General features: G+C 44.9%; 5 protein-coding genes across 10 annotated transcripts; 2 read left to right on the forward strand and 3 right to left on the reverse strand.

Moving 5' to 3' along the window:
• Positions 1-4,954: 4,954 nt before the first annotated feature.
• LOC135369928 (atypical protein kinase C-like) lies at positions 4,955-19,416 on the reverse strand. Its single transcript, XM_064603521.1, has 18 exons — positions 19,083-19,416; positions 18,654-18,775; positions 18,455-18,544; positions 17,153-17,203; positions 16,854-16,939; positions 13,943-14,074; positions 12,930-13,044; positions 12,734-12,843; positions 11,549-11,710; positions 11,366-11,463; positions 10,307-10,443; positions 10,151-10,236; positions 9,280-9,367; positions 9,049-9,174; positions 8,731-8,810; positions 7,500-7,589; positions 6,825-6,940; positions 4,955-6,725 (listed from the first exon to the last, which is right to left on the reverse strand). The coding sequence occupies exons 1-18, from the start codon at positions 19,130-19,132 to the stop codon at positions 6,638-6,640; spliced, it is 1,827 nt and encodes a 608-aa protein (XP_064459591.1). The 5' UTR covers positions 19,133-19,416; the 3' UTR covers positions 4,955-6,637.
• Positions 19,417-19,591: 175 nt separating this feature from the next.
• LOC135369929 (acetyl-coenzyme A transporter 1-like) lies at positions 19,592-26,014 on the forward strand. Of its 3 annotated transcripts, none has more exons than XM_064603523.1 (9): positions 19,592-19,698; positions 20,178-20,729; positions 21,156-21,310; positions 21,375-21,562; positions 22,409-22,593; positions 22,724-22,844; positions 23,461-23,682; positions 24,174-24,349; positions 24,904-26,014. In XM_064603523.1, the coding sequence occupies exons 1-8, from the start codon at positions 19,631-19,633 to the stop codon at positions 24,330-24,332; spliced, it is 1,650 nt and encodes a 549-aa protein (XP_064459593.1). In that variant the 5' UTR covers positions 19,592-19,630; the 3' UTR covers positions 24,333-24,349; positions 24,904-26,014. The 3 variants fall into 3 exon arrangements, with proteins under 3 accessions (XP_064459593.1, XP_064459592.1, XP_064459594.1); XM_064603522.1 differs by lacking the exon at positions 19,592-19,698 and adding an exon at positions 19,906-20,111; XM_064603524.1 differs by lacking the exon at positions 19,592-19,698 and adding an exon at positions 19,907-20,081.
• Positions 26,015-26,535: 521 nt separating this feature from the next.
• LOC135369932 (uncharacterized) lies at positions 26,536-33,662 on the reverse strand. Its single transcript, XM_064603529.1, has 10 exons — positions 33,460-33,662; positions 33,131-33,248; positions 32,572-32,760; positions 31,763-31,933; positions 31,054-31,238; positions 30,694-30,894; positions 30,292-30,503; positions 29,049-29,324; positions 28,020-28,364; positions 26,536-27,151 (listed from the first exon to the last, which is right to left on the reverse strand). The coding sequence occupies exons 1-10, from the start codon at positions 33,528-33,530 to the stop codon at positions 27,000-27,002; spliced, it is 1,920 nt and encodes a 639-aa protein (XP_064459599.1). The 5' UTR covers positions 33,531-33,662; the 3' UTR covers positions 26,536-26,999.
• A 173-nt stretch (positions 33,663-33,835) lies between these two features.
• LOC135369933 (4-hydroxybutyrate coenzyme A transferase-like) lies at positions 33,836-40,688 on the forward strand. The gene is made up of 8 exons (XM_064603530.1): positions 33,836-34,155; positions 35,591-35,743; positions 36,511-36,750; positions 37,673-37,861; positions 37,945-38,160; positions 38,243-38,380; positions 39,045-39,173; positions 39,952-40,688. Exons 1-8 carry the CDS (start codon positions 33,969-33,971, stop codon positions 40,134-40,136), a joined length of 1,437 nt encoding a protein of 478 aa, XP_064459600.1. The 5' UTR covers positions 33,836-33,968; the 3' UTR covers positions 40,137-40,688.
• Positions 40,689-40,705: 17 nt separating this feature from the next.
• LOC135369930 (arginine-glutamic acid dipeptide repeats protein-like) lies at positions 40,706-57,466 on the reverse strand. 4 transcript variants are annotated; one of them, XM_064603526.1, is made up of 15 exons: positions 57,279-57,466; positions 56,366-56,564; positions 55,727-55,807; positions 55,516-55,660; positions 54,604-54,699; positions 54,338-54,531; positions 53,498-53,647; positions 52,326-52,801; positions 49,593-51,128; positions 49,194-49,338; positions 48,814-49,115; positions 47,804-48,079; positions 47,025-47,367; positions 46,262-46,407; positions 40,706-44,349 (listed from the first exon to the last, which is right to left on the reverse strand). In XM_064603526.1, exons 1-15 carry the CDS (start codon positions 57,350-57,352, stop codon positions 44,268-44,270), a joined length of 4,245 nt encoding a protein of 1,414 aa, XP_064459596.1. In that variant the 5' UTR covers positions 57,353-57,466; the 3' UTR covers positions 40,706-44,267. The 4 variants fall into 4 exon arrangements, with proteins under 4 accessions (XP_064459596.1, XP_064459598.1, XP_064459595.1 ...); XM_064603528.1 differs by having other exon boundaries at positions 47,052-47,367; positions 47,804-48,082; XM_064603525.1 differs by having other exon boundaries at positions 47,804-48,082.
• Between the last annotated feature and the right edge of the window lie 3,482 nt (positions 57,467-60,948).

Genomic DNA, 60,948 nt, shown 5'->3' on the forward strand with positions numbered 1-60,948 from the left:
ACGACATATAGCGGAACACCTTTTTCGCAGAAATGGAGGCAGTGTAACAGAAATGTGAATTAGCATTCCTCGTTCACGGCATTAAAAGAAAGAAATTACTGGAATAAAAAGGCAGCAGTCTAGAACGCCCGCGACATATCCACGTTTTTAATATAAGCGAGAAAGAATGTCCGGAGCAATTTGGACCCTCCCTTGCGGCTAAATTTAGTTTTCTTTCAAGAACGGCGATTTGGCAACAGTGTGCTCCCCGTTTTTAGCTGCCGCAGCACCAGTCGCACATGAGTTATCTTTTGAAGCCAAGTTGATGATGCGATCAGGCTACATATAGTGGGAGTTATAGAACGTGCTCAGGTCGTGAAAATCAGGCAGAACGCCTCACAACATTCCTCCCATAACAAATAATAGCCGAGCTAATGATAATCAATAAGCGTATGAGGCACAAATTGCGAGAACTTAGCTGAGAAGAACAAAGTTATGTGTAGAGGTCGCCCTTGTCGCTGCAAAAATAGCGCCCTGTAGCCTCGAAAGATACGAGCGATCACATGTGGCGATTTTCGCAGAAGAAATTGGGAGGACTTTTTTCCAGTTTATGATATACTTTCACTGTGATATGATATTCGTTCTTCAACATGACGCAAGTTATTATGCTAGATAAACTGAAAATGTACGCTGGTACGATTAAATATCTTTACAATTATGCTATAATTCTAATTCAAATGGTTCGTTAACTGTACTGCAAACGTTATAGCAATCAAAGTGAAAACCTGAAGTCACTACAAGGGTGTAATTACGTGACGCGTACGTGGTCACATGGAGCGCAACGACCTCACGGCTATCTCACCAATAGGAAGAATTCGTCCGCTTCAGTTAAAAGAAAGCTGCGCTATGATTGGCGGAAATCCTAAGGACTACGTCACGTCACGTGGCTTAGCGGTCAGGTCTTATAGGTGGCGCTGTTAATGTCTCGGATAAATAATTACGAGAGCGTACACCCTGTGACAGGCGTTCCTCATACTGCAATTTGCGTCCGTCTAAACAATGGACACTTGTAAAGTGGCGTAACAATTTTCGGCTCTGTATGACACAATGGACTAGACGTGTGACAGACGTTCTGGCTGCGTTCCGAGGCAGTGTTTCACCCCCAGGATGAGAACGTAAATTTAGCACGGTGCGATCTTTGTTGTCAGGCACTTGCTCAAATATAGCGTTGTTTCCGCTGGGACACTGTCGCAAACAAATTGGTTCATTTCTGCGCCCCTACGCCATTGGTTACGTAACGCCTCCGCCTATATCAATTAAGGGTCAGCCAATCAGGATCGTGTTTTCAACGGCCGTAGCCAATCACGAACGTGCTTTCAGCGGTCGCGGCCACGGAGAAGAACCACTGTCGTCTGCGAGTTATGATTGAACGTCTCCGCGTACAAAATGGGGAAAACTCAAGACTGATTGCACTTGCACTTTTTGCCTAAATATTTAGGTCTGCAGGTTCCCGATGCAGACGAATTCTGACTTTATATGTCCACGTAGCGAAGGTGGGACAGGAGGCAATGCGCAGGCTTTCCCTATCTAGGTGGCGTTGTTCTTGCCCACCACAGCAAAATATAACCTCGAACCAGTCTTCTCGTGACGTCACACGTTTGTAAACAGAGGGTCGTCTATTCCAGCCTCATAACTTACGCTCCATCAAAACAATACTTCGCAATTGTGTATAGAACGGGAAAAATAAAATTATTATTATTATTATTATTATTATACTCCGTTGTCTTCGCTTCCAACTGTATTGGGTTTTGAGAGATAAAGTACTACCATCTCTCCTCAATAGATTATCTGACCGTAGTCCGGGCTGCAAGCAGCGCCTATTAGTTAGCTATTGAACATCCAATTTGTGCATTTAAAGTTTATATTGTATACAGTACATATCGTAACATACTCTTTTGATGGCATCATATGTATATTACTTACGTATTGAAAATCTGTTTATACATATTTCACGTGCGATGCATCATATTCCCGCCTGTTAAGTGTTCCGATTTGACCTCTGCTACGAGAGGTCTCCTTCTTGGCCAAGTGGCCGACCGTCTGGCGTCTAGCCACGGGGTCGGCTGGCAGACACGTTGTGTTGACACTTATGTGTTTGCAAAGGTATCCACAGCCCACTGTGGTTATTCTCGTCTGCGCAGGTATGCTTCTGCCGTCGAAAGATAAGGCACACTTTGACATACAGCCAGCTTATGAAACACGGCACAACGAGTAAAGGATGCCACCTCTAGCTTCCATATAAGGTAGCTGTCCCACGGGACGGGAATATATGTGGAAATGAAAGATTAAAAAAAATAAAAAAATACATCATACATCAAAATATACATCCTCACTTTGGGACCGTTGTCGTCCAGAGCACACAACCTTGAGTTGAGAGTTGCCACCTTTCCTAGTGAAAAATACCGGCTGGAGGAGAGGTGAAATAGAGAGAAAGGAGGAAATGCTCATGGGAAAGGGAAAGTGGGTGAGGTGTGGACGGCACAAAGAGAGAGAAAGAGAGAGCGATCATGCTCATTCAAGAAATACGAGGAAACAAATGTTCCTGTGTGCGGCTGGATCATTGTTGTTACACATTGAAAGACGGACAGCGCCGGTACTTCAATCGGAAATATATTGAGAATACTCAGAATACTGTAGTATGGTCCACAACCGATGCGTGTGTGGGGGAGGGCGGGGAAAGGAGGAACGATGTTTTCCCGGTGTTTCTGGTTAGTACACTTTAAACAGATCAACGCTAGACTTCAACATTTACGTTCCACCATGCTCATGTTTCCATCAAGTTCGCTCTTTTTTTTTGAGGATCTTCTGCCAGAGTGCAAAGAGTGGATTTTCGGTTCAAAGAGAATGCGAACGCAGTATTGACCCACCTTGAGTAATTTCGGAGACTACTGAAGATGGGGCCCACACACTGCGCTCTTTATATTCTCTTTGAACTGAAAAGCACACTATTTGCGCACAATTTTTGGTTGGGTTGGCTGCGGGTAGTAACCTGTGCATATTATATCACGCTTCCGAACATCTGTGGTAACGGAACATCCTAAAAGCAGCCTGAGAAAGAGACCGTTATAAATTCCTGAAGCGCGTAAGTCCTCGCTTTGTTCGTGCTTCTGTAAGGAGTATTGACAGCCTCAGAGTACGAAGTTTTTCGAAGACAACATAATGCATTTGCGATGAAGCGAAAAAGGTATATGAAAAGCTCGGTTCAGTTCTCCTTCGATACAGCATGTAAATATATAAATCCCGTGAGAGCACCGCGAAGCAAATGCGGCTATGAGCGGCGTACAGATGTTGACATATGGAGAGAGGACTGCAGGAAGGAGAGGAGGCGGGGGCAGAGGGGTTAGTAAATGCGTCCAGGGCCGACATGTAAATATATATATAAAAAACACTGGCCTTTCGACATACCCAGTGACGTTTAGTGTGATGCCGTTTCACAATGGACCTCTCCCTGTTGATAAACAAATGACGTCATACTGTTTGACAGCGCCACCAATTTGGTAGAGCTGAACTATGCTCGAAGCTAGAGACGAACAAGGTGGCGCCCGGAAGCCACGGTCTTGAGGGCATTACGATGGTCCCTCAAAGGGACACTTGGGGGGGGGGGGGGGCGGTTTCTTTGTCGGAGCGCGTAGTGGGGGAGGGGAGAGAGAGAAATCCAATGTATAAACTGATGTTTTGGGGGGGGGGGGCGATCGCCCCCACCCCTAGATCCGCCACTAACCACGACATGCACTTTTGTTGCGCCATATTTTTTTTAATGTATCTCGCGGTGCACATGGAAAGCGCTACTTTATTTGCATACATTTCGATGCTTTTACATATTTTTTTAGAGAAACTTATCCAAGGGCTCTGAGAAATTGCCTTTCGCGTGTAGTCTCTACAGTCGCGTTCTTAATGCATGCTTCATCCAAGTTTTACTCACCACAAAGAGCTGCAAGTTCGAGCACCTTCTCGCAGCTTCATTAAGCTCACTAAAGCATGCATGCATAATTATACTGGCCGCTGCGCACTCATGTGCGGCGAATGCGAACGCATGCGGGCGCGCACAGCAGCATTTCGATGCAGACGACAGAGTGGGCTGCTCTTATCCGAGAACGCCATGCAGAACGTGTTCCAAACATCCCGTATCGCAGAAGGTTAATCATACCGGCCGCTTTTTCCACTCTCTAGTCTATAGAAATTCACTGCTGGATCTTGCTGGCAGCTGATAAGCAACGCGTTGTGGCGGAGACAAAACGCTCGCAGAATCCGCAAGCAGACGATTCCCCAGCGCCATCTTGTCTGTCGTGCTTTAGTTTCGTTCACCTTTTGCTTTACGCCCGAGTGATCTGCATAATAATGGTTAGCGACGCGGTGGTCAGAGAATGCAAAGTGGTTTAGTTTTGTTCTCTTTTAGAATGAGGGATGGCTTAGGCAGCGTCAGTAATTTAATTTCCCGGGGTTTATCGGTATATGTATCGGCAGCCGAGCGGTATGGACAATGGCAGAAATTTCAGGGGGGTAGGGGTGTAGGTGTAGGGTAATCCCTGGGCAGCATCAGATGCGGGACACACAACCAATATAGTATTCAGGAACTTGTTACAAGCCACATAAAGCGACAGAACTATTATCATTAGTTATACCATAAACCATAGTTACCATATAAATAATAGAAATATATATATAAAAAAAAGGTGCTGCTTGGTAGAGCAGTTAAGAACAAACGGTGTCATGTCAGAGCTGTTTGATGAAACTATGCCACAGACCGGTACCCTCCAGTTCTGACCAGCTCCGAATAATTTATAAGTGCACAAAATAAAAATAAATCCGTAAGTTACATGCGGCGTCTGTTCACCGCAGCATCGTATACCTGAACCCATGGTGCGACAGTGCATAGTGCTACACCATAACTCCGAGCGCACAAAATTAGTCTCCGTTCACGGTACTCTTTTATTTGCCGGTTAATAGTATCACACGTATTTTTCACTTGGACACGGACACTGTACACATCGATTAGTTACTTTTTGAGTGAGCTGCTCTTCAAAAACTTGTGTCTTGCACTATATGCATCCTCAATGGCGAAATATACATCTGTTGTGGGACAATTCACTGTGCAGAGAGTTAATTAATAACTATAAACACATTATTACCTTCTCTGCACGGCAAAGACCTCTAAATGGAATGTCGTTAGTGGCAGTGCAAAGAAAAATGAAAAAGCCACATAGCATTCAAAAAGCTCCGTTCTCGAGTCAACGTGAAATGTTAAAACCATTCTCGCTCATAACGTTCCCTTAACACATTATTCTCAACCCACACAGCCCCGTAATACATACGGGGCTGTGCCGTAATACATACGGGCATTGTGTATTCATCACACCAGTCAGTCAGAGACAAAAGTCTCAACAAGATGCAACAAATGGAGAAACGGTAAACTGGAATGCCTGAACCCAGTTAGACTTTGAAAATACAGCACCTAACAAGTTGTCGACAGTGCACTTCGATGCTCAGAACAATACTTATAGAGCATCATCGGACATAAAGTGCAGAAGTGTTCTCAATAGTAGTTTTTAAATAAGCTACCGCGGTTTAATCTAATACACGACACCTTATGGTGCCCGAGGGTACGTTGAAGAACCCTCGTGATGAGGAATGCAGAAGAAAAAGAATGGAATGTGTTCTTCACACGCTAGAGGGTCTGGCTTTGTGGATCAAAATTGCACGACTTTCTATATGTACTGACAAAATATTGTACAGAGCTAACACGCTAAAAAAAAATATACAGGCTCCTCAAACTCGTATCGTATGTTTTGTGCTCGTTCGTAGTCGCGTAAGGAATGGCGGTCCGACGTTAGATGGAATGGGGGATAACCTTTGAACCTCAGAAAAAATGCTCTGGTTATGTACTTTGAATAAAAACAGCGGTAGGAATGCAACGTTCGCGTGTTATCAGAAAAATAAAAACAGACGACAAACATGGCAGACGCGAAAAAGGCATGGCATCGGACATCCATGGTCCGATGCCATCCACAACGCGAAAACCAGAACTGCCCGAACTGGCTGGTGTCCTCTAAATTCCCTCGAACTGTGACCAAAGTTCAATAAGAAACTATTTGTCACAGACATATAGCACCGACGAAATACTATGAAACTGCAGTATCCATAAAGTACAGTCATTCATAAAGCCTACTTCTAAATGCGGACATGCTACGGGCTACAGACGCGGCGGCGTTTTTGCGGTTCCGAAAATGTGTCAAAAATGCAATGTAGGAACAGGCACGGATTCCAACATCGTCTCACCTCGCCAACAGGCATCGATCGTCGTCCTCGGGACCACCCGAGGACGTCCCATGTTTACGAATACCCGAGGGATACCTCACGCACGTTTCTAGCGACGGCGGCCAGTGTTTCGAAAGTTTGGTTTCCGCTCTGAGGCAGTGAACCGTGACAACGAGCTTCCCCCAATGAGGTACGAAGAAATGCGGGCAGCGCTGCCACCTATTGGCGCATGAGTCAACCCCTTTTGTGCAAATCACTTAAAAAAGAAATCAACGGGCGATGCCGAGAAGCCAAAGCCGCCGAGGCAATCGGTACGATACGTCATCAGGAACTGTGCGGATGGCTAGACGCAGTCTTCTAGAGACATCAAGAGGGGGTTGACGTACTCGAACCCTTCGAACTCGGACTGGTCGATCTTCGAGATGAGTCTCCTGGTGAAGGAGCGAACGAGGCGAGGTTAGGACCGTTCACAAATGGGTGGGGGGAGGTGAGTGAAGTCGGTGAATTAAAAAGGGGGAAGGACAGCTTACGTATCATCGGGAGTCAGCTGTACAGGCTCGTTTGTGAACTGCGGGTCAAAGTGCTCGAAGTCGCGCTCCGTGCCCAGCTTTGGTTTGTAGGGAGGGGAAACTTGCTTTCCTTCCAGCTGTTGGGAGGAAGCATGCATCACAGTTTGCCCACACGGGTGTTCAGCATCCAAAAGACAAGACTTGAGCAGTGTCAAAATACAGTATTATTGGCTGGGCAGAGGCGGACAGTCGCATCTGTCCCAGTCGATTTTTTCAGTATTTCTTATTTTTGGTTAGCGTTACTGTTTCTCTTGCATTATATATTCTGCTGAATGACTCGCTTTACATCTCCCCTTTATGTACATGTAATGCCTTCTGGCCTTTAAGGGACAAATAAATAAAATGAAATGGAATTTTGAAACTACGGTGTCATTTTATTGCTCGTGGAGCTCTGACAATGGGATCAAAAACCTCACGCGAAATACCTGCTATTTGATGGATACATGCTTTGATGAATACATAACAAGAGTTGACTCATCATCATCATATTTAGGCAGTTCTAGTGCATATTCATCTGCACTCTAGTGATGATGATGATGATGATGATGAAGGGTTCCTGGATGCGACTGTCCCTTTTGGCCCTCCAAGAAACACGTGGATAGAGAGAGAGAGAGAGAGAGAGAGAGAGAAAGTTACCTGCTCCCAATTAATGCTCTTGAAGAAGGCATGCGACATAATGTCACTGAACCCAGTGGTCGGATGACAGCCGAGACGCTCCAGTGGGTTCTGAAACGAAAGGACACGTTGAACGGCGATTTTGGGTGATGCATCTGGTAATTATGAGCGAGAGCTGCCAGGTCCAGTGCACGAGTCGTGCTGGGACGGTCATTGCCAGAATCTGTCGGACGCTCTACCGGCTCTAACGCTCTTCTACGAGGGCCGCTGCGCTTGCTACGCATTGTACATTCGTGAACTCTCAGCGGCGGCACTGGCATCGTCGCGCACTTTCGCCCAATCACAAGCATAGCTTGCGAGAAGTAGGACACATTTTCCTCTCTGTCATTCGCATTATAGGTGTCAATTCAACTTTCGTCGCTGCCACTTTCGTAAAGATCCATGCCGTCAATGGTGAACGCAACAAAGAAACAGACGACGGGCACACAGCCGCAGGAGCAATACGTAGCAGACGACACTCGCGAGGCGCACACGTGCGCATGCTCGCCGTCGAGGAGCAAAAAGGTTGCTCTTGGGTCGAGCGAATGCTCCGTAGCGCATCACCCGAACACCCAAATTTACCGCTCGGGTTAGGGGCAGAAAAAAATGTGCCTCAAATGCATCACCCGAAATCGCCATAAGACAGCAGATATGAGGACTCCAAGAAGCTCCAAATAGGGACGACACAAAACACGTAAGCTTCCAACACAACCTAGGTACAGAAAGCCTGCTCAGTGTTCGCAAAGGCCGCAGCCAATCGTGAACGTGCTTTCGGCGGTCGTAGCCACGGAGGCAAACCACCATCATCTGCCATTAGCGAGCGAATGTCCCCGCGCACTGAATAGGAAAACTTTAAAACAAAGCGCAAAATTGTCCCGTATCTCACTCAAGACTGATTTTCGGGAATGCCTGTTGCACTTTTTGTCTGCAGATCCGAGTCTACAGGTTCTAATTTAGGTGCAATCATTTGTGTGTCCTTGAATTTGCAGAGCGGCGAATCGCAGTAGCAGACGACGAGAGAGAGAGGAGGCAATAAGCATACCTTCTGTATCTAGGGGGCATTGTTCCAACAAATGACTTCCTGATCGGATATCAGGAGGGTCTGGGTTTCAATCCTGGCGTCGTTATTATTTTTATCTTAATTATTATTATTATTTTAATTAAGTTATTTGAATTTGAAATGAAAATCTGTACTCAAAGCGAGGCAGTTCACCTTGTTCAAGAATCCCTTGAGTACAGACTGTGCCTTCACCGAGATGGAGCGAGGAATACGGATCGTCTTCTCGAGTATCGCTGGAAGGAAAGAAAAAAAAAAGACTTGGCTGATGACAATGCTGAAGCTGAACCGTGTCTCGTCAGGGGACACTTTGGGAAGCAACAAAACTCTGTGAGGTAACAGAGGTATTCCTCTTGGCGGTTACAACACGAAAACATCTATTCTGTACGGTCGGTACTTTCCACAAGGCGGGATCTCTTATCACAAGAACGCATCAACACAATCTCTGATCTGCACCAAAGTGAAAGCGCTCACCCTGGAAGAGGAAATCTTCCGTGTTTTCATCAGGATTCTCACTGGTTCCCAGGATGTCGAATGGAGAATGGCCGGCGAGCATCTCGTACAGAAGCACACCCAAGGCCCACCAATCAACGCTGAAATCTGTTTGATAGGAACAGGAATGAAATGCAATGCGTGCAACATCGTATCCTCAACATTCACGAGACCGTTGGTCCCCTGAACGTTGATTTCGATGTCGCAGCTCACCGTAATCCTCCCCGCGGAGGATTTCTGGAGCGATGTAGTTTGGAGTCCCGCAGAATGTGCTTGTGGTGTCACCAGGACGAATGCCCTCCTGAAAAAAAAAGCATTAGACACGACCAGGCAGAGCAAAGGTTGAGGTAATTAATTTATTTGAGTTGAACAGATTATCACTGATATTCAGTCTGATCACTGGTATTCTGAGACTGATATTCACTCTGATATGATATATATCTTACCGCGAACTTACATAACCATATGTAACATCACATATCATCAATCACAAATGAATCATGAAACTCAATGACTTCATCATCATGAAGTTCATCATGTGATGATGATTCATGAAGTGAAGTGATATGATATGATTCATCATCATGAATGGGATGAATCATCATATGAATCATCATCATGTGATGATGATTCATGAGGTGAAGTGATATGATATGATATGCAAACTTACATATGCTATATTTATAGAGATCTACTGACTGATATTCACTGATAATCAGTCTGATTATCAGTGATAATTGACTGAACAGATTTTCCATGGCCCATTCTCCGAGATCTATACAAGATCCCATGTTTGTACGATTGCCCAGAAGTTACGGACCAAATGTCAGACATGAACCTCGGTATGTGAGCACGTGATGATATAAAGCATTCTATGTCCATGGTGATGTGGTGATCAACCTTACACCAAGCTTTTTACAATTTTTGTCCGAATTTACCATTTCCCCGATTGCAACAGGAGAGCGATTTTGAGAGCATATTTCGAGAGGAAATCAGAAAAAGAAGTGCATGTTAGAATCCTGTGCAATTGCAATGCAACTGACTAGAACTACAAATGCCAACTACGTAAGTACAAGTTCCATACCTTGCACATGCCATAGTCGGTGAGCTTTATGTGACCTTCATGATCCAAGAGCACGTTGTCCAGTTTCAAGTCTCGGTAGATGATGCCTAAAAATGGAAAGGGCAAACGTAGTGTACATTATAAATTCACAAAAAATCAGCAATCGGACAAAGTTACCTCGTTCGTGCAGGAAGTTGAGTGCCAGCGAAATCTCTGCGGAGTAGAAGCGGGCGTGTTCTTCGGGGAGTCGGCGCTGCCGCTGCATGTGGAACATAAGGTCGCCTCCGCGCACAAACTCTATCACAAAAAATAGCCTGAAATGAGGACATAAAATCAATTAGAAAGCTTCAAGACATTCAATCAGATAGGAAATTAATGTTCTAGCAATAGCAGTCGCTTCCTCGGTGGCATTATCCAGCATGCATCCAGTTCTCAGAGTGTCAAATCATCAATTTTTAAAAGCCGCAGGTAGCGCACTGCCTAATTGATCAAATCACTGCTTCGCTTTTAGCAGATTTTACGCCAGTCGCAGCAGAGTTGTTTGGAGCCGAGTGAAGGAACCTGACATATTATTTATTTTAATTATAGCACCAAGCAAACTTTCCCTTTAAAGCGTACGTGCATTACTAGAAGAAAGCTGAACAATTTCCATCACGTGCGGATCAAGTGTACATCAACACGTCACTACGTTGCACGCAAAGAGTACGTTAGGCTCCTTTAAACTCAGACACCTCATACCAGTTTCAGGGCACTTGTCATGTTGCCAAAATTCACAATAACAACACTACATACAGTTTTATTGTCAATAAGCATTTACTGCAGCCTGTATCAAATTCCACATTGATGTGTCTCTTCCAGTGGAAAAACTGACTGCATCCAATGCTCTCCTGCACTGGGCATGGCTCTAACCAGTCTGCAGTGTTCTACTAACGCTACAATAAATAGAGCCTGAAGTTTTCAGGATATATTTTTTTATAGATTCGGGGGAGTAAAAAATCGGGTAAATAAACATGCGCTCTAAATTCACGCAAATTCGGGGAGAAATCAGGCTCCGTTACTCAAACTAACCGAACTGGTTCGGTACAAATGGTGATGTAGGGCATTTTGCGGGGTAAAAAATCGGGTTTCACCCTAGAGAGGCAACCTTCAATTCGAGGTAGCAAATTCGGGGACGAATTGGGTTAAACCCTAAAACATCGGGCTCTAACAATGAACTATTAACATTGTACACCCCACCTGCTCTCAGTCTGGAAGCAGGAATGAAGCCCAACGAGAAAGGGATAATTCGAAGCCGTCTCAAATACGTGCTTCTCCGTCTGAATCCAGTCGATGTCCTGAGAAGGAATTACGACGAGAAATTAAATCGTGTCAAGGCACTTGCTTTTCAGCGGAGCAAATGATAAAACAACCGCCACTAACCTCGTCGTCTGTGACCAGTTCTTTTTTGATGATCTTCATGGCGTATATACGGCTCGTCTTCTTGAGCTCCACCATAAGCACTTTGGCGTAGGAACCCCTGCCAATCACTCGGATCAGCTCGAAGTCGTGCAGTCCGTACTGACGAGGTGCTCCGGATCCCGTCTGCAATGAAAAAGCCGCGTCAGCGGAAAAAGTCTGATTGTCAGCGGACAGTGTGAAACTAATCAAAATACAATTTAAGTAGGCTGGTCATGTATCTAGATACTCATATTACAAAAGGGGAGAGCACAAAACACAGCAGACGACACAAACAAGCTCAAACTATTGTGTCGTCTGCTCTATTTTGTACTCGCTCTCCCCTTTTTGGAATACGTACCCATACCAACATGCCTGTCCTTCAACTCTCAGTACCTATAGACTTTTGTGTTCTCGTGTTTTACGTTTTTTTTTTTTTAAATCTGGTTTTATTTTCACCAGCCGTAAAATAGGGCGATACGAGATGGAAAATAAAGGGAGAGCGTTTCTCACGTTGCAGATGAACAGAAGATGCTCAGTGGAATGCTCAGCAATTGGTGTCATCCAGTGCTCATATTGGGGGCCGAATTTGCATTTTGGCACGTTTGCTTTCGGGAGTATTCAGGTTTTTCCCGAAGTGACGACGACGTCAATCGGGAGACAACAGGTTTTACTCTACTTAAGCCTAAAACACGAGCCTTTATGTGTCTTATTAAATTGGATTATTGGAATTCCTTGTGGATTCACAATAACTAATGCCTGATACGTGTAAAAGAATGATTATTTACATCGATTCGGACCTGCATTACCAGTAGCTTTAAAGCAAAGGGGTTAACAGACAGATCGGGGAGCTCGGCAGGAGATCAGCGGGAGCCCGGACTCGTCAAGCTGCTAGACTGCTTTTTTTCCAGGTACCCCTTCACCTGTACTTGTATGGGTGAAAATAAATCTGATTTATTGGTTGATTGATTGATCGAAAAGGGAGTGTGTTCCAGGACATGTATCTTCCTGAATATGGCACTCAGAAGAATAATTTTCTCTCAATACTTTGTCCTACAGTACAAAGGGTGCACGATGTAATGAACCACAAAATATTGCGACCCTTTCAAATACAAGTTCGTAACGTTTTCTCAGCGCTAGACGAGGGTAGAGAGTTCCACGTGAACCCACCGTCTCTAACGTCTGATCATCAACGTCTTGCCCCACGGGCGTGGGAGAAGTGTCCGATGTGTCCAACGTTGTAGCAGATCGATGATGACCCTTGTGCCGCGGTGTGCCCGCTGAAAGGGAAGCAGGAGGAACGCTCAGGAGAACTTCCACGGGACGTGCCTCCCCAATTTCAACGAGTCTCCGCGCGGTTCCTCACCTCTGTGCAGACTACTGCCGTTGAATGCCTCGCCTCCGTTGGTGGTGTCGCTCGATCGTGTAGGTGCAGGCGTGTTTGGTGCTGAAGACTCGGCATACTGGTCCTGCTCGTTCTTCTGCTCCCCGCGTGAAGAAAAAGTGTTAAAGAAACTGAGCATCTGCTCAAGCGTGAAAAGTATCATATTTTCTCAAAAATAGTGTGCCCCCCTTTATTTTTAGTAACCATACATTCTTTCTTGAGCACTGCTAAATACCAACGTACGATTGCAGCCTGACAGTACAACCAAGGGCCACTATATGGACATCCATCTGACGTCAAACAGATTATGAGCGACAGGAAAGCGTTAAAAGGCTTATACATTAATAAATAGGGTTATTTAAGGATTATTTCCATTGGTGGGCACTAATAAATAAATAAATAATTAATTAAATAGTGTAACCCAATACTCAAGTGTATTCATGCATTTGTACATTATTATCGTTACAGGAAAGCGTTACAGGAAATACTTATCAATGAACATATAATGTAACCCAATAATGAAGTGTCTTCATACATTTTTACATTATCTACCACAGATTGTAAAAAAAAAAAGGTACTTCAGTACCCCCATTATTCTCCTATTTAGAGCACCTTGTCTCGAGGCCCTCTGCAATTTTCCTGTTGACACCCTGCCTCATACACAAGTATCTTAAAAGTTACCTAATCAGTTGTATCTAATTAATTAGGCAAAACAAAAAATACTGTTAGCAACCTTCAGCCGGTTTCCTTTACGTAGAGTGTGCCGTCCTGGAGCACACTTGGCATGTGGTTGTTGGGGCACATTCGATATCATATGTTGACTCACTAAATAAATGTCCAACGTAGAACGTGAAAAAACAATGTGCAAGTTTAATAAATTTAAAATAAGTTTAAATAAATGTCCAACTATGAACTGCTGAACTTCTGCTCTATAACACACAACGTTGCTCGCTGCCCATTACCGACGAAAAAATCTGCGGTGTGGTTAGACTTACAGCAGGGCCAGAGCAGGGGAGCTTGATCAGCTTGTGGCATTTCTTGTGTACCATGAGCTTGCAGTTGATGCATTTGAAGCCCTGACGGCCCAGACCCCAGATGCGGTCCATGCAGAACGTGCAGAAGGCACGCTAGAAATTATGAACATGAACTTATAAACGGGTGATAAAAAATATCGCATTCGACAAATGTGTTTGGACACACGAATCGTAATATACGTACAGTAAATTGAAAATATTAGTATTTGACCTCTGACATGATGCTGATTTGGTGTTTTAAGGTACACAAGCTGGTGCTGTTACAGAACACGCTATCTGTAACATTCCCTTGACATCATTTAACATGACATCCACGTTTTCACTGTCAGTATAGTTGAATCTCGCCTAATATAATCCACTGCCCAATTAGGAAACTGCTTTCACGTATTGGTCACAAGCAAACGGCTTGGGACAATCACATCAGACGCATACGTATCTTTCGCACAGGTCACACACTCGAAGCACTGCATAAATCACTCCAAAAGGTTTAACTTTTAAAGGTATTAAAAGCTTTAAGGATTAACATATGACAATGCTGAAACATGACATATCATCAGGGATCAGATAAACTTCACACTAAACTTCATGCAAAGAAATATGCGGATATCGACGTTGAGCAAGAACACACCAGACACAAACATGCCATTCTGTGAAGTCCACTGTACAAAAACTTCTCTGTAACATTTGTACAATGCATGTCTCCGCAGCGGCGGACCGAGACTCATGAAACAATGTCTGGACTCCGTGACACACGACAAGCAACACGCCCACGCCAGTCCCAGATTAGTCGACCTTGAAGGATAGGGTTACCCAATACGCGGGCACACGATACACAATCTTGGCCCTTTACAGCGACGGTTTACGACGGCAACTGCAGATAATGCCGCGGAACAATCTGGGCCATCGGTGTCGGCCGACTGGATCGAGACTGTATCAATGTCACGCACGTGTTTGTTGCAAACGACGAGGTGTTCGTAAGTAGCAGATTCTAAAGTTTCAAAGTTACAGTGAGGCTTTGGCACGACGAGAATCTCATCGAGGACAGACAGGAAAGAGGACAAACACTGTGTTAGACTTCCAAGAAACAGAAAATTTATTGACAGCCAAACGGGCTCCTTTTATGAATACCTCAGTTGTTATCTTTCCTGTCTGTCCTCGTCTGCCGTGCTAGTTTACCTCGATGCATTCGTACCAACTTGCCCGGTTCACCACCGTTACGGAGAATCTCATTTTCTTCCCCCCCCCCATTCTTATAAGTCAGATGCTCATCGCCGCCAGCTAAGGTTGCCACCAGGCCAGTGTTATACCGGCACGGCCGGTTATTTGCTCGCTCTGCCGGTTGCCGATAGGAAGGTGATACCGGCAGCCTTTTGCCGGTATTTGTGACTCAAGACCTTTTATATGGGCTTTTCCCTTCAACATTCCACTACAGCTTGAATAAATCTGGAGCATAGACCCAACTCCGCAGTCTTCTTTCCTTAGTTATTCATTATTATTATTATTATTATTACACACAGGAACATATGTTTCCTCGTATTATCTTGAGCTCTCTCTCTACCTCTCTGTTTTCTGTGTGTGCTCTTCCACCACTCACCCACTTCCCTTTCCCACGAGCCTTTCCTCCTTTCCCTCTATTCCACCTCCTCTCTCTCAGCCAGTATTTTTCACTACGAAAGGTGGCAACCCTACCGCCAGCTTGCCTGCGTTCTCAATGCTTTATAAAGAAAGTTAACTTGTAAAGATATTAAGGTCTTGGGCATATAATCTACTTTGGTGACTTTTAATTGAATAAATGACATTAATTACATCGAGTTATCCCTATACCAAAATGTAATGCCAAAATGTTACGTGAAATTTCTTACGCGTCCCCTACATAAACAGCTGGAAAGATGCAAATTCTAAGTCAAAAACAAGGCATGGAAAAGCAGTGCCTTGCAGATTAAATGTGCTCCTATTATTCTCGGTAGCTTAGTGTAACGAGCATTAAATGACTCCTTCCAATACCCCTCCTTGGTGCTCACTACAATACTGCTTGCTTCTTATGTTGCGCTGTATAATATACGATCATCTTCCCGTTTAGAGACAACCCCCCCCTACCCCAGGCACCATTAAAGCACCATCTCTCATAATTCCTTGTTCATTGGGCTATCCCTTACTGTATCATCTGTACAACCTCTTTTTGTTTTGTCCATTTTGTTAAAAATGTCAATATCACTGCACCAGACAATTTCCTCTGTCCTCAATACATACATACACTACACACATAATACATTAAGATAACATACATTACACATACATTAATATATATATATATACACACACACACACATATACTTAACGTTGAGCTAAATGGTCATTGTAAAGCCCCTTATCAGACTAGTGGCCACATTTTAACTACTTTGTCCCGACGAAGACGGAGCAACCGCAGTGACGTAGACGTCGCCCCTACCCAAGCAGCACAACATGTTGACCCAACACTGGACCAGTGCTGGCAATGTCGGACCAATATTGGTCCAAGACTGAACCAATGTTGGGCCGGTATTGCCAATATTGGTCCAATGATGGACCAACATGTCGTGTTGCTTGGGTAGCTTTTATAACTTTCAATAAACACTTTTTTTTTTTGTTACTTCCCCTACTTTTGTCTTCACCCTCCCATTTATCTCAACGTTCACTATAATCACGTAGCCGTACGACCCCAACTTCAGCTTTTCAAGACACATACACTTAATATATACCTAAAAAATACGGTGATATAGTTCCGATGATGATGATAAACGTTCATGGGAGTAAGGTGGCCCGAATTCGGAATAGTTGTCGCGCATACTTCCAGGAAATTTCCGCAGATAAGAGAAGACACGAGAAAACATACCCGGTTGAATCGCTTTGCCTGGAAGATGTGGCCATTGACGCGGTACAGCTTGCGCCACCGTCGAGCTCCCCTCCTGTAGATGCTCTCTGAAACGGGACGTAAACCGGTCACGCACATAACAGACGACGACACAACACGGACTGAACGTGCCGTGTGTGAGAATCACGCAGTGGAATGCATGAATCACGTACTACACATTAAAAAAAAAAAAAAAAACAGAAAAGCAGCATCCTGCTTCACATCCGACTTCCTTCAAAGACTATTTTACTATCCCATTCGGAAGAAGCAGAACGACTTACTGTCTTCGCCGATGCAGGGCATTCCTGGGGCAGTGGGCACATTTGGGAAAACTGCAAGAGGTCAAAGTCAGGCAGCAATAAACCAACAGTTATCTTGCTCGTTCAGATATGCAAGGCTGATAATGACACAGAAGACCACACGGAAAGCTTTGCAGCAATAAAGACAGAATGAGAATGGGCCTCCTCTATGGATCCTTTGATATCTCGTACTTACTTGGCTGAATTATGCGCTGAAATAAGTTCGGAAGAGTGGTAGTAACGGAGCTATCTTAAAATACTGCTGGACTATAGTAGGTATATTTAAACATTTAAAAATGTAATGCCTCATTTGAGGTAGACATAAATTAAGAAACATACAGTTGGAGAACGACATTTTAGACACTTGCGCATGTATACCGCAGACACTGTCAGACTTTATAGGCTAGCATGGGGGATTATCAAATAAAGCAATTGAGTTCCACAGTACAAAAGAAGAAAGGTGGTGTATCTGCTTTTATTTGATGATCACAAACCCCACACAAGTCTCGAGTCAACCAAACTTGCAATTAGTTTTTATATCTTAGCGACACATCACTAATGGAAGTTTCCATGCCGGAGAAGATGTTTCTCAATCACCACAATGTTGTACAAAAATCGCAATTTACTTGGAAGACTTGACACTGAATTACCGTTGTTCATTACGCATGTTTGATAGGCTCTGATAAGGACTAACTAGTCTCTAATTCCGCTGTAATATTTCTAGAGCAGATAGCCACGTGGACGTCGAATTGGAAAGTGCTAGTGTTTTTTGTCGCATCTACAGTGCAAAGTGATACCTCCATTAGACCTTCCAGCCACTGTACTTTGATTACATATTTAAAAAACATACATGCCTCATATAAAAAAAATATAAGCGTCATACTTATTGCAGAGAGAGGCAGATATATGAGCGTTTCTCAAATTAACCTGCGGCAGCACATTCCTTTGGAGTGCCGTAAAAGACAAAACAAACTAAACATTACAATTTTAAAAGAACACAGTTTTTATTTTGTATTTTCTTTCCCTTCAAGATGTTTTTACCCACCTCCGTATTTTATTTACATTCACTTCACATTCAACGGCTACTGCACTTTCGTTTTGCCGCACGTCTGCATACTTACAATTCTGAGCAGACGACACAGGGTTCGCGGGAGGTTATCAGACATTACACAACAAACACCCGCGGCAAGGAAGTGCAAACAGAGAGTCTATTTTCAAAATTGTACCTAAGTGGTTGCAAAACCCCTTCACGTGTAGGATAAGATAAATAAAAAAAAGAGGTACCATGGATCGTTATCTCGGAATCCTTGTTGACTTCGTAGAGACGAACTGCCTCGGCTAGCTCTTCCTGTGTCGATATTGTACAGGGGTCCCCTGTTGGGCAGGACACGACCGCGCATCAATTAACCGATCGACATAACGTCGTAATATGTAATATCAGCTTATCACAGCCGCAAAATGTCGCTTCACGCTCAACACGTACCTTCTTCGTCGACCCATTTCATAGTGAAAGGCTGTGCTTCATTGAACTTGCATATGTCCCTCATTTCTTGACATAGTTTTTCCAGTGTGATCGACGGATCGATGTAGGTCACCATAATTTCTCTGAAATCACAAGAGGAACAGTCGGCGCACTCACGACAGGTGACCCTGAACTGTAACGGCACAAACTCTGTACCAGGGCGCGGCTTTAACGGACATTCTTTACTCTCGATAAAAATTAACTTATCACGCGTGTTTTACGCTCTAATGTCACAAACATAAGCCCGTAATGTTAGTTAGGTATTGCGCTTAGCGCATAGACGGATGGCAAGTAAGCAAAAATCGTCTGAATCAGCAGAGCCGTAACTTCCGTTGCATAGCGTTCAGATGGAATGATTTGTGGTTGTGTTTGCATATCAATCCAGCTTACCCATTGTACGCAGTCTTTACTCTGATCTCGTTCCCGTCTCCGTCCGTCATTTTGACTCAGAGGTGTCAGCCGTTTTGTACTTCAATTTGAACTACACCGTGAGAGCCGCAGTGGGGACGACACTTTGTCCAGTAACGTCACGAGGAAAAAACCAGGGTGCACACTTAGAAGCCTTGTCACTTTGTTTGGAACACTTTCGCCATCATAAACTAGGGCGGTAATACTTTGATATGGAAATCATTATTTACAATAGACGATAACAGAACACAAAAGGCGGTGACTCAAACTAAAAATTCCAGCGCCATGCCGATTGCCCCGAGACCGGAAGCGGAAATCGTGTGGAAAAAAAAATTGCGACCTAAGCATAGGTGATATAAAACGTAGTACCGAATACGTTATTGTGTTCGTATTAATAACGTTATTCAAGCAATAAAAGCAAGCGCGTATTCTAGTAGCTCATTTTCCGTTCGTCCAATAAACGTAGGTACATAGGTAGATCGATAGAGAGCGCAGGTAGCGCTCTGGGAACATGGCGCGGAGCGACACGTATGTTTAATAAGTCGTCTGCTCGCGTGATTGCTCCGAACGTAAACGAAATGCCACCAACATTGCAAAGGTTATTACAACTTACTTATTACTGCGGACATCATTTTTAGACCAACCAAGAGCACGTTCACGATGTATGTTGTAATGCGAAACAGAAATGTATCCGATTGAATGGGAGACATACACCGAAAGAGTCTCTGATCTGACTCTGGTCTGGAAGACAGATGGCTCCTACTACGTGTCTTTTGCATACGAACACCTGTGCCATGTAACCTTTCCCCGGTCTCACCCCGCGGTCTCGTCTCCGTGGCATTACAAGAAATTCCGATGTTCTGTATTCGCTACTGAAAACACTTGCCGGCTCGCGTGGAAAAAGTTGCATCAGAGGGGAAAATACATGTCGGAACTCAAAGATTGTGCAAGTCTTACGTCACCTATGGACGATGATGCTAAGTACGAGCGCGGCTACAAAGGGAGAACGTGGTAGTAATGTAGCCCGTAATCACTGTGCTCATTGATAGTGTATATATATATTTGCCGTATTTACAGTGATGCAGACGACACCATGGAAGTCAGGAGTCGCGGAAGCACATCTAACCTACTTCAACACATGGAAGGTTGTGACCAGGCTGAGACAGAGAAAAAAATCGACTTTGACTACGAACCTGGCGACGTCAAAGACGAGTGGAGGAGCATACTTCTACTCGTGTTGCTCTACGTCCTCCAGGGTATCCCGTTAGGACTGGCTGCGGCTGTGCCACTGATGCTGCAGAACCGCAAGGTCAGCTACAAGGACCAGGCCCTGTTCAGCTTCGTCACCTGGCCGTTCAGCGTCAAGCTATTGTGGGCGCCGATAGTAGACTCTATATACTGTAACGCTTTGGGGAGGAGGAAGTCCTGGCTCGTCCCCACGCAGTACGCGATTGGGATATTTCTCCTCGTTCTTTCGTCGCACACCAAGGGGCTGCTCGGTGACGAGAGCCATCAGGACGACGAACCTCCCAACGTGCTCCTCTTGACCGGTGTGTTCCTCATGTTGAATTTTCTTGCGGCGACCCAGGACATTGCTGTCGACGGTTGGGCGCTGACCATGCTTACCAGGTGCGTTTGCAAATGAGGACAGTTTTAAGCGCGAATTTTTATTTATTTTTTAGATATTTAAAAAAAAATTATTTTCATTTCCGCAGAAATGTGGGCCAGGTACAAAAGGCATAAGCCTGACGAGGTACCTGGACCAGGAAACAACAATAACAGTAACAGAAATAACATGAGTAACATGCATAACATAACATGACATGCAGTCGGTGTTATATAATTTCTAGGATCGTATTCAACATAAAATTTCTGGTTACTTTAACTACAAGTCATAACAAAACATATCAAGTACACATGGCAACGTGCAACGGGTTAATCTTATGTCACAATAGACTGATATTGATGTCAGATTCAGGTCAGGTCAGATATTGATTGATTCAGGTCAGATATTGATGTCAATTCAATTGATTTCAACCGGCATGTCAAACGCAGGAAACACGTGGGATACGCGTCCACATGTAACTCTGTCGGACAGACGGCGGGTTACTTCCTCGGCAACGTGGTCTTCCTCGCCCTGGAATCCGCGGACTTCTCCAATCGTTACCTGAGGACCGTTCCGCAAAAGGACGGGCTGGTCACTCTAGACGGTAATGGATTTCGGGGATTTCGAGATCCTCAAGTTGCTAATTGGTCCCGTTACTCCGTTTCCAGGGTTCCTCTACTTTTGGGGTGTGGTGTTCATTGTGACGACGACACTTATCATGCTGCTGAAACACGAACGCAAACGTCTCCCGTGTGACAAGCCAGATCTGGGGCCGATGGACACTTACAGAATGGCCGTTCGGATCCTCTGTCTGCCCAGTGTCAGAAATTTCTGCCTTTTCTTGCTCACGTGCAAGGTATGTTTTGCGGAAACACCGGTGCAGACATGTGGTAGTTCTTTTTTTTTAAGCTAGAAGACGTACGTGGTGCAAAAACGTCTTTCTTACGGTATGGGAAGTATTAAAAGCGCGTACGATTAAAACCCCCCCCCTAGCTTTCTGCGGCGGAAAAGTGGCATTTCCGCGAGGCGGGATTTACAAATCCGCGGGCAAGCGAAAACAAGCAAAAAACGTCGCAGCATTCTGCTAAGATCGCTTACAACTTGTCCCCGCACGCTTTCCCAGCCTTTCGTAACTTTTCGGCGCACAAAGGAAAAATTAGACCGAACCGTGACAGTTTCCTCTCTGTCGTTCCCGTCGTTGAATTTTGTTCCGTCGCGGCATGTTCCAGCAGAACCAGTCACGTCAGGCTTTGCAGTCGCAACTTGTCCTCTTTCCTTCTGTCCTTGCTAGGATGCCACTCGTGGTCACAGTTGCTGCGCGGTGCTAACACGGAAATAAATATAAAAAGAAAGAAAGAAAAAGGTTGCGATCGTAACGCATGAAAATGTCGCTGGTTGTTGGACTGAAATCCTTCCAAAATTCTGTAATATATATCGAATATTCCGTGGAAAACATACGATTCTGAGGCAAACAGCAGGTTCCGCGAGATACAGCCAATTTCGCGGAAGAGGTTGTACACGTGATGGTAGCAGACAATACAAGTACAGCATGCCACAAGGAAAACATGGCTCCAACTGGATTGTAGCCAGATTGCAGTACTTTAGTGCAAGCATTAACTCCCGTTTCAACAACAACAACTTTATTTTTGAGGTGACGAATGATGATCAGGCGATGAACACCAGTTTCAAAACGGTCTTTCAGATCGGGTTTGCTGTGACGGACAGCGCAACAGGATTGAAGCTGATCGAAGCTGGCGTCCACAAGGAGAACCTGGCCCTACTTGCTATTCCCATCGTTCCGCTTCAGATTGTGTTGCCGTTTGTCATCAGCAAGTACACGACCGGACGCGCACCCCTGAACGTCTTTCTCTGGGCTTACCCCATACGGTAAGATTTCCGTATTTGTACAACGGTATGCGAGTTACGGAAAAGCAGCGCGTGCAGCTCAAATAAATAAAAAATGTACCTTCGTAAATTTGAGTTTTCGATGCGACCAATTAACCTCGTCTCGTTTCAGGCTCTTGTTCGGACTCATATTTTCGGCGCTTCTGCACTGGACGTACCTGGTGAAGAACCTTGACGGCACATTCCCTACATACTTTTACGTTGTCATCGTGATAGCGTACTCGTTTCACCAGGTAAGCCACTCTTCTTGCAATCAAATTGGAACGATATAAAAGCGGTACACTTTGAGTAAACGATGCGCATTCGAGACGTTGGGTGGACGTCTGCAGGATGTCTGCTGGACGTTAAATAGGGCTGTGAAAAAGCTGCGCAACCCAAATAAATGCGATACACTCTTCTTGCAATCAAATCAAGACGATATAAAAGCGGTACACTTTGAATAAACGATGCGTATTCGAGACGTTGGGTGGACGTCTGCAAGATGTCTGCTGGACGTTAAATAGGGCTGTGAAAAAGCTGCGCAACCCAAATAAATGCGATACACTTTTCTTGCAATCAAATCAAGACGATATAAAAGCGGTACAGTCTGAATGAACGATGCGTATTCGGGACGTTGAGTGGACGTTTGCCGGATGTCAAATAGGGCTGTGAAAAAGCTGCGCAACCCAAATAAATGTGATACACTCTTCTTGCAATCAAATCAAAACGATATAAAAGCGGTACAGTCTGAATGAACGATGCGTATTCGGGACGTTGAGTGGACGTCTGCCGGATGTCCGCTGGACGTTAAATAGGGCTGTGAAAAGGCTGCGCAACTTATAGTGAAATAAATGCGATACTTGCTTTCAGATCACCGTGTATAGCATCTACGTGGCACTGATGGCATTCCACGCCCGAGTCAGCGACCCAACCATCGGAGGCACCTACATGACTCTGCTCAACACAGTCACCAACTTCGGGGGCAACTGGCCCGCCACGGCTGCCCTGTGGTTCATAGACTCGTTGACGTATAAACGCTGCGACGGTGCAGAGAATGGACAGCTGCTCTGTTCTTCAAAAAGTGATGAGAAGGTAGGTTATTGTACCGGCGTTATACAAAGTGGGGCGATATTTGGAGAACGCTGCAATTTCTGTTTTTTTTTTTTTTTTGCTCGTTTTCTCTTGCCCACGGAATCCCGCGGATTTGTGAACCCCACTTTGCGGAAGACTTGATTTTCCGCCGCGGAGAGCTGGGGGTCTCAACCATGCGTCAGAAGAATCATACACCAGAGCTAAAAAAGAAAAAAGAAGGGTTCTCGCTGCTCCTTTAAGTACAGGCGTTTTTAAAGTAATAAATTTGACAGATGACAGATGCACGGTACTGGCAGGGTTAGATAACCACGGAACCGTAAGGTGGTTGACTCAGCAGGTACTGGGAGATGCCCCGCAGTGCAAGTATACTTCTGCCGACACAGTTGACTGTAATGCCGTAAATGCGACAGATTTTTTTAAGGCACAGTACCGATGCCGCTGATGCGTTACTCCCGTTGATCCCTTGAGTGATTTCATTACTCCCATTTCAGCTGTGTACAGGCGCTGGAGGCACGTGCTCGACGACAATCGACGGTTACTACATCGAGACAGTAATGTGCATTACTCTAGGGTTCGCCTGGCTCATGTACGGCAGGCGGAGAGCACAGTGGCTGCAGAACTTGCCACGCTCGGCATGGAGGTGCAGTTAGGGCATAGGGCAGGAAAGGTACGTACTGCTTGTAACAGCATGGTGACACGCTGGTGTTTAAAGTATCGGGCAGGCTACATGTACAATCAAACTCCTTTACAGTGAAACTCAGGGGACAGCAAAAAAAAATTCGCAGTAAAGGTATTTTCGTTAAAAAGGATGTCCATTATTGGACCTATATAGGGCTCCGGCGGGACCGCAAAAAAATTTGCTGTAGTGGTATTTTCGTTAAAAAGGTGTTCGCTATAAAGCAGTTTGACTGTATTAGGTCTCTGCGATCGGGCTGCACTTGATGCCAAACTTAATTCCTCGTGATAAAAAATTTCTGCAAAGTGCATCAAATCTTCTCTCTATCGTGTAACATCATGTAGCAGGAAGGACAACATCATGTATCATCATCATCAATGAATCATCATCTATCTACATATCAATCAATCAATCAATGATCAATCAACATCATCAATCAATCATCCATCAACACCATCTATCAATCAATCAATAAACCTATCATGTAACAGGAAGGAGAAGGCCTTGTAATGTTGCTCATTTAACCTCTTTTTCTCTCCTTGCAGGACATAAACGGAGTTTCATTGTTATTCATTTTGGGCCAGGCATTCTCTTACTTCGAAGAAGAATACTGTTTTTATGGGTTCATATTTATTGGAAAGGGGGAAAATACAGTCTCACTTGGACATTATGCACTGTAAACATCTCATGGCTGATTTGCATTCCCGACGCATTCCATATTTTTTTAAATTTTTTTTTTTTTTGCTAAGATGGATACATATTTGTTTTTGGTTAAATTACTTGGAAACCTGGAAAATCGCAAACACCTAACTCTAGTCAGAACCATTTTATCATGGTCTTATTCAATGAATAGCTTCCGAATCTCTCATGATGCAGCGGTAGCGCAAGTGGAACAGACATCTAGAACGTGTAACTAGGTTATCTGAGTTACAGTTGTGTCTTGTTTGGCAAACATCGAGCTGAAAACCTAATGTTTGCATGGGTCTAGAAGACTACCAGTAAAATTCTTTGACTTTTTGTTGAGAAAGATAAAGAAGAAAAAAAAAAAGCATTTAAATCGAACACATTCCTTAAAATGTCGTCTTTTCATATTCTGGCTAAGAGCACTCGTTGCGCTTTAATTTATAGTTTGCTAAATTAATGGCAGGCACACATCTGAATTTTTATTGAAATATCTCATTGAAATACTCTCATATACACTATTAGCCCTCACACAACACACAGATGTAAGGTAACGTCGTACCTGCGTAAATTTGCTCAATAATTCTTTTCGCACTCCAATTGCCTTTGACTCCAATCACACTTGGTAGCAATTAAGCCGAGGCTTTTTTCCACCATGTTGCGCAAATAATGGAGCTGGGCAACTGCATCTGTCGCCAGAAGTTTCATCCGCACTCTCATCGGAGTCTCCGCGTTCTTAATGTATTAGTCGCACATGATATACGTGAGATGCAACGAGTCTTCCTTAGAGAAATTGTCCAGACTGTGCTGACGTTGTGATGTAACTTATGTTTCCGTTGCAGTGTTTTGTGCATCGACAACCAAGGAATGTGATTTTCATGCGCGATAGTGATGTAATGGACTTGTCTGCAAGATGTGCGAGAATTTATCGCAGTTTGTTGAAAACGAATAAATAAATAAAATCTGTAAAGATAACTTTGTGCAGAATGTCAAAACACACCACACCATTTTAAATGCTTCTCAACTGTGCCCTCAGGTTGGCAACCATGCAACTACTGTGTCATATCGGTTGCCTCCTTAGGGTGAAATCCGATTTTTGATTTTTACTCCCGAGACGTGTCTGGTAATGCACAGTAACTTGTTTGACACGAAATACAGTTTTATATCGCAGTTTGTACCAAACCAGTACGTTAGTGTGAGCAACTGGGCCAGATTTCTTCCCAAATTTAGCATACTGCAAGATTTTCCACCCAAAATTCACATGAATTTAGAGCATATGCTTATTTACCCGATTTTTACCCCCCTCAAATTTGGGAAAAAAATATTTCCCGAAAACCTCCGGCTCATGTGGTATTTATTTTCGCTAGGCTTCTCACTGAATTTTTAATGCCTTCCTGAAACACTTTTCTTGTACAGTGTTAGAAGACATGCCAAGCTGGTGTAGAGCAAAGTCTGAGTATGTAATGAACAGTGATGGAAATTTTAATAGCACAGCAAAAACTTGCGTTAAGATTTATTTGACATTCAATAAAATCACATCCCATATTTGTTGCAATTATCATCGTCGATCCATCGTAATATAAAATTGAGGCAGTGTACTTTTCACGAGAGTAAAATATCTCTTACACGCTATATCACAAACAAAATTGTTGTATGCTTCCTCCAAAAACAGCCCTAACCCTTCCAAATGTACACTCTGAATGAAACTGAACAGAAAACACAACTATGTACATAACATAATAGATACATTTTCTCGTTTTTCTTATCAACACACAGTCTTATCCTTCAACTATCTCTTCAACAAGATGGCAGTGTTTAATGCCGTGCATGGTGGTGGATGCATGGCGTCTTTCGTACAATTCCACCGAGATACTGTTCCGTTCACTACTGTCATGGTGGGCAGATTGAGGTAATCAAGTATCGCAGAATTAAAAGAGAAAACAAAACTGGCATTTTACATTTAGAAAAACTTGTCGAGAAACTGCCATAACCAAGCTGGCCAAGTTGTGGGCTCGATCATGAAGTATGTGAACAATAAAATATTGGTGACGACACTGAACGACATGAACAAGTTTTGCCATAAAAATCTTCTGGACTTGTTGCTGGGAGAACCTACAAAAAAAGAAGCAGATACTGATGGACTGCAGACCCTTTCTAATCACCATCTGACAAAGATTCAGCCTGGACAGCCAGACAAGGATCTTCCGTAGAGCGATAAAGTGCGTCAAAGTACTCTAAAACTACAGTAACCTCACGTTAACTCCAAGTCATAACAACCGCCAAAATATATTTGAGGTAAGCGGAGTCAAGATGCTTCACACAAAGCATCGAACGATCCTCACCGCAGCTGCACTCAAACCGCTGCGGAATTTTCCGCGTCGCACTGCTTTCCAGTCTTTACCGTCTTTTGACAGACGTGGTCAGCGAACGTCCGCGATCCGCGCTGCGGAACTACCAGCACGAGAGGATGAAAGGATTGCGGAGCTGGGAGCGGAGGGATCGTCGAGGAAGGAGGCACGTTTCCGCGCGCTTCGATGACAAATTTTCGAGGTATCCGAACTCGGACCCAAAATACTTCGAGATAAGCGGCGAAAAATGCACGGCAATGCCATTGCCATGCCGTGGGATAACCTTTGAGTTATCCCATATATCGAGATATTCAAGTTCGAGATAACGAGAGATTACTATATGCTTAGAGCTAAAGCTAATAGTGAACCTGAAGTGGCCTATGCCCCTGCCAGATAAGATGCAATGTGAAACATAGAGACAGAGATAAAAAGCGAGCTACATTACACACAGCGACCCTAAATTTCTTCTTGCACACATCGTTCTCTCACATCATCTTTCCCATAATCATCTCCGACACACTCACCATGGTTTTGGCGCTCTATGGCCTTTGTTGCCTTTGTGCCATTAAACACATAATCAATCAATCAATCAATCAACATCGTTCGGTGACAAGTCCGAACCCGACACTCACCTTGACGACCCAAAGTCACCGAAGATACTGCCCTCGACCGCTCGCCACAGGTATCCTGACTCACTGACGAATGAGCGTAGCTCCGCTGATGAGGCGAAGAGCGTAGCTGCGCTGAGGCACCGGAAGCTATCTGACGCTGGTCGTCCGGTGTGGAACGTGAACACCATCCACTTCTCCGCTGAGGGACCGCGGTGAAGGCAGAGTGTCCGAATCCGAGGAACGGCTTGTTTTTCGTCGCCGAGTAGAAGTTCTGGGGTTCTGCCCGGCTCTTCAGGTTGAGCCAGACGTTTCCCGCGTGTTCGGGGTTTCCAAACGACTGGAAGCTTTCAAATGTGGTTTTCCTCGCTAGAGAAAAGAAAAATCGCAGTGGCAATGTTGGTGGTAGCAGATGCAGCAGGGACATGATAGGGCAACAGCACAATGTACAGAAACGTGCGATTAAAAACCAACGTCATGGGAGCAAAAACAAAAAAACAAAAAAAAAAAACAACAACTGTTGCTGAAAACAGATATACGATACATTTACAAAACCAAGTTGTGTGTCCAAGTTGTGACAACAAGTTGTCACACAGTCAAAATCAAATAAAAAATGTAAATAAATAATAAATGTAAATAAATGTCAAATAAAAAATGTCACAGTAAAAATAAACTCAAAGTCAAAGTTGTCAGACACTCGTTCTTTTCGGGTTTTGTGTGTGTTTCGAAAATCTCTCTGTCAAAGGTCGGGTTTATTTTAGGAGCTGTAAACGAGGTAAAATTGGGTGATATTTAATTTATTTATTTCCACATTGAGTGCCCAACAGCTCAATGTGGAAATAAATAAATATCGCATAATTTTACCTTATTTACAGCTCCTAAAATAAACCAGACTTTTGACAGAGATTTTCGAAACACACACAACTCAAAAAGAAACAAGTGTCTGACAACTTCTTGTCACAACTTTGTTTCTGAGATGGAAAATGCCAGCTGTCGATTTTTAAGAAAGAAGAAACTCTAGAAATTCTGTCGCTTTCGTAAGAGACCACTCACATGGTAAAGCAGTGTGGAAACTGGCTGTCGAACCGGTCTGTGAAGGGGGTGGTGTAAGAACGCCGTACGCCTGCTTCACGCCCCAGTTGATCTGTGGCGTGCCCCCCGACAGTCCTCCGCCCACGACCCATGCTCCTCCAACCATCCAGGACTCCTTGGTTGAAGATGAAGAGAGTCGAGAGAGTTTAGGGGGCCACAGCAACGGCGCCCCCTCGTCCTTTTCGACACTCGTCCGGCTGGATAGGTACGACCGACCGCTGACATCAGAGCGGTGACCTGTGGCAAAGAGAAATAAAAAAAAATCAATCAATCAATAAATACAGGGTGTTTCACCTTGAGCAATAAAAAATTCTATCTGGCGCCGTACTCGCCGGAGGATTGCGGGACTTTCGACAATTACCTTCTGAAAACTTTTGCCACCATTGAAGAAGGCTTTGGACAATTTTTAATTGCGGGAAATTTATTTATTTTTTCAACTGAACCTTGAAAATTGCCAAGCGAACCTCACTTTTTTTTTACAGAAATATGAAGTCCTCCACAGATAACCGCTGACCCAACAAGGACTATGCACAGTATCGCGAGAGAAATAGTCTAAAAAAATTTGTAAAAATTTCGCTTGATTGTCGCAAAAAAGAGGGCACGGAAGGTGCTGAGAGAGGAGGAAGTGTGCCCACCTCTTGGTTTACCTTTCTCTCCCCTGCTTTGACCTTGATGCTGGTGACAATCGTCTTATCACAAAGAAGGCAAAACAAATGAAGGCGAGACACTTCCTCCTCTAGAACCACATTTCGCGCCCGCTTCTTTGCGAAAATCAATCAATCAATCAATAAATTTCTACTAATTTTTTCCGACTGTTTCTGTTGCAATACTGTGCATAGTTTTTGTGTGGTCTGCGGTTCTCTGTGGAGGACTTCATATTTCTGTAAACAAAAAATTGAGGTTCGCTTGGCAATTTTCAAAACTTAATTGAAAAATAAATTTCTCGCAATTAAAAATTGCCCGAAGCCTTCCTCAACGGCGGCAAAAGTTTTCAGAAATTTAATTGCCGAAAGTTCCACAATCCTCTGGCGAGTGCATTGCCAGTTAGAATTTTTTATCACTTTAGGTGAAACACCCTGCATAAGTACAAATATAACCGGAAATAAACTGGATGCAACAGAACAAAATGCAACCGCAGCGCAGAGATTCCCAAGCTTTTCTCGACCATAGCAAAGTAATGTTGAACATGAAGAAACCCACTTACTAGAATGTTTAGCAGATTCTGGCGATATGTGAAATCCTCCCATCATCTCGTGCAGCGTCGATTTCTTTTCTGTCCTCTCTGTTTGTTTACACGACATGGCTGACTCTGTACAATTTCTACTGCTGACTGACTTTGAATCAGCAGCTTGGTTGAGACCGAACTTCTCCCCAAGGACAGGTTGACTTGTCATTCTAGTGCTTGTCGTGAGTTTTCTGCAAGCAGTGAGAAGAAATTAGTAAAAAAAAAACTTTCACGCGACAACAGGTTAGTGCAACTCTTTCTGTCAATGCAAGAAGAGAACAGTCTCCGGTTGAAATATCCGCGGCTCAAAATCACCGGACTAGACGGATCGCCGAAACTTTTCCGATGCATGGCGTCAGGTTTGCACGGTAGCAATCTCACCTAACTTCCGAAATTCTTCCGCGCTTCAACCGCAGTGCACACAGGACTACACGGGCGACTGCAAAGAGGGCGGCAGCTCCGATCACTAGTGCCTGGAGCCTCCGCATCTGTTCCAACTCCATGGCTGTTGATATGCAGGGAAGGCTCAGGAGGTGAGAAATGAACCAGAACCAGCAGAGCAAAAGGTCCACGGGGCCAAACCTTAGAAGATAGATAGATGGAGCGAAGAAAAATAACGTTGTTTGAAGAATAAATCGTTGAACTGCCATCGTTCTTATCTTCAACATCCTTTCTTTTTTAACCAGAGCAATTCACGACAGATGATAAATGTGACAGAAACGGTACTCAAAACATACTCACTGCTCTCTGCCAGCGAGCAGCACTGAGCCGAGCGAGAGCGCGGTACCGGACACTTTCATCAAGAACGGGGAGACGATCGCGAGGTGTATCTTCTGAAACAGTCCCAGGAGCAACAACGATGCTACAAAGGAACTCAGGCACCCGGTCATTAGCATCAAGCTAAATCCCAGGCGACCTCTCGTGCTCTGAAAGTAATACGTGAAATAAAAAAAAGGTAATTCTTTCGTCCATCCATGGCCATCTCTGTTACACATTCAAATTAAGCCGTAACAAACTGTGTATAGCCAACTTGGGTAGAGAAAAATGTAGTCAGCTTTTTTTGTTTTGACCGAATCGAAAGCTATTTCGACCAATCTGCAGTGAAATACAGTTACAAAACAGGAAGAAGAAGAAGAAGAAGGAGAAGAAAAAAAAAGCCGCAGCGGAGTTTGTATTACAAAGTATCAGAAAATGCACCAGCCAGGGCAAACTCGACGACTTGTCCTTCATTTGGAGAACTGTCTGAATCCGTCTCTAGGCGGAGCAAGAAACGGTGCTCCGCCGCGGATTAAAGTTATCTGAAACTTCCCCCAAAGCACGCAAATCCTATCTGGATTGACTAGTGAAACGCGCATTCCGCCGGATCAAAGAGTGTTGTTCCAGATAAACGAGTGATTAGTGATATGATATGTCACAGTTTCATGTCTGTAAGGGCCTCGGTGAACCTCACATGAGTCTGTAGAAGGCTTCCCGAAGCGAGCCAGAAGTTCCGCAGCTGAGGCCACAGGAAGGAGTCCTGTTCGGTCAACCTCCGCTGCACGTATAAGCTGCATTCGTGGCACATTCCGTACACACGTTCTAGATGTGTCTTGTACGCGTCCACTTCGCTCTCGTAGTTTTCCTGCAATAATAATTATAATAAAATAATAATAACAACAGTAAAAACAGTTTTTTCCCGCACAATATTGCCGACTGAAACAACTCTGAAGCTCCAAAATAACGCATCTCATAGATATAGTAAGACACGCTCATTACAGGTGATAAAAACAGTGTAGAACGTGAAGAAAAACACTGTGCAAGTTTCCGGCGATGCAGAATGAAAAAAATAACAAAGACGGTTGAGAGCATCAACTGTTTACCGCATACACATTAAAGATAAGACTTCCATTAAAGATAAGACAAGTGGTGAAGGATATATCAAAAAGCAAGTCACATGGTACAAGAAAAAAAAAGGGTGAGGGTGAAGAGAAATACAAACAAATGCAATACAAATATAAACAAAAGCAAAATGCAATCAATAGGAGGTGGCTGGACCTTGTCTGTCTGACCTTGTGAGACTTGTGTTTTTATATATCCTTCACCACTTGTAACAGGTCCTATCGCAGTTGATGCTCTTAACCGTCTTTGTTATTTGTGATAAAAACAACAGAGAGAGAGAGAAAAAAAAAAAGCGCGATAACTGGTTTTATACGTGCCTGCAAGAAAAAAAAGAAAATAATGTGCTAGGCTCTAGAGAATACAGAGTCACAGGCTCCTCACTTCTTTGAGAGGCTCGAAGTTTGCAAGCAGTCGGATTTTAACCAGCTGATTGTAATTGCAGGTAGGGCAGAGTCCATTTTCCGACTCCAGGTGTAGTCCGTCGGAGCAGCTGTCGTAGTGGCCTCCAGCGCAGGCAAAGTTGAGGCTCTCGTCATATTGAGAGGGAATTGGTTTGTTGTAATCGCCGTCCTGGAAGATAGCAGCGCCTCTTTTTTTAGTCTTTTGCATGTGGAGCATCAGAATTGTAATGGTAAAGCATATTGCAAAAAAAAAGAAGAAAAAGAAAAGAAGAAAGAAAGCAAAGTCAGTAGCGTAGCCAGAAAAACGTTTTGGAAGGGGTTCTATGAGAACTTTACATGAGGGAGAGGATTTACTCTCGTTTTCCCTCACCCAAATGCAAGCCATTGGGATCTGTGATTGGCTGAACAAAAGAGGTGCCCAATCACAACCCATTCTCTCAGGCTTCCGCCGTTCCAAAACGTAATTTTTGACTGACTGATTATAAAAAAATGGGGAATTCTGAAATGCTGCAGTGATATTGATCAGTATGAAATATTACCTCTTGAAATCCGTTGTACTGTTCGCATTCTGGACAATCCCAACAATTGATATTTCCGTAAGGAACAACAGTTTTCTTTCCACAAAACCAACATTTCACAGTCACAGAGAAGTAGGGTCTGAAATTTAAACACAATATAAGTGAAAAATTTTATGCACATGACAGGACAGACGCACAATACTGAGGCGTGGAAGAGTTTTAAACAGGAACTCCACGGCTGAGCAACGAATAAAGATATCAATATGATACGATATTGATATCGCCATCATGGCCATCATAAACACAAGATGAATGAAACACGTGCTCAGGGAGCAACGACCGACACTTACCTTACTTTATTATATGTCACTAAAAGAAGAGGTACGCTTACTGTCGCGATGGCCGCCACTATAATGAGCATAGCAGACGACAACCAACAAAGAAGCGGACGAAAGGTGTGCGGTAATGCAGAAAAACTGGAAAAAAATTGATCATGTAAAACTGGCGCGCCAAGAAAGACTGCTAACGCCCTTGAAGTTATTTCCTGAACGCGTCGATAGATGTCACCGCATGAACAAATAAAAACTCATTAACTGGCAAGATTGTATTGTTAGCGTACACATGGTGTGTACACCAGTATTTAAAAAGAAGCGTAGTAGATCAGGAAATAATAAAAATATTATGGCATAACGTAACGCACGCACAGTGGCATATGGCATACGTCATACGTCACTTCCAGCAAGCACTAGACCGAAAAGGAGAGTGTCTTGCTCTTGCGGTGTTTGTTTTACGGTGAACAGAACACACAGCTTGTAAATTCTTGCGGTGCAAGAAATTCTTTTCACAGCTGGGCATAACAATGGTTCTTCGGTACAGATCACTGACCCTGTGTAAAAGGATAGTGGGAGCGAAATCTCTGGTGAAACATGAACTCAAAGTGCCCTCGCAACGCACGTATTACAGTTACTGCAATGAGCCCTTCCAGCCCCTTAACCGAGACCCCGCGTGGGTGAGCGCCGATGAAGCTGTCAGCGTTATCAAATCCGGTAAGAATATATCCCAAAAATATTGTAAAAATTGCAGAAAGTCCGTCAAATCCGAAGACTGCGCAGCACCTGCTCGTGCAGGTTCTTCGCGCATCGCTTGCTTTAAAAGTTGCCCTGTATTTTAGCTGTCTACTTGGTGTGATCGTCTGCGTCTTTACCCCGAGCTCATGGTCATGTATTCGAAAAGACACTGTACTTTACGTTGGAGAAAGTTTCTGTGATGAAGCGGTTCTACAGCTAACGATTTGTATCAATGCATAATTCATGAGCTGTCGTGTTGCATAGTTTTGTCTTTTCTTCTTTTTCTTTTTTATGTGCTGTATGGTTTCTTGCGAGCAAGCCTCATCCCCTTTTTCTTTCGAGTACACGCATTAATAAATGATCGTAAAATCAATTGTGACTTTTGGAGCAGTACAGAAGTCCAGCTTGTTGACTGATAATCGTATGGAAGGAGGCTATACGCTCTGTTGGGTTGTCATATTGTCAATACGACAGATTGTATCAATCCTTGACTCTAATCTTTCGAAGAGGCAATACCGCATTGATTGATTATGTTCCGGGGGGGTGATGGGTGTTTTCCGTCTACCGAACTGAACACGATCGTATATGGCCTTGGATCCAGCTTGGTTCTCACTTGCGTAAAATGTAGAGGATTGGCAAAGATCCCTGTTTCTCTTACGTAGTATAAGGAGTAAAATTAGTTACCTCGGTTCTCGTTTAAAATTAACTTAAGCGAGCAAGACTAACAAAAGTTATGTTGCAAGCTGCTTAAAACACTCAATACGTTGAGCAGGCAGTTATGAACCCAGTCGCCGGACACGGCTCAACGCTCAACCCCAACCTTTACCAACGCGGAATTCTCACTCCTTCAGAGCTAAACATAGATTGCAGAAAATTTCTGACGTCAATCTAGGAGGCCGACGGGTAGATATACGTGCCGAAAAGAAAGAATACCGCCTTAGTTCCATCGGCACGCGATAAAAAGGCCGTTATAATGCGATGAAAACTTTTAGGATCTCCCACCTGACACTCACATGTCGACTGCAACTTATGTTGTTGGACCGGTCGCAGATAACGGGTCACTGATACCGCGCGCAGGTCGCGAAGCGCATGACTGATAAAAACCTGTTTTGGTTTACGGAGATAACTGATAATAATTTCGACCGCGCAGCACACGTTTGCATATCAGTTTTCTTGTTTCTCCACCGGAGCGAAAGTATTTTCATGATTGGCTGACGCACTTGTACTTTCAGATTAAATATTCAATTTTTATTTTAAAAAGCTAAAAATCAATAGTACTGCACAGTAGGCAGATGGCAAAGTAAGGAACTGCTTTGATAAAAAATTCTCTTGGAAAGTTCAATGGAAGAGCTACACAAAAAATTTGTACACCCAGAATCAGGCAATGAAGGCTAACAACTTTTTCTTTCAAAAGGTGACACGGTGTTTCTGCATGGAGCGGCAGCCACACCCCGTGGGATCATTCCTGCCATGGTTGCCCATGGAAAGACCAAAGGACTCAAGAACGTCACGGTCTGCCACATTCACACAGAGGGACCCGCTGAATACAACAACCCAGATTGTGCAGGTACTTCAATGTTTCGTGTACTCCAAACACTACTTCACATAAGTTCCTGGCGTCATTCTCGATAAAGTTACTGCTGGAGTTGACAAGTACCAGCGAAGGGGGGGAAAAAAAAAGCTTGCACATGTACATTTCCATCAAAGTGGGTCACAGTATGTATGCTAGAGCCTTGCTGCCACTGTCAGCACTTGGGAAAGGACATAACAAGGTGATGACGTCGCTGTGACAGCTAGAACAACCCACGTGTGGGAAGGACTGTGTCTTTAAGACAGATTGTGATCTTAAATTTTTCTTTTTTGACTGTTCATTTCAAGAGCGTAGTAACGAATTGAGCAAGAGTTAAATTTCATGTAAATAAAATGTTCATTTTTCTTTGGCATTATGTGGTAAATGGGAAGGTTTAGTGATGATGGCTAATGAACGTTCATTCATTGGCATCATGTAATTGAATAATTGATGTAACCAAATCAAATTATCACACAGGAAAGCACAAGGTTCGCGGCACTGCAGGAGTGCGATAGATTGTGCAGTAAATTTTTTATGCTGTTAGTATCAGTACAATCATTCAACACACAAAAATGCATTTAGTCAAGTACTTGTTTTTTTTTCAGAGTTCTTACGACATTAAAAAATGTAGAGCATATTTGTGTGTCGTAATTATAGCTCAATTTAATTTGTGGAACCAGTTACGCGAGTCTTTTTCAATGTTTTTCAGTCCCCTCGGCACAAGCGTGCAAACAAGTACGCATTCATATTTGTGCCCTTTACAGGTATCTTCCGCAGCATGTCCTTCTTCACCGGCGCAAACTGCAGGGAACCCATCAATGCTGGGAGGGCAGATTTCGTGCCAATCTTCCTGGGCGAAATCCCACTGGTGTTTCACCGGGGCATTGTCCCGGTGGACGTCGCCATCGTGCAGGTCACACCGCCGGACATCCACGGCTACTGCAGCTTGGGCACGAGCATAGACTGTGCGCGGGCTGCTCTGACCCAAGCCAAGTACATCATAGGTAGGGTCCAGACATTTCAGATTAATCTCGTACGACGGCGACATTCGTCGAGATCTGTTTTAGGGATGGGCCAATCGAATCCACCAATCTATTTTTAATTAATTATAATTAATTTAAATTATTTACATTAATTATAATTAATTAATAAAATTGGTGCCTCTGAAGTCTGCCAAAGGCCCGGGCCCGGCAGCGCACTGAAACCCCACAGCATAAAGCTCAGACGTTACAAGTTTAAAAGTAACACGGTTTTGCTTTTGATTGTTTCATAGTTTTAGCAACATTTTAAATAGATTACGCATAGGAAGAAGTATATGGATATATGCTTTCTCCTGAAAGTGAGCTGTTGTTTAATTTGTTTGATTAAACAAAGATATCAGATTCTGCTTCCAAACACTTTTCAGTATAGGTGTTTTTTTATTCCGCGGCTTTTCAAAGTCCTTTTTTACGAAAGACTGCGTAAGATTCGTGGATTCACAGAACCTTCCTTGGATTCGGATTAAGGCAATTCTTGATTCGTCCCATCTCTAATCTATTCGATTGATTGATTGATTATTTAAAAGAAAACCAGGGAGAAATCTATTCGATATCTGTTTGACCGAAATCCCTCCAATATCTCGCACTGCAGGGATGTCAACGTCTTTCAAATCTCTCTCAATAGCTTCTAAAATAAAACAAAATAATGCAGGAAATCTTTTTTTTCACGAGTGAAATGTCTTGTTTTTAATGGGGTAAGTTACCGTATTTTCTCAAATCTATTTTACAAAATCCCGAGTTCAGGGTACACGAATTTGGAAAAAAGGAAACGGGGATTGGGAGGTAGTATAACTGTTGAAAAAAAAAAAAAAAAGGGGTATCTTATTTTCGAGAAACTACGGTACTTTGTTGACATGCTCTTGTGTATACGCCGATTATGTCGTTGCAGGCCAAGTGAACGAAAACATGCCTCGCACATGGGGTGACGGAAACATCCACATGTCACACTTCGACGCGCTCGTCAAGGCGGACATGCCTCTGCCCGAGCATAAGCCGTCGAAGCTCACAGACGTTGAAACCAGCATCGGCAAACACATCGCCGAGAACCTGGTCGACAACGGCGCCACGCTTCAGTTGGGTGAGGAGGTCGTGCTCGGCAAAGTTTACGACAAATTTCTTTGAATGCTGGACATACGACGGGTGTTCGCCGGACGTTTCCAGGCATTGGCTCAATTCCGGACGCCGTCCTGTCTCAGCTCAAGGGCCACAAGGACCTGGGTATCCACTCCGAAATGTTCAGCGACGGCGTCGTGGAGCTGGTGGAACACGGGTGCATAACAAACAACAAGAAAAACATCGAGAGGGGAAAAACTGTTGGCAGCTTCTGCATTGGCACCAAGCGGCTCTTTGATTTCATGAACTGCAACGCCAGTCTTGGTGGGTGCTTCTTGCTTCTGCTTGTAAAGTGTCTTTTGTAAGCCTGTGTGTGTTTGAACTGCCACCCCTTCCTTCTTTTCAGTCATGCTCGATGTGGGCTACGTCAACAACCCGCAGATCATCTGTCAGAACCCCAAGGTGACCGCCATAAACTCCTGCGTCGAGGTGGATATCACGGGGCAGGTGGTCTCGGACTCTATTGGGCCCAGGATTTACTCTGGTGAGTGTCGCTGCTATTTTTGTACTCCAAACAGTGCCTCACTTTGCCTCAGTTTAGGCAACGTCATCAGAACTCGTGTGTACAGCCTGAAGGTTTCGGGAAATATTTCTTTCTAAATTCGGGGGGGTAAAAATCGGGTAAATAAATGTGTGCTCTAAATTCATGCGAATTCGGGTGGGAAAAACTTCCAGTATGTTAAATTCGGGGGGAAAAAATCTGGCTCAGTTACTCAAACTAACTGTACTGGTTTGGTACAAAGGGTGATGTAACTGCGTTTGCTGTGGAACAGGTTAGTGTGCGTTCCTACGGACGTCTCAATGACGGCAATTCGCCGGGTAAAAATCGGGAGTAAACACTGTGTGATGTTAAAAAAAAAAAAAAAGAGAAGGGTTACGGACCCATTTCTAAAAGTGCTTAAAATCTTGAAGGAAGTGAACACACAAGTGCTCTGTCTTCCTTTTCTTGCCCATTTTTAGAGCCTTTAATGCGAACACATTAAAAAAAAAAAAAAAAAAAGTATTCACACAGCCTCGCATTGAAGGGCTGAGCCCTGGAATACTTTCCAACATAAAACCCGAAAACACAAGGGTGTAGGTATTAAATGATTGTAAGGTGTAGAAGCTCTATCAGTATGGAACAATACAGCGTGCCTTCTCTCACTCAGGGTTTGGAGGTCAGCTTGACTTCCTAAGAGGTGCAGCCATTGGCAAAGATGGGAAGGGCAAGCCCATTCTTGCCATGCCTTCCACGACGGCCAAGGGAGTCAGCAAGATATCGATCTACATCAAGGAAGGTGAGTTTTCGCAGACAAATAGTCCTCCTACAAATCTGGCCAGACTCAATTTATTCATTTACATACCCCAAGGGCCCTGGCGGAACAATGTAAGGGCCCCCTTGTGCCCGTATAAGTGTGTGGGGGATGCTCTATTTGGATAATAGGTGCCCATATCGTCAATGCGTGTCCTTCTGAGGTCCGCTTCAGATCTGATACCAGGGGAACTGTGGAAACGTGCTGAACTTTGTGCCCGGTATCATAGTATGGTTAGGGCCTGACTTTTTAGGGTTAAACCCGTATCCGCCCGATATTTACCCCCCGAACGAAGTCTGTAAAATTCGGGTTTAACCCGAATCTACCCGAAAACATCAGGGTCGCGTGGCACACTCATAAGCGTGCATTAAAATAAAGTTTGATAACATTGCTAAACATTAGCTCCATGTTAAGACAAATTTTTATGAAACAAATAAAAATCACCCGAATGCACCCGAATTCCTGACGACAGAATATGCCGTAAAGGGATTTAACCCGAATACACCCGAATTTTCAAATGAAAAATATCACCCGATTTTTACCCCCCGAATTTGGCCAAAAATAAAACCCGAAAAAGTCAGGCCCTAAGTATGGTGTGCACTAAAACATCCCGGCGCATATTGCATTGGTGAACTTGCAACATAATGATAAAGTGCTAAAGGACAAGGACAGAGCAGAGAAGACAGGACAAGCACTAATCCTGTCCTTGTTCCTTAGCACAATTGCCCCATTGCTTTTCCACAACGTACGATTCCCTTTCCAGGAGCTGGAGTTGTGACAACACGTGGTCACATCCACTACCTTGTCACAGAGTATGGCATAGCCTCTCTATTTGGCAAGAGCATTCGTCAACGTGCACACGCTCTCATCAACATTGCACATCCCAACCATCGAGAAACCCTCGAGAAGCAAGCCTTCGAACGCCTGAAGTGCATGCCTTCCCCATGAGCATGTCCGCTACTGCCAGGGATTTTTTTTTCTTTCGTGGCACTTATATTTCAAAGTATCGAATGTAATGACACAAATGATTCTACGTTTGCCCCCACTTGTTAACCACCCGGTTGCTTTAGGTTGTGGGAATTTGAAAGGCATCGAGACTTCAAAAGTCTTAGGGGTTGCCGGGTTCACATTTTTCCACGTACACTACAAGGATAGGGTGTAATTTTTTTGTACTTACTAGGGCTTGTGACGAAGTGGGTGAAAAAATGTGCATTTCAAAGTCATCCTGGGTATGTGGTATACACAGATTGGGTGTTAAAAATTTTTCAAAATAAAGACTGATAAGAGATTTTGGATAATGATATGGCTTAAAATCTTGAAAAACGAAACACTGCCCGTGTGGAAGACAGAACTAGCATTTCTTGCTCAATAAAACCTGTTTTGTATTGACACTGGTACAAATAAAAGCTAGTAATGTGTCAACAATGTATGCACACCACTATGCCCACTTACACCTTGCCCATTTCTGCTACCACCAAAATAAAGGTATTTTTAGAACGACTTCTGGCCTTTGTTCTTTGGGGGAAAAAATGTGAGGGCCTTTTTTTTATTGTTTTGCAATACAAGTACATGACTGTTAGGTGCCCGAATAGATAGAAAACTACATACGCTGCACAAGATATACATCACGAGAAACCTATTACAAAAATACTAGCGGAACTCTATGCAAAAACTCAAGACGATGTCCCTGCAGCATTTTTTTTTTTGCCTGTCTCACGTGTCCACAGACACTCGATTTGAACGAGGGACGTTTCTCTAACATTTACATAAACGTTCGTGACATGTACCCTCATGTGATATGTCTCAACTGAACAAACTAGACTCGGAACCAATGCCTCTCGTACAGGAGAGGCCGGTACTTTGAAATCAAACTAAGTAATGTATACAAAGGCACCGTCTGTACAGACACAAAAAATCATTTTTTTTGTTAGGCTGAATACTCCTAACAAGGAGGCGTACCACACTGAAAGACAACAACTAAGGAGAAGTCAGCCCTTGCCAAAGTTTTCTTGCACGAGCTTTGCACTTCGTTACCATTATTCTTTTTTTTTCCTTTGCTAACACGGTGCTATTCGCTGCCGTCGCGATGTGGTACCCCTTTTGCGGTACCTTTTTTTTTCTTGCGGGAAAGTTATTGAGAAAAATACAGACTCACTGTACAATGCAGTCACATTATTTACATCCATGAATAAATACTCTTACACAAGCAGCATTGAAGGACATCTAAATGCTCAGTTATTTCCATACACCATGTTTTTTTTTTTTTGTAAATGATACTTAAAAGAAAGGAGGCACAACAAAAATTTACACATCTCCTAAAACAATGCGCACGGACCAGCTCGTGGTCGGCTCGTTAAAAGGTTATTGGAGCTTGTAAAGAGGATTCTAGGACTGACACCTTTTGTTCATGTGTTGAGGTATGGAAGCACAGGCGAGGTTATTAAGATGGTGCATGTGCGTTATGGCTAGTGTTGAATGTTTTTTTTTTTTCTTCTCCTATCAATTCGATTTGTACACTGAATGGTGATTTACCGACCTTTCCCACACTCAGCCCCCCCCACCCCCCCCAACTTCATTTCAATGGCTCTTCAAAAATGGTTCTTGTACTCTTTGTATGCAGTAGAACCTTGGTAACTCGTCTATGAAGCAAGTTATCTGAATGGTTTCAGCGTGTGCCTTTTGTGTGATTTTAACATGTACAAGACCACCTACAACTGCCCCCTCCCCCAAATTAAAAAAAAAAAAATTCTTGACACACGTAACCCCTGAACATAAACCTAGCAGCAGTTTTCTGAAAGGTGTACATCACAGAAACATGTCAGCACCGAGGAATTTGTCTCTTCGATAAAATATACAGTTTGTGTGCTATGTGACTGATTCATAACACAGCATACTTCACAAAACATGTGCCCAATCAAAATGCATGCCAAGGAACACACACACGCATGCATTGCAACTGACAAGAAAACGATGTAGTACGAAGTGGTGAACAAAGTACGCCAATCCGGGGAGCACGTCGGCTTTTGGTCGGCTGCACATTTTGCACAATATGTCAAACATACGGATTCATGACCTAACAAAACTGCTGTGCTTTCGATTCAAACTTACCACACAGCCAGCCAGATTTGTGGCAGCACTCAGATTTCAAATTGTTGCATATAATCACATGAAGCACACACATATATATATATTTATATATATGTATAGAATATACTTTTTACAAAAACTTATCCGTACCTCCATACAAACAAAGACACGTTTCCTGTCACGTCTGCAACCCGACACCAGTCACTGAGCTTTTCGTTCACGCATCCTAGCCTTCATCGTAAAGGAAGCCTGTCACCGCGCGCTGCTCAAGTCGTCGTCTGCTAAGCGTCGTCTGCTTTCGAATCACCAGGGTTCCACTGGGCACTCAACCAGGGAAATAAAAAATAACACGAGGGGGAGAAAAAACTTGTACTATCAAAAACTGCACGCCTCTGAAGAGGAATTTTTTTTTTTACCTCCCCCGTTCCACGCACCCGTCCCTTTTTTTTTTTCTTAAAAAGTTGACACTTGCATACATTTGCATCGTTTTTTTTTTGTCTAGATACAGTCTCGTACAAACAAACCTTCGCGCTCGCACCTATGCAACTCGCGTTTCAATATTCATAACGAGAAATGTGTGTGAGAGAGAGAGAGATAGAGAGAGAGAGGAGCATACGAATGCAATCGCCCCCTTGCAATTCATCGTCCACGGAGGAGGAAAAAGCGTTGAGAGACAGCGGAGGCGTCGGTAAAAATCTCCAGCTGGCCCCGTGAAAGCAAGGTCCCCATGATGCATGTTTTGTTTTAAAAATCCGGGTCGCTATCTTATGTACACGCAGTGAACTGTACACATGCATACTCCTGCTATGAAAAAAAAACAAAAAATAAAAAAAACGATGTTGTGTGATGAAAGAAAAATTATCATAGGTAAACTGTTTGAGAGAGTCCACAGTCCCTGCAGTGGTTTCTGATGTGCTTATGTTCGTGTGTCAACGTGTAGTAACACAATTTTTTTTTCTTCACCCACGCTATGGTTCAACTGTAAGTAGCAGGTCTCTCCCATGCAGGAGACCTTGAATCTGCAGGACTACCTCAAATTCTGATCAACACAACCCGAATATGGCACAATATAAAAAAAAGGGGCTGTGTTGCCGCTGAACCTTCCTTCTTTGAAGCTTAATTTTTTTTTTTTAAATTGGCATTTTGAGATGCAGGAAGACTCGTTCTGAAATGTCCACGTATTGCTCTTAAATGTCTTAAAAAGGGGCACTTTCAAAATTCCACGAAGACCAATTTGCTGAAACTGCTTCGCTCAAAGGGAAGGCTGACAACGACGTGCCATACTTACTTCGTATCAAGGAAACAGATGTTGGATATGCAGAACGACACACGGAGTTTTTTTGCGGGAACATTACATGTACCAAATTAGCATTTGCTGCCCTTCATTATTTTTTTTTTTTTCATCAAACCATCGACAATCAAACCATCAAGTGCAGACATCTGACTGGAATAAAACTTTAAGGAAGCAGCATCAAACGCTTGATAAAAATTTTGATGTACCACCCATGTTAACTATACTGTGATCAACAAGAGATGCAGATAATGTCCATCAGGAATGGACGTCTGCAATGGTCGTCTGCAAGCCCTACAGCCTGCAACAAAACTTGTACTCATCAGCACCGACTAAAAACAGAAACATGGGCTAAAAGAAGGAGAAGAGTAAAAGGTACAGATGCTAAAACGTATCCCAAGAGTCACTGGAGAGCTTAAAAAAAAAGAAAAAAAAGGACAAAAAACACAGAAGTCATGTGTTGGCAACACTGCCCATCCCTTGCACACCTGCAGCGAAGGAAGGGGGGGGGGGGAATAAAAAGTAAGAGCCACACCTTTGAAGTCCTCTCTTGATCCTCGATTTTCGACACACAGAGGTCCCTTCGTCGGCACGTGACATTTAAAAAAAAAAAAAAAAAAAACACACACGCGCACACACACCCCCGACACGAGATATACCACAAGCTGCAGTCGTGTGTTGCCGTGGGCGGTGGGGCGTTATCAGTTCATAGGTGGCCTCCCCCCACGAGCTGCTTCTTCGAGCGTCCTCAGTTTCAGCTCCCGTTCCCGTTGCTGCTGTTGGCTGCAAGGAGCACGATGCAAGCACCCCTCTTAGAAAAACAATGCTGGCTTTTGCGCACCTCTCGTGTACATGCCGACCGTCAAGTTTACTGTATCTGCTCGACTACGAAGTCCAACGCGGGACATCCGAAGGAGGTCCGCCGGACGTCACACCATTACACATTGTGCGTCAATACTGGACGCCGCTCGGACGTTGGAAGGGGTCGCGTTCGATCGCGTACTAGTTTACGGCGGCTCACGTGTCACGAGACGTCCTGCCAACGTCCGTTCGATGTCCCACTGTTACACAATGGAGTGTCCATGCAACGCAGAAACAGGGTACAAGTGTTTCAAATACAGTAATGACAGCCCTGTTCAATTAACAGCAAAGTTTCTAATTTTGATTCCATGAGCCACCTTCCAGCTCGTTGATGTGCTTGCAGTAGTATCTTCTGCAATGCAATGATAACAGTACAGTGTAGTAAGATGCTGCCCCCTAACCTTATAGTGACCTCAGTCTTGCTAGTCAGTAAATATCTCGGCATCATTTTTGTCATAGTAATTTTTTTCTCTAGAGTCTTTACTACTAAACGGAGTAAAAAAAAACAACTCAAATTTATTATATAAATGAGAAATATAATACATATATAATATATATATATAATATTACAATAATAATAATATTATATAATATATATATATATATCATAATAAATACGTAACAAATATTGATGACAAATTCCCACCTATCCAGAACACGGGCCGACAAATCAATTCATGGTGCGCGTAATTCCCCATCACATCATCGAGAATGATGCGATGTTGAATGATGGGCTGTGAGTAAGTTCCAGCATAATGTGACGTTGAAATAATTTCTAGAAAAGTGCCGACCCATGATCCAGAGTAGGAGATGAGAAGAGGTAATATTCTTGCGAAGGTTTTGAAAGTCTCCGTATCAAATTTTACAAAAACTTCTCTGGAAACGAAACATTTTCCTGGTGTCCGGTATGCTAAAGGGCGACGAAAAAAAGACGAAACACCGGCTTGACACGACAGGCCACAAAATTTACTTGTAACGTTTCGACGCCTCTGCGGTCGTCCTCATCGGACAAACGCAAAGCAAAATGGTACAGATCCGAGACCAGCTGTATGCCTCCGTCATGTTCCTGTAGCATTACGGTAGGGGCCCCCTGTGGCTGTTGCAAGCATTGTTATCAGCATGAATGTACCAAGATTCCAGAAATGTTCCTACCCGCCCACCTATGTTCACGCGCCAAAATTTCTGCCTCTTCGGAGTTAAATCAAAGTTATTTTGCTTCGCGTTTGTCTGACGAGGACGTCTAATTCGTTACAAGTAAATTTTGTTGCCTGTTGCGTCAAGCCGGTGTTTCATCTTTTTTCGTCATGACCTCTCCTGGCTTTTGGCCTGTCTTCGTGCTAAAGGGTGTAGTTTGAAATCGGTACCATCAAATATCTGTACACTCTCATAAAGGGCATGCAGGTATGTGACACAAGAACGTTCCTGTATCCGCGTATTCACACGAGCGACATTCCCCCAGAAGCGGAAGATGCGAAAAGCGCCATAGCTTTCTGCTGTCACGTGAGCGCGGGCGCTCAGCGTCGTGTCTTCGCGTACACTGCTAACAGTGGGGAATATCCTGCGTCACAGCCACAAGATATTCCGAAGCAGACCACAGAAAAAGTCGCCGACGGCGTCGTCTGCTAAATGCTCAGTACGCCACTCCCCGGTATTCCGCACCGCGCGAATGCTCAGCACAACACGGGACAGAACTTTGGCTCCGTGAGCAGTGTTTTCGCTTTTTCTTCCGCCAGAATCTTCCGCTAGTACGTCGCCCGTGTGAACACACGGTATTCGCAGCAACACAAAAGATGAGGTACGACGCGGAGGAGGAAGAGAATAAGGGCGTACGTACCGCAGGTACTCCTCGTGTTGTGGCAGGAGCTGCGAGGGCCCCGGATGGGCCCCAAGGGCACTCAGGTGCACTAGACGCTCCCGTTCCAGAAGGAACTGACGCTGCAACTGCTCCTGATGGTGGGCTGCAGCCACTTGTGCATTCATCTATCCAAAAAAACATCTGCAGTTAATGCGGCTCAAGGTAACTCGGCTTGCCCAACAGGCCCGGCTCTCTTGACGATTAAACGGATATCCCGTATAAATATGTACGTATGTACAGATTATATATTTTTTTAGTCCTGAGGAGGGCGGAGCCACCGGCGCAATGCAGATAGTCCCCCTAACTAAATACCCTGAATATAAATAAATAAATAACCCCCTTCTCTCTCACTTCCTGTCCCTTCTTAGTCTATTTTTCATTCTAGCTATTTTATATATATATATATATATATATCTCAAGTATTTAATTAATTAGTAATAATAAGTATTTAATGTATTTAGTTATTAAGCAAGCAATTAATAATAATTAAATAAGTTAAGACTCTTCTAGGTATCTTCCGCCAGCAACTGACGTTGCAATTCCGAAAATTTTGAACTTTTTAGAAACGACTCAGATACGTCGCACAATCCGTCGTAGACTTTGGAAAAAATCTGCCTGGATTTGTGCTTGGAACGCTGGGAAGCCAAGCATCCCCACCCAAGTGATTCGCGCGCCATCCTCCCCAATAAACAAAGAAGAAGAAGAAGAAAAAAAAAGGGAGCGGATATGGGGCCGGACAAACCTTGTATGCAGCGGCTGCGGCACCCACCTGGTGGGCCAGCTGTTCCTCGTAAGGGCTGCGCATGAGCGCCGGGTGCATCAGGTCCTGGTGTCGCAAGCCACCAGCTCCGCCTCCAGGGGGCCCCCCCGTGCTCCCAGTGGGACCTCGGGACTGTTGCCCTCCCGGGTACCCTCCCAGCTGGGCAGCGTACGCCGAAGGGGGAGCACCCGCGGAGTCTGGGGGTCCGCTGCCAGGGGGCATCGCCATAGCCACAGCTGCTGAGAGCGGGTCGTGAGGATGCAGGTGCAGGTGCGTGTGGGCGTGGGCGTGCGTATGGGCGTGCAGCTCACCTGCCATCTGCAACCTGCAACAGGCATGCTTATTCGTCGCTGTGACGTAACAACTAAGAGTCAGCCAATCAGCATCGTGTTTTCAATGGCAGTAGCCAATCACAAGCGTCCTTTCTGCGGCCGTAACTATGGGGACGAGCGGCCATTAGCAACACCATTGTCGATAGAGAAAGCCTGCTTACTCTTCGACGCAATGCAACAACTTAAGGCGGGCCAATCAGCATCGTGTTTTCAACACATTTTTTTAAATATTTTTTTACCGCAATATTTTCTGGCAACCAAAGCAATTAGATCTTCTGGTTCCAATATCTTGGACTTTGATACCCTGTATATTCGGGACTGCTTTCTAGATGTAGCAGGTAGTTCGGAACAAGAAGGGGTCACCGCAACACTTTCACACGCAACGAAATGCCTAAACGCTTAGGGGGGTAAAAAAAAGGAGGGACCTACCTCAGGATGGGGTCAGCAGCCAGGGCAAGCCGCTCGGCAGAGGACGGATGGAGTCTGTCGTCGGGGAGCCCCAGGCGATCCCGCTGGTCACCGGGTCCGGGACCACCGGGTTGGTACATCGGAAAAGGAGGCATGGCCGCAGAGGCCGCTGCAGCTTGGTACCGTCGCTGCAGCTCCAGCCAGTGTGGATCATAGGGCAGGCGCGACTTGAGCTCCAGCTCCGCCTTCAGCTTGTCGTGCAGCTCCCGCTTCTCCAGCTCTAGGTCCAGCCGCAGGCTGCTGGAGAAGGAAAAAACAGCGAGGTTACGGCGAAGGCGACGCAAATTTGAGCTTCAAATTCAAACAGAAGTGTGTGTCTTGCTCTTGCTGGGCTATAAATCTATCGTTAATAAAACCCCTAGCTTTCTGCAGTGGAAAATTTACTTTAACGCGGAGTGGGATTTACAAATTCACGAGATTCCACAAAAAAAAAAAAAAAAAAGAAAAGAAAGTGCCGCATTCTTCCAAGATCACACACCGACTCATCGCTGGACAAAACTAGACTCCACGCTGTCTCTCTCCGGCTTTGCTGTCATTAAATTTCCTCGTGTCACGACACGTTCAGCCGTTGAAGTGCCAGCGTTATCAGCGGCGTCAGGCATTGCAGTTGCAACTGATCGGGTCTAACCCACAAAAGTGTCGCAGGTCGATTGAAATCCTTACATAATTCTGCAAGATATCGAATATTCTGCAAAAAACGGGCGTTTCTGAGGGAAACAGCAGGTTCTGCAAGACACGGCCAATTCCGCGAGATTTCGCGGAAAGCTAGGGGGCTCCAATTGCAAATAGTCTGTGTCGCCATGAAATCTTTTTGTTTTCCCTTGTTGTTGCTGTAAATACAGTTGATCAAATTCTGTTGATGAGGCAGTTTCTTTTAAGTTCCCTTAACACCCTTATTAAGCAGGATAAACCTGCGTCCTTTTTCATGCATCCACACTAGTGCAGAAACAGACGGAGACGAAGAGGCTTACTTGTCTCGAGAGGCTGCGGCAGCCGCAGCAGCGGCAGCGCCATACATTCCCAGCTGATAGTGGAGCAACACAGGGTCAACGGCAGCCGCCGCCGCGGGGTGGTTCCTCGACGGGTACCCCGGAGAAAAGGCAGCGTGGGGGCGAGCGTACTCGCTCAGCTGGCGCAGGGCAGGCGTGTCCGAGTAGGGGTGTGCCCCTCGGCTGTGGGGGGCACCTCTTACACTGCCCGGGAAGCCCAGATCGCAGGGGTGACCGCTGGGCCCAGGCTTGCCCGCCTCACGCTCCAGGGACCCCATTCGTTGCTGGAAAAAAAGAAAGGACCGGAAAGGGGCGTCGTTTAGACAGGGGTGGGGATCCCGCGGGGGCGTTGGAAGCCTAACCTTGGCTTCCTCCCGCTCCTTCTCTGCTGCCTTGCGGGCCCTCTCCTCCCGCTTCCTCGCCAACTTCGAATCAGGGACGGGTTTGAAGGTTAAATCCGTACGAGCGCAAGAGTTGTACTCCCCACGGCTCCAATGGCGCAGGAAGCTGCATTCCAGAGACACATCCAGTAAAGATAATAATAATAATAATAATGAAATAAAAAAGACACACCTTGGTGTGTGTCCAAAGTTAGACCTTGTTACAACCTTGTTACAACCAAAGTTACACCTTGCCACACAACTATCTCTAATATTGCCTCAGCAACTGGCCCCCGCCCACACAGACACTAACAGCCAAAGGGGGAAAAAAAAGAAAAGAAAAAAAAACATGCGTGAAAAAAAAACAGAAAGAAAACTCACATTGCAGACTGGCTACGGTGGCATTCGCTGTCTTCAACCTTGGGCTCTGGACTGGGTCCCCTCACCAGCTGCTGGGCCTCAGGTTCTTCCTCCTCCTCTTCCTGGTGATGCGGAAGGTGATGGGACGACGGGGGAACTTGGTGGTGGGACGAACGGTGGGAAGAGGGACCGTGCGACGACATGCCGCCGGGAGACGGATGGTGAGCCCTCTCCGGCGGTCCCCTAAGCGCTCCCGCGTCCAGCTGGGGCGGCAGGGGCATCGACACGGGCGCCATCCCGCTCCTCGACGTGGGCGGGGTGGACTTCGAGGAGCCCCCGCCGCCGTGGGCGGGAGGGGGGGCGGTGGGAGGGGCCAACAACTGGTGGTGCGGGGCAAAATGCAAGTGCGGGGAGTAGAGCTGGGGGGCAAAGTACGGGGAGTAGGCAAAGGCAGGGTGGTGCGGCGACGGAGCGTGGCCCCCCGGGGAACTCGAGGGCCTGCTCACGTGAGGAGCGAACCCTGCCATGTGGGGCATGCTCGATCCCGAGGAACTGACCGGGGCAAACTGAGGCGGAGGGGAGAACGGGTGGGGCTGGTGGGAGTAGGGGCTCGACGATGGGGGCAGGGCGGTCGACGTGGGTATGGACGACAACATCTTGGGGGTGTGGCCGCCCCGGGGGGGCGTGGGAGCTGCCTTGGGAGGGGAAGGAGGGGGCTCGGTCTTGACGTGGTGGGGAGCGGGACCGGGATAGTCGGGGGACGCCCGAGGAGGCTGCCCTGAGGCTCCAGCAACTGGGCCGGACGATAGAGATGATGCTGGCAAGGAAGACGGGGAGGACGAGACCCTGCCCAAAAGCGAGGGACTGTCCAGCCGCAGCGGTGGGGGCTGCGGCGGAGGCGTTGCCTCCTCCTTCACGCGGATCAGGTGGCTCTTCAGCGGAGGAGCCAGGCTTGGCGGAAGGAGGGACTCCACGGGAGGTGGTGGCATCGCCGACAGTGCCGCCAGCGACGGGTTTAACCCGCTCGGGGGCGGAGGGGTGGGCCTTCCCCTCATCGACGGTGACGAGACCAGCCGCAGGGGCACCGGTTCCTCCACTGCCTCCATCTTGATGAAGGACAGAGGGGCTGGCTCCGTGACGGCGGCCATGTTCGCTGGGGACGACTTCTCCGGCATTTCGGAAGACGGTGGCAGTGCCGGTGGTGGTGGGAGCAGCTGGTCGAACTTGTCTTCCCCTGGCTGTGGTTGGCTGAGAGGATGGGGAACCTGCATGGGGGAATGCACGCTGTGCATCGTCGTGAGCGCGGGTGGTGTGGGCACGTTGCTGCAGTTGAGGGGCGTCGGAGTTCTCCGGAGCGCGGGCAGCGGAGGAGGCGGGGACGGTTCCGGAGGGGGAGTGTCTGCCGTCAAGTTGGGGGTCTGGTGGGCTTGCGTTACCACCAGGGGAAGGGGAGATGGTGATGACTGTGGGTGTTGAATGACTGAAGGAGGAGGAAGAGAGGGTGGTGGTATTGGGTCCTCCTCGACGGGATTTAGGTTCTCGTGGTCTTTGGGTGCCCTGCAGTAGAAAAGATGAGAGATTACTTACTTAGCAGTTTGTACACAAATGCGGAATTTATGCACTCCAAGAACTGAAGAAATGCATCTTATCCTATGAGGAACAGGAGCAAATGATAAGACAAGTTCAACAAAGGCCGACGTAAATCACAATACAAATGCAACGCGTTCATTTAGCATGCTTAGCTTCACAGTACATGCGTGGTAATACACGCGCAAATTTATATGATCCGCGAAATTACAGTTCTGCGACAAGCAGAGGAGCTTACATCTGTGCAGCTGAAGCCAGCTAGTTTCTATTATGCGAGCTGCTGCAAGCGTGGCTGTCACTGGAGAAACTCCTAAAGATCACGTCACGAGTAATCACACCTTGCGATCGGATCTAGTGACACCCTTTTTTGCAAACGGTATTTCCCCGAAAACAGCTGGATCAGTGGGACCCAAAGTCATCACAACTAACACAGAACTTTGGAAACTGTCGTAAATGCATAAATATTCTGGTACAAAGTGTCAAGACAGATACCATGCGATCTCTTTGATGCACGGACTAAATATTAGTAATTGATACTCTGTGTCTACTGGTGTGTCACGTGTATTATGCCGAGTGAACCAAAGATTTAAGTCCGATCCAATCCAATCCAATTGGAATTGGCTTGAATCGGGCTCAGTTCAACTCGATTACACGCGAATTCTTGAAGCAAAATATAAGCCCCAAATTTACCCCCCCCCCCCCCCCCCGATTTCGTTAAAAAAATATAACTAGGGCCTGACTTTTTAGGGTTAAACCCGTATCCGCTCGATATTTACCCCCCGAACGAAATCTGTAAAATTTGGGTTTAACCAGAATCTACCCGAAAACATCCGGGTCGCGTGGCACACTCATAAGCGTGCATTAAAATAAAGTTTGATAACATTGCTAAACATTAGTTCCACGTTAAGACAAATTTTTATTAAACAAAAAAAAATCACCCGAATTTCTGACGACAGAATATGCCGTAACGGGATTTAACCCGAATACACCCGAATTTTCAAATGAAAAATATCACCCGATATTTACCCCCCGAATTTGGCCAAAAATAAAACCCGAAAAAGTCAGGCCCTAAATATAACCCGAAAAAGTCAGGCTCTTAGCTACGACGAGGCACACAATGGGGCAGTGACAACACAAGAGCCGCACACACAAAAAAGCATCACCCACCCCGAGAGCACCGTGAGAGGCACAGGTTCAGTCCTCAGGCAGGGCAACTCCTCCGATCCCCCTCTCATCGACTGGAGCGGCAATTGCTCCGGTTCGATGGGCTGAACTTGCGGCACTGCAACCGAAGGCTGCAGCGGGGTGAGCTGTTCGGGCTCCCTCTCCGGCACACTCTCTTCCCCGTTCTCCTCCGGTGGTGTCGCGCTTATTCCGTTGGTCGTCCCTTCCAACGGGGGCGACGGCGTCAGGCTCTCCGCGGACGTAGTCGAGGGCGTGTTTGCGCCTTTCCTCTTCTTGGAAACCCCGCGGTCTTCTTCCTCGGGCGGAGTCGCGGGCGTGGAACCGGCGACGCTGTCTTGTGAGGGTGGAGAGGGCTCTTCAAATGCAGGGGGTGAAGGCTCGCTCGGCTGGGCGGCCGGTGGTGGGGCTTCTTCCCGCCCCCTCTTCTTTCCCTTGGTTGGCGTTTCGGGAGCAGATTTCTGCGAGGGCAAAATACGGAAAGGGTGATTGATTGGTGTGATTGGTCACGCACCTGATGTCCTCCCCGCAGCTCGTGACCCGATCTACGGAGCTTCCCCGGGATTAAGAACTACATTTGTCCCCGCGCTTGTACGTAAGTGCTATTGGTACATGTCAAAACATTTGGCGAAGGTGTGTGGGTACTTTAAAATGGTGGAAATCTTTCACTTCTAAATGATTTTTCCATAAAATTAAGAAAAAAAAAAAATAGAGACTGTTTTCGCGTACATGCGTTGCAGTTTTCCTGGTCGACCGGGAAATCACTATTGCTTTAGAATCAAGAGTGTTAAATATTTTAGGAGTAAAATAAAAGTGTATGGTACATTTTAAACTTGTAAGCAAGCAGCAAAACAAATATCACACGCTACTTCGAACCCAACCAAATCTGCGTGCACACGAGTCTTAGCAGGTGGGGGATGTTATGAGGTCTGCTTCTTTTTTTCTTTTTTTTTTTTATGCACAACTTTCACAATCTATTGGTGAAAATTGCTATTTTTGCACACTTTTCGACTGCACTACAGATGTGCTACTTAGGTAAATCCTGCACTGCCTTGAAGCAACTGGAGTACCTATCTCATTAGGATCACACACATGTAATGGTAACAGAATGCAGAAAGATGGAACCAACTTGACAACTGTCTTCACATTTCCCTTACCTTCTTCTTGTCCTTGGTGTCTCCCGTTGCTGCGGCGCCAGGTGACTTCCGCCCGCCTCCCGTCGATCGGTTGCTGGGTGTAAGAGCGCCATCTGGCACGTCGGGACTCGCGGAGTCTCCGCTGTGTTTGTTGCGACCCTTGCTGTGGTTCTGCAAGGTTGACAGCGTCGCATTAAAACAAAGATCCAAAGCATCCAACCCAGCCATGGGTAAGTTACACAAAAGAAAGGTAACAAGTTAGTTTCAGAAAAGTTACAAAAATAGTACCTAAAAGTCACAAAAATAGTACCAAAAAGTCACAAAAATAGTACCAAAAAGTCACAAAAATAGTACCAAAAAGTCACAAAAATAGTACCAAAAAGTCACAAAAATAGTACCAAAAAGTTACAAACATAGTACCAAAAAGTTACAAAAATAGCAGCAAAAAGTTACAAAAATAGCAGCAAAAAGTTACAAAAATAGCAGCAAAAAGTTACAAAAATAGCAGCAAAAAGTTACAAAAATAGCAGCAAAAAGTTACAAAAATAGCAGCAAAAAGTTACAAAAATAGCAGCAAAAAGTTACAAAAATAGCAGCAAAAAGTTACAAAAATAGCACCAAAAAGTTACAAAAATAGCACCAAAAAGTTACAAAAATAGCACCAAAAAGTTACAAAACTAGCAACAAAAAGTTACAAAACTAGCACCAAAAAGTTACAAAACTAGCAACAAAAAGTTACAAAACTAGCAACAAAAAGTTAGTTACTCTCTTTGAAACGTAACTACAGTTACTGCATTGAAGTAACTTAGCTACTTTACAGTAACCTTCTAAGAAGAAAGACAACTCACGTGACAAACTCACCTCTTTATTCCTGCGCGTGCGCATGACATGTTTCCCATTGACAATGTCGCTGTTGTCCACTGGCTTGAAGAGGAACGGTGAGCTTTCGTGAGGGTCCCCCGATACGGGACGAAGGTCTCCCTTCTTCTGGGCTTGGCAGCACTCAGAGCACAGCAGGGAGCCCTCTTTCCCAGAGTGGAACCACTCCTTGGAGTCTACAAGAAAACAGGCAAGAGTTTGGTACAACCATAGGACACAACAGGCACAAGACAGAGAGAGAGACATACTTGTGGTGAGGCAACTTTGGCAGGTGTAAGACGGTACTTCCCGTGAATCAGAATCATCAGCTGACTCCTCGTCTTCGCTTGCTGAACTCGCATCCGCTGATGAGGAAGAAAGAAAATGAGACTCACTTATTATTTGCAAAATATTGTTTACCACAATTGATAAAAAGGAAAACACAAAGTCAGAAGCTAAGGACCCTCATGAGGGCGAAGCCCGAAAAACACTGAAAAACTTTTTAAAATGCAAGCTCTGAGTATTAAACTAAACACTGTGCATTCAGCACAGCCACTCAGAATGTAATGATCGCTTGAAAAGCAAGACACTTTTTTTACCGTATTTTACAGCTCCTTAAGTAAAAACTGATTTTCTGTCCAAGAACAGTATACAACTGGAACAGTTACAACATGCACAAAATGTGTCTGTTCTTGTACAAAGTTCAGAATCTGTATTATACAGAGAGCCTGAAGTTTTCGGGAAATATTTTTTCTCTAAATTCGGGGAGTAAAAATCGGGTAAATAAACATGTGCTCTAAATTCATGCAAATTTGGGTGGAAAAACTTCCAGTACGCTAAATTCAGGAAGAAATTGGGCTCAGTTACTCGAAGTAACTGAACTGGTTTGTAATATATGTATTTAAAATAAGTTGAAACGTGTCTATGTACAAATGGTGATGTAACTGCGTTTGCTGCCAAACAAGTTAGTACTTGTTAGTGCGCAAATCCTACAGACGTCTCAGTGAGGGCAATTTGCCGGGTAAAAATCGGGTTTCACCCTAAAGAGGCAACCTTCAATTTGGGGAAGAATCGGGTTAAGCCCTCAACTTCAGGCTCTAATTATACCCCTGCCAATTCCTGTAATGATCCACAGCTTCCATCAACAGTATTGAAAATAAATAAATAAATAAATGTCACACCAAATTCGCTCTGCGCCACTTTAGTGAGTCGGGATGATGGCCTGCTTCGCCGAAGCACATTCTGCCGCCGGTGCCTCCGGTGAGGCCGGGAAGTTGCCGCTGCCGGGGTTTTCTTCCACAGGTAATAGAACTCCACCAGGTCCGCCTTGGAAGACAATAGAGGGAGTCACACACCAGAGGGCACCGCGTCCCAACTCAAAACGCAACTCACTGTCTCTTTGTGAGAAAGCAGCTCTTTGCGTATCTTGAAGAAATTCTTGCCGTACTGTCTCAGACCCTTTACAAAGCGCTTCTGGAAATACGGAAATGACGGAAACACCATTTCAAGTGGACATAACACGAGGTATTCTAGTTACTGAGGTAGAATCTGCACACACTTGTTAAAAGAGAAAGTGCGCGTTGAGAGATTTTCAGAATAATTTCCTCGTTGCAAGACACACACAAACCCAGAAATCAGAATTACGCTAAATTAATCTCGTTACACTTAATTAATCTTCAGAATTAATATTGCGCATTCAGAGTGTCACTTCGTGATCTCTACTTTCACAACAGCTACTGAACGGACAAAGAGGGCAGAGAGGCAGTGTGGAAGAGAGTGTTATTCATTAACGGAAAAATGTACTTAACTGCCACATTTTCACATATAACATCGCGGGTTATTTGATAACGACAATTCCGTGTCTACTGGTGTTAAAGCAGCTACAAACTGCTGAAGCAAGCTATGAGATGAAACTCCCAACGCTGAAGAGATCCGGTTAAGGATGATTTACATTACGTCCAGGCGATATACAACGTGTATCTCCAGGTGGCGCCCCCTCAAAATCTTGCAACTTTTCCGTGTATGTGTTACCTGGTCCTCTTCAGTCCACTTCTTGTCGATACCTCTGGGCACAGGGTTCTTGACAAGGGCTTGGAGTGCCCGTCCCGTGTCGTAGTTGCTGTCGTGTAGCAGGTCCATTGCATTGATGGTGGTGTCGTCGCGCGACGCTGCAAGGCACCCGTCCTCCGCCGACCCCCCGTCACACATTCCCGCAAATGCTGCCATACTCCTGAAAACGCGCCGCTCGTCAGCCCTTTGGGACACAACATAGTAGGAGCGCAACCCACGGTCACCGTGTAATTTGGGAACAAAAATTCTAGGGTATTTCGAGGACGTTTTTAAGGCTCAGCCATCATCTTGCCTGGGGCGTACAGTGTAGTTCATCACCGGGGCTTCGCTTCAATGTTTCGAAATAATATATTATCAGCTACAGGTGTCGCGTGAGAGAATGCACGTGGATTGCGCGATAGCGGTCAGTTGCGCAAACATGAATGACTACTCCTGAATGTTAAAGATGAAAGAATAGAAAAAAAAAAAAAAAAAAGGTTGATGAACACAACAGAGGGTAATTTCTGCACTAACTCCTGAATGGTTTCAATATTATAGTTGTGACCCTGGAAAAGCAGAATTTGCGGTATCAGCTCCACGAGGATAAGAAGACGATGTAAAAATCCAGGGCTTTCGAGGACGGTGGATTTTTTTGATTTTTTTAGATTTTTATTTTTATTGTCAAGGAGTGTGTTAAAGGTAGGGGCCACAAGAAACTAGAAACAGGACGAGCGGAGACGAAAAAATATCGTACCACTTAAAACAGATATCACTAAAACTATGCCACCGCGAAGCATAAGTTCAGACCATCCGAGCATTATTGTGGGTGACAAAATCTGTTGCTACACATTTGTTGCCACATTCCACGGCCGTGCCCTTAAGCTCGAAGTCTCACCTAGCAGCCCTGAGGTACATCATGAGGTCGCAGTCGGGAACACCGGGAGTCCATCGGAGCTCCTCCCGGGGCATGCTGTCCTGCAGCTGCAGTGGAGCCGTGGGGGGCCGCAGCTCAGGCAGGCGTGCCTGGTGCGCGGGCCCCACTCTGATCTCCCCCTGGCCCGGGGGTGGCCCCGTGTCCCCCGCCACCCTGGCCCCCCAACTACTGGCACAAACACCGTTTCTGCCAGCTGCTGCTGCTGCTGCGGCTTTCCTGTTCCTTCTTCTCGACCCTCCAGTTACCGCTGAGTGGCCAATGGCCTCAGCGTGTCTCTTCGCACCGTCTGCGCTCCCCAGGTGACGGTGTCCGTCTCCCAGGGACAGCTGCGTGGAAAAAGCGACGTCACCGTTAACGCCGTACGAGCTTCTGCCGGAGCTGTGACAGCATGTGGTAAAATGCGAACGCAGAACGCGAGACAAAGGGATTAGAAAGGGATGTGAAACAATACCTCTACTTTTGAAAGAATAATTTTTATCCATTTGTTTCCATTTTAATGGAGAAGACTCAAACAAAAAGTGACTGTCTTCACTTGATAACGCGCAAGCCCCTCTTTTTACGAGGCACATAGAGGTACAGTAAATATGCACAACTTCATGATAATGTCTGGCTCAAGTCGTATAGAATATCTTGTAACCTTCAAACAAAAAAAAAAAAAAAGAAAAACGTATCCCTGAACAGCAAACTTTGCAATTTTTGTATATATATATATATATATAGGGTGAGGTAAAAGGATTTCTCGCCATTTCAAACAACCAGGTCATTCACTAAATAACGTGTCACTTTTTATTCTCCAGTCAAATTTTAGCTCAGATCGGTGCAGGGAACAACGCGAATCTTATCTCATTTACAAATTCCAATCAACCATTAACGAAGATCTGGGAGCACTTTCAACGGTAAGAAATTTGGCCGCCTAGATGAGCTACACTTTCCTCCTTTTCGTTTCCCTTCTGTTTTTTCTTGCTTTCTTTCTTTTTGTTTTTTTTTTTTTCCAGCAAAGTTTGAAGCAGCGCTCACCCTTCCCGGAATTTTCCCCAAAGCGGACAGTGACCTACGGTGAATGACATCACCACCCGGACTTGACCTTCTGGAATATTCCCGAATCTGACTCACTGACAAACGCCTGTGGCGTGCCCGTACCTATTATGACGTCATGTAGCAAACCTATTTAAGAAATGTGTAATCAGCTACGCATCTTTTGTCCTGACGAAGACAGTGCCACTGTCGAAACGCCGACCCCTTGCCCATTTTACTTTTTAACGTCTCCCCATGTAATAAACTAGTGTTTTTAACTTCCCTAAAATCTGTTTCCGCGTCTCTTTTTGAACTATATATATATATATATATAAAAAAAGAAAACTTTACAGTTGCATGACAAAAGGTTTCTGCAACACATTTTTTTGTTTTTAACTGTCTGTCTCCGAGGATGACGCGTGCGCCTCTATAGGTAGTTGGAGGGGCAGATAGTACTGGCTTCAGATAAGCAGAATCTGCACTAGCAGCTCCACGTGAACAAGAAAAAGGTGCAAAACCGTGGGTTCTCAAGGACTCGTGGAAACCGTGATTGTGAGCGACAATGCAAGCACCTTCTTGTACTTCCTTCGTTTGTACCCTCATTTCCGTGGTCAGGAGTAAAACCCGGGACCCAAACCCAGTAAAACCCAAAAGGGAAAAAAAAAAAAAGTGGGAGGACTATACACTCAACGCTTGACATTTCGAGCAGACACTCTTCATCAGAAAAAAAGACTTCCCCTCCACCTTTTTCTGATGGAGAGCGTCTGCTCGAAACGTTAGGTGTCTAGAGGAAGACAGCTGTTTCTGTTAACGTGAAGGCCGCCTGCTGGTTCATGCGCGTGTTAACCTTTCGATAAACGTTTGTATTCGCAGAGGCACCTAAGTCATTGACAAAAAGTGGTACTCAAAAGCTGCGCTCGTTGACGTTGGCAATACGTCCCCGAGCTTGACAAAAAAGATACAATTTAGTAAATGGAACACGACTCTGTCAAATCCAATAAAATATAGAAGTGATGAACCCTTTATAGCTCTAGAAAGTAATTTGCAGCAGGTTTTGCCCTTGTGAATGCTATGTTACCTGTATATTTTTTTTTCCTCATACAGCCTCAGAGCTTCTAGCACACTGAAACTGACTAAAGTAGCTCGAGCACGTTGAGATTTATAGGGTAGTTTAGCACTGTGTTTGATTTTTAACACTAACATGTTTTTTTTTCTTTTTTCAACTGCTGCTGTGACAAGGATCACGTGCATTGACATTTGCCTTGCTTTCATGCTGTCCTTGCGTTATTACTAGTGGCTTAACATTTCGTAAGTTTTCATTTGGCCAACAGCGCTTTACATCTTCGACAACTTTCTGGGCTTGCTTGAAGTTTTGTCCCATACCAAAGCCACGTATTAGTAGCGAGAGTGACCAGATGAACCACAAGAGCAGTTTCATGAAAAACAGAAAAAGTCACAGTGTACCAAGAACTTCTGCAACGCTGTCAAAACGCTGCTGCGGCGTTGCACGCAATGCAAACTCGAATACACAAAAATATGCAGTACTTCTGTACATATTCCTATCATAGTAGCAGAGTCAAGTACGCTAATAATAGATCCGATAATCTTGCCTCCAGGACAGATCCCAGAAAGAGTGCAAACAAGATTATTCCGAGCACCATCTCTCTGACAGAAGTTTCAAAAAAATTTTACACGCCTAACTGTGTTTACGCCTCTGCACGTTTCATCTCCTTTCGATTACAGAGCCTGACGAATGCGTGCAAACCACGAAGAAAATATGATCTATCAATCACTAACTCACTGGTCGTCGAATCACTGACTGGGCCCATTCCGATTTCGCACTTCTCCCGCTTCCAATGTTTTCCGACTGGCAATATACCTTACCTGAATCAAACGAGTGCGCATGAACAGCCCACAAACGTTATTTTACGAGTATTATACACGTCTGAACAGCTGCAAAACAAATCAAGCACCCATCACAATGTGCGTTCTTGCTCAACCATGTCATTTTCTGCCGGGATGACAGATCAATGGAGAGACGTTTTTCAACGCTACAGTAACGTCGTTAACGCGGTGGAGAATACGTAGCGGTGCAAAGCAAGCAGAGAACAGCTAATAGTCGGCAGCAAATTTAATGGCTTTTGGTATCTCTTGGTGACCGTATTGTGAGAACGCTATTACGATATAATGATACAATTTCCAGCAATTTCAACAGAGTGCGCCTCCAGGTGCACATGAAAAAATTTTACGACAAATCAAAAGCATTTAACTGACTTCTGAAGGTGACGTTTCTGGAGTGTTCTTACAACGCTATTTTAAGTGCTCTGTTCACGATGCATAGTTTACTTTGGGTATCTTGCAAAATGCTAGCGTGGTAAGATTTTTGTTAACACCAATCCTAGACACCACAATCTCGACCTTGGGTAATATTGAAGATTATTCAGTGGCAATCTTTGAAAAATCAACATGCACATAACTATCTGATTTTAGTTTTCTAGAAATTTCTAGATGAGTTTGGAGGGCACACAGAAATTGCGAAACAAAAGTTCTGGATGATAGAGAAGTGATAAGACTTTCATGCCCCATAGTTCATTTGATGTGTTGATATATTTCATTG

Source organism: Ornithodoros turicata, chromosome 10 (assembly GCF_037126465.1).
Source record: "Ornithodoros turicata isolate Travis chromosome 10, ASM3712646v1, whole genome shotgun sequence".
Taxonomy (NCBI): Eukaryota; Metazoa; Arthropoda; class Arachnida; order Ixodida; family Argasidae; genus Ornithodoros; species Ornithodoros turicata.

Excerpts from the sequence above, each read along its gene's own strand:
- LOC135369930 (XM_064603525.1), bottom strand. The coding sequence starts at position 57,352 with ATGCCCCGGGAGGAGCTCCGATGGACTCCCGGTGTTCCCGACTGCGAC. Across the intron at positions 53,648-54,337 it reads GCACGCGCAGGAATAAAGAG|AACCACAGCAAGGGTCGCAA; the intron begins GTGAGTTTGTCA and ends TCAACCTTGCAG. Across the intron at positions 52,802-53,497 it reads ACACCAAGGACAAGAAGAAG|AAATCTGCTCCCGAAACGCC; the intron begins GTAAGGGAAATG and ends TTGCCCTCGCAG.
- LOC135369929 (XM_064603522.1), top strand. The coding sequence starts at position 20,026 with ATGTCGGAACTCAAAGATTGTGCAAGTCTTACGTCACCTATGGACGAT. Across the intron at positions 21,311-21,374 it reads CGGGCTGGTCACTCTAGACG|GGTTCCTCTACTTTTGGGGT; the intron begins GTAATGGATTTC and ends CTCCGTTTCCAG. Across the intron at positions 21,563-22,408 it reads TTTTCTTGCTCACGTGCAAG|ATCGGGTTTGCTGTGACGGA; the intron begins GTATGTTTTGCG and ends ACGGTCTTTCAG.
- LOC135369932 (XM_064603529.1), bottom strand. The coding sequence starts at position 33,530 with ATGCTCATTATAGTGGCGGCCATCGCGACAGTAAGCGTACCTCTTCTT. Across the intron at positions 31,239-31,762 it reads GAAGCCTTCTACAGACTCAT|AGCACGAGAGGTCGCCTGGG; the intron begins GTGAGGTTCACC and ends TATTACTTTCAG. Across the intron at positions 30,504-30,693 it reads GGAAGAATTTCGGAAGTTAG|AAAACTCACGACAAGCACTA; the intron begins GTGAGATTGCTA and ends CACTGCTTGCAG.
- LOC135369928 (XM_064603521.1), bottom strand. The coding sequence starts at position 19,132 with ATGACGGACGGAGACGGGAACGAGATCAGAGTAAAGACTGCGTACAAT. Across the intron at positions 11,711-12,733 it reads ATGATCAGACGTTAGAGACG|ACGGGATCCGGAGCACCTCG; the intron begins GTGGGTTCACGT and ends TTTTCATTGCAG. Across the intron at positions 6,726-6,824 it reads CAGCTGACTCCCGATGATAC|GAGACTCATCTCGAAGATCG; the intron begins GTAAGCTGTCCT and ends CTCCTTCACCAG.
- LOC135369933 (XM_064603530.1), top strand. The coding sequence starts at position 33,969 with ATGGTTCTTCGGTACAGATCACTGACCCTGTGTAAAAGGATAGTGGGA. Across the intron at positions 36,751-37,672 it reads CCAAGCCAAGTACATCATAG|GCCAAGTGAACGAAAACATG; the intron begins GTAGGGTCCAGA and ends ATGTCGTTGCAG. Across the intron at positions 37,862-37,944 it reads CGGCGCCACGCTTCAGTTGG|GCATTGGCTCAATTCCGGAC; the intron begins GTGAGGAGGTCG and ends GGACGTTTCCAG.